Genomic DNA, 64321 nt, shown 5'->3' with positions numbered 1-64321 from the left:
GTTTTCACAAGGAACACACTGTCATTCAAAATTCTAAAGTCAATTGCCCTACTATGCACACTGACTCATCACATGGGCAAACACCTGTCACACAGTGTTACAATTAGCAATCAGAGCTTTAGTATAAAAGGGCAAACATTGCTTGTGATGTGGATGAGGTGCTGTGGCCAGACCGAAACAGAAGAGAGGATGCAGCATAGTTTTTTTTTCTGTTTTTTTTACAGTAACTGTATACAGTAAATTCTTCTGTTGTTTTGTATGTAGACCACTGTATGTGCAACTTTGTGTTGGTTGGGATGTACACTGTGTACATTGTTTTTGTGGGGAAAATAAAATATATTTGTTACCGTGTATTTGTGTGTTCTGAGTATAAAAACAATATTCTAAATATTTTACAACACACTTATGTATGTACTGTCTGTAGTAAGTGTAACACTGAACAAAAAAAAGGCCTAAGTCATTATGATGAATGGAGAAGAAGTGTTTTCCATTCATCATAGTGTTTTACATTGAGCACATCAGTGTTCAACTGGTTCTTATAAATGTCTATTCATATGATGGTTTGTGTGTGTCATTTGAAAACAAAATACCATTTTGAGAAGAAATAACATTGTTTTGAATGTAAAGTTTCATTTTGCAGGAGAATTGAGGGGTTTTGCCCATTGTGTGTGTGTTTTTTGATTTGTGTGTAGAGTTCTGAGAGTATGAGGCATGCTTTCAGAAAATGTGTGTAAACAATCGAGAAAAACTGTAAGAAGAAGAAACACCCAAGCTACAGCTGATAGAAATTGAGGCTTTGGATGGATGTTTGTGGGCCATAGTAAAGTCCTAAAACATTTTAGTGCAATTTTCCATTGGTGACGTTTTAATAGTGCCTGGTTATGGGCTTTATAGACTCAAAACTCAAACTTAAAGGTCCCATATTATGCTCATTTTCAGGTTCATACTTGTATTTGGTGTTTCTATTAGAACATGTTTACATGCTATAATGTTTTAAAAAACACCTTTATTTTCCTCATAGGCTACTGTCAGCTTGAATATGCCTGTATTTACCATGGATGTATTAAGAGAACTGGATACAGCGTTGGAGGCGGGGCCCCAGACATTCCTACGAGAGTTGCTCATTGGCGCATGAAGCCTAAATGGCTCGACTTCCGTCTGGAAAAGTACCCGTATCTTGGCGGATCTTGGGCAACTGGGACATGCACAGTAGCGTCCCCTCGGTCACATGACTCGGTCACGGGTCCCAACGTCACGCCGTCGTCACGGCTTGCGCTCCAGCCTCGGTCTGGGTAATAACTCTGGATTCAGCTATTAGGGCATTTTACAACTTTAAAAACTTAATTTTTTAAATAAGGGCCATTAGGGTGTTCATACTGGGAAGTTGATTCACCTAAAAAAAATGCATCTGCTGAGTTACAGACGTCTCTTTCCCAATGTAAGTCTATGGGAAAAAGTATTTTTGGGCCCAACGGCATCACGTGACTGACACGGAAGTTGCAGTACCGCCGTTTGGCCACTACGAAAGTCCGGATCGTCGACCGTCGCACTTCCTAGGGGCTTGATTTTGACAGAATTGCAACAGAATTGCAACAGAATTGCAACAGAATTGCAACAGAATTGCGTTGCTAGGCAACAGCTTGGGTCCATGTGTCAGCTGATGACATTCACATACACTGCAACCAGGAATAAACTGGGACACATTTGGAACATTTACGTTTAAAATTGTGTCAAGGGACTAAATATTGTATATTAGTGACATCACGAATGGACAGAAATCCTGACAGCTTGTTTCAAATGCAGAGTTTCTGAATACCTTCACAGTATTTATATCGGACTTAAGCCTGCTTTATAATAAAAAAAACAGGAAAATCTAACTTTTTTATAATATGGGACCATTAAAGGGGAACACCACCTAAAATTAAAGCTGCAGTAGGCAGTATATTTTTGGCATCATTGGGCAAAAATTCCATAAAAACCTTTCAACATATTGTAATTCAAGTGCTCTGAGAGATAACTAAACTTCTGCACCTCCTCATGGCTCTATTTTCAGGCTTTAAAAAGTCTAGCCCGTGATGGGAGACTTTGGCCAATCACAGGTCATTTCACAGAGAAAGCATTCCTATTGGCTGTGCTCCGGCTGATGGGCGGTGCTTGGTATTTCCTCAACTGATCTCACCATGGCTGCCGAGTCACAAACTTTCTCATTTTACAGCTAAACAGTACACTACAAGATGTTTACATTCTGTTACAGTAACAGAATATTGATTCATATTTGATCAGCGCTGCCTAGTTTTGATCGGAGTTTGCGAGTGATTGACAGCTGCTCAGAGACGGCAGGCTCCAACTCGGCTCTGATTGGATGTTTTCCTCCGTCTGTGAAACCTTGCAGATGTCATTAGGAGCACCGGAGGAAACAGAGGCACATGATTTTTTTTTTTTTTTTCAGATTACCTGTCACATGCACTACTGTCAGGATATAGTAACATTGTATAAAAATAACTTTTTTAAATCACTCCATTACTACGCACTGCAGCTTTAAGAATTCCAATATGTTATTTCCATGGCCTAGGAAAGTTCAATCAATATTTGTGAACATGAGTAAGTCTGAAACTTGTGTTATCAAAACTGATAACAGTTTCTATGACAGGCTAAGATTAGCTATTGGACTAAAATAGTAGCACATTTGTTTTATGGTTTTTATTAGTATGACTCAAACCTTTATCTTTGATTATAGTGGGCATTCCACACTCAATGAACATGTTCAGGAGCTATTGCATAAATCCTACATACTGCACCTTTAAATAAAAGTTGTTAAACATATTTGAATTACTTGTTTAGACAATTCTCCACAACCGAGGACTCATAATAAAGCGATCCTTATGGGGATATTATAGAATGAATGGTTTTATTAACTTGTCTGTGTGAATCAAAGTAGCTTCCAAGGGTGTGACTGAATGAATAACTGGGACATTCCCAAGGCTCACTATATAAAAACCAAAAGTAGCTTTACCTTTTTGAATTACCTGTTTGGACAGTATACTGAGTGGCCACATAACAATGACTTTTATAAGACTATAAAGGTAATATTTTATAGCTTTATCACACTGTCTCTTTGAGTCAAACCCTAAATATCTCTGATTACTTCCCACATTAGGCCTATATGAGTGGGAAGAGTAGGCTTTCCCTAAGGTTACCATTGCTTGTTTAGACAGGCCTGCACTAGCTGAATATTTTCCAATAGTTCACTGCTGGATGTGTGGGAGGTGTCAGTGCTCAAGACTGTCCTAAACTGCCAGCAGCATTTTACTACCATCTTTTGTTTCTACCGTCATGCCAACAGAAATTTGTTCCCTGGGAATTCACACTCACACACACACACACACACATACACCGACTCACACACAGAGGCTGTGGATCTGCATGTGTCTTTCTAATGTTTTGCTTGGCTGGTTGCAAGTCATCCAAATTCCCCTCTCTAATTCCTCTCCTGGTAGATTTGACTTCTTTTATAAGGCCTGTCTTCATTTTGAGCACACTTGGACGACGCTGCCTCATCTGAGATAGTCCAAGTTTTATGTGCTTCTGTTTCTTTTGCCTCTGGGTCTCTGCCGCTGATCATTAACATGTTGCAGAGGGATAGGATGAGCATTTAAGCCATCATTATTTGTCATGATATAAGCAGAGGACCGGTTTGTTGTACCATAACAGATGTCTGTGAGTCAACTGAGAAAGCTGTGATATTAAATGCATGATAAAGGATAAACAAATCCACTTGTGGCTTATACAGACAGCAGTCCAGTAATCAAATGGGAATGTTTCGGATTTCCTTCAAAACATTTGCAGGAGTTTGTCTGTGCTACGGTAATCTGCTGCAACACCGGAGTCCTTGGTGTCATTTTAAGCAGCTGTATTAATTAACGGCAGATGTCATTCAGTTTCTCACTTGTGAATAAAATGTATTTACCATCTAAAGCTCCCAGACAAATGATTCCCTAATCCACGCGGCCGAAAAACAAAAATCACCCAAATAATGGAATATGAAAGTTCCTTCTTCCTCCAAGCCCTTGAAGCCTCCTCTGGATCACATTACCGTTTGTCTGGCTTTGTGATTACACACTAGAGCAAGCTACTCAACCATCTGGTAGAGCATGTGGAAATAGTTCATTTCAAGGATTTAGAATTGAAAAATGTTTGCTGTGTCTTCTGAGACTCTTTCTTTGCACTTACCTTCAGATAATCCACTTTGATTTACACGCAGGCTCTTCTGTTGAGTGTAAATTTTGGACATGGATGGGGAGTGTTTTGACTGCAGGACCATTGGGACAGCAACAAGAAAGTATTATTGGATACTAGACTCTCTTAGAAATACTGAACTGTACCTCAGCGCTCCCCCACATGAGCAAACACTGTAATGAGTCACTTTTTCCAGGTCGAAGGGAAAAAAGTGAGTGGCCAGAGGGGGAAAAATAGTACAGGCAACCACACAGACACAGAGAGGGTTAAAAGGGCATTAGCTGTTTCCTGCCTGGTGAGTCTGGGAATCCAGGCAGCTGGGTCTCTCTGGGGAAAGACGCAGCCGGTGATTGCTCTGATGAAAGAAGCAAAACACAGAACCAAGTTTTTTTTTTTTTTTTTTTACTAATATGGCACTACCAGTCACTATAACAGTCCGAAGAATGATTGCCCAACAAATATGCTGAAGGTTTGACACTATTGCTCAATTCCAAAGCTGAGGTTAGCGTTTGGACGCATGACACACCACAGAGGCTGAGACATCCTTCAGGTTTTGCTCACGTGGCTCCAAGTTTTTCCGCGATGTGTTATAGGACTGGAATCTGTGGGGAGGGAATGGTGGTGGAAAAGTAACCAGAAATATCTTATACAGTAGGCTACTCTCGTACTGTTTGTTTAGTGCACTTTTGGAATTTATAAGGAGTTATTTATTTAGTTTTACAGGAGCTGTGCTGTGCTTCACTGACCCCAGGTACAGTTTATCCACTTCAAACTCAGAGTTCATGCTGCTGGATGTTCTGTACCTGTTTGTTGCAGTGCTTCATCATTCATATATTAAGAGTAATAGTCAAATCTAAGTTCATTTTTTTAGGCTTTGATGCACCACTACATAAAGAGGAAACACTTAAATGACTTATGCATCATTTTATACGCATTTTAAAACCAGAATTTCATATTCCACGCTCACAGTACGGTTGTAGGAAAGTACTGAATATATCGAATATCGCAATATTATGTTTTGTGATACTGTATCGATTTTTAAAAACACTGTATCAATTCTTAATTAATACTTTACATGCAAAGATTAACTCAGTCAATACTTTATTACATTTGCAAAGATATGTGCCACCTCAGTGTATGTGTCCTCTCAGAGTAGTGCTATGATGTTGGATGTTGCAGGGACTGTAATAAATGCAAATGCAGATCCCACTGTTCTGATTGCATAAAAACATAAATGTTTTACTCATATTTTATGCATACGGCGGTGTGTTCTTTATACTATGACAGTTTTCCTAAAATTAGATTAAAAAAATTACAATATATCGCCTTTCTTACAGTATCGCAATCTATCGCAATACATTGAACCGTAACCTCTACATCATGATATGTATCGCCAGATTCTTGCCAATTCACAGCCGTAGCTCACAGTCAGTGAAATATTCCAACACAGTCTCACGGCAGTTCCTGAAATAGTCACGAAATTTAATCTATTTGATTTGTGTACAAAGACACCAATTTCCCTTTTTTGTGATGCTCAGCACAACTTTCAACAACATATTTTTCATGCTTTTTCCTACGAATGTCCAGCAACACGTGACGCACATGTCAATTTTCACTCCAGTCTTTTCAAAATAAAACAACTTAGTTAGGTTTAGGAAAAGATCAACTTGGTTAGGCTTAGGCAACAAAACCACTTAGTTGTGTTAAGGAAAAGATCGCGATTTGGGTTTAAATAACACCGGAAGTTGCGTAACTTTATACGGAAGTTACGTGACAAAAAACACTTAGTCAGCTTTAGGAGAAGATCGTTGGTTTGGGTTAAAACAACTCCGGAATCGTGTAACATAATTACGTAAGTAACAGGAAATCAACTTTGACTTGTGGTTTCACACGGGACGCGAACACAGGTCTCCTGGGTGAAAGTCCTGTGTTGTTTGACTCATACATCCACCCTGACCTCCTCCCTTCACAGCATTCGCCACACTCTATACTTCCTGGTTCACAATTACGTGGATTACATATGATTCGATGTCATGCTGACCATCATGAAAAAAATGTAAAATGTTGTCACTATTTCACGAACCGCTGTGCGACTGGGCTGAATATTCATATCCAAGATGCCTCAAGGCTGTCCCTTTACATGAAATGGAAAATTATAGATGCAGCCACTTTCTGCACCACTTTATACATATTTCCTTGTAATTATGTAGGGAGTATTAGGCATCATTCAAAACTTTGGGATCTTGTTTTGAATTTAAAAAAAAGAGCTTGTGTGAGTTTGAGTATAGATCATCCGCATAACAAGCTTTTAATGATGGACACGCCAAAGAATCCACAGGGTTGAGATGTTAATCTGTGTACTTTTTCCATCAAAAGCTCTCCCACATGGAGGCAGGAGCTTCTGTCAGAGCTCTACCTGGCACTCCTTCTCCCCTGGCTCCATCCCTTCCCTCCACCCCCCTCCATCCCTCCTCCCAAAATCCTGGAAAACATAAACATCCTTCCAGCCCGTGGTGTTAGACAAGGAGCTACGGCTGGCTGGATCAGGGGGAGCGAGGTGCAGTCCCCGTGGTGAGCAGGGTAAACATGGAGATCTGACGATAGAGGAATGGAACGGAGAGAGGGATCCTTCGCTCCGACCACCGGCTGCCTCTCATCTCCTCACACCGTCCAGATGGCTGCTACAGTACACACTCACACACTCCCCAATGCACTTTCTCTATTAGTCTGTATTTTTTTTTCTTTCTCTGTCTCGCTGCTGCACTAATCAAACACTGAATTCATGTGGTTTGTTGTTTACTCTTCACAGTGTGAGGCATGAATCACGCACATCAGACACTGGTTACAGAGCTGCATGAGAGCTCACTAGAGAGCAAAACGTGTCTCACTGTGGTCGAGCTGACATGCATGCATTACTTCAAAAAGTGTGTGTGTGTGTGTGAGGAGTCGCATGCTTTCATTTGATGTGTTAATTTTGATGTGCATGTTCCAAGCAGAGAATATCAAGTTTGATTTTCTTTCATCAGAGATGTTTGGTGGTTCTCAATAACTTCGTGGAAAGAACTCGCCACATTCAGGGGAGGTGGACTGTGTGTTTATGTGAGGAGGGGCGTCTGAAGCCTCTTGTTTAGGTTTCACTTGTCAACTGAGGAAATAAGTGTTTGCCATTGTGTGTGTGTGTGTGTGTGTGTGTGTGTGTGTGTGTGCGTGCGTGTGTGTGTGCGTGTGCGTGTGCGTGTGCGTGTGCGTGTGCGTGTGTGTGTGTGTGTGCACTTCGCTGCACTCCTCATGCTCATTTCACATTATCGAACCAGGTCAAGTGTAACTATCCACTTTGCTAATCTTGTGTGAGTAAGTGTGAAATAAGAAACATATTTGGACCTCGGGTCTGGTATTGATTTGACCTGCTAGTGCCTGATAGATTAACCAGCTCGTTCTTATTTCCAGTGGCGTCAAATACCGACGCTTTGTCACGGCCGTCGGCATTAGATACACGCTTAAGGCACCCTTTTGCATCGGTAAGTAAACTACAATGTAAACCCATCCGCGTCAATATTAAGCGCTGAGGGAAAGTGCGCCGGGAGCGTGGTGACGTAGCTTAGGAGCAAAAAGACACACTGGGAAGGTTTTAATCCAGGAGGCTGCTGTTCGTGTCCCGTGCATCACGTTCAAGCCCCCAGGAAGAGCGCAGGGCTTTGAAGCAAATATCCGTAGTGGCCAAACAGCGGTACTACAACTTCCGTGTCGGTCATGTGATGCCATTGGGCCCAGAAAGACTTTGTCCCATTGGTTGACATTTGGAAAGAGAAGTTCGTAAATCAGCGGATAACTTTCCAGCTTGAACACACACTTCATGTGAGTGAGCCCCAGACCGAGGCTGGGCCGCGGGCTGGGAGGCGGGGTTAAAGGAAACGCTACTGCGCCTGCTCTATAGGCCCAATGGATGCGGAAGATCCGGACAATCCGGGTACTTTATCACTCATGCGCAGTTGAGCCATTTTGGCGTCATGCGCCACAGAGCAACTCTCATAAGAATGAACGGGCGTCCACCTGCAACACTGTATCCAGTTCTCTTCATACATCCATGGTCATGTTACAATCAGCTGTCCGTTCATCTCCTCTGTTCACAACGTTCAGTGACATTTTCACTTTACAAACGTAGTTGTTTTAAGCCCAACCATGTTGTTTTTTTCCTCTAACGATAGTGGTATTATTGCCTGAACCTAAGCATATGTTTTTGTTTACTTCACAACAAGCATGCGTTTACTGCGACCGAAAAGAGTGACGCCAAAGGGTCTGACAAAGCATCAGAATATGACGAATTGGGATAAAAACGGGTTGCAGCATCTCTCACATGTGGCCCCCTAACCAATCACATTAGATACACTCAATTTATGTTATGAAGCTGACCTCTGTGTTGTTTTTAAGACATTTACTGTTTTGTCTTTCTGATTTCACAGAGAAACATGTGTTAAGGGAGAATGATTTTTTATGGCTATTTCATACTTTCTAAGGCATATTGCTTTTACAGTGTTTCATTCCAGGATGATGGTTGTCAAAAAAGTTTCATCTGATTCGTCCAGAAGATCTGTCAGATTACAGGATTTATCTATTTGACCTTTCAGGCACTGCTGGAACAGAAAGAACTTGGCACTTTTATGAGATTATCCCAACAACTATTCATTTAAGTGCTCACGCTGATGTCATTTTTGACAATGGGTTTTGCTTTTTTAAGCGTGAATTTTTGGGACCAGTCGTTGGAATATACCGTTGCCAGAGACAGCCTCTTTAATTAGATTTCATCATCTGAATGCGCGGCCAACCACAAGTAATGACTTTCATGCTCAGATCAATCATAGCTGCTTTGTCGCTTTATACAACATAGAGAAGACATTTGATTTGAATCCCTGTTCTGAATTCTGCATTACGAATATAAAGCTGGTTGTTTAATCAATGACACATTTAGTTTTAATATAAAAGAAATCAATACGTAATTAAACTCAGACTGTAGGTTTATGAGGCAAAGAGGGAGGTTGGATGAGACTTTATAAAAACCAAAACACGTGTCAGAGGTGGAATTATCTTTTGCATTTCAGATTGGCATTATAATATGAAAGCAGCAGTTAACATCAAAATTACTGATTGCAATTGCTAATGTTCTGCATCTGGTGGAGCACGAAGGAAGCCGTGACTCGCTGTAACTGTGAGATGTGTTTCTGTCAGTCGTCTCCATTTCCCCTTTGCCTGCTATATCACGCATCGTGCCAACACATGGAGAAACATTTAATCTCGCTTTGCCCACAGGCAGCAGCTTAGCTCAGGAGTGAAAACAGGATTTTTTTTCCGAAGGAGAACGCATCCTGAATCAAAGTTAATACTCGGGGGTGTGCTGGAGTCAGATTTCGGAGCAACTCGCCTGGGCTAAAGACTCTGTAATGGAGCCACGCGCCATTAAACACCACAAACTACATCCATCTCCATCATGGCAGTCAGACAGCTGAATGATAGGTGTGTGGAGTGCGTGCGATTGTGTGTGTGGTATTCTTCAACACACCAAGTCACCTCTGTCATTATAAACGATTCAGGCACCTGAAAGCCTCTTTGGAGTCTCTCAATCCACGTTATATTGACAAAGTCCTTCAGTATGACCCCTTATATCTTCACCTATAAGTACAGCATTGCAAATGTTGGGATCCATAGTATACCTGTATATCAGTTAACACATTTGATAATGTTTTTTATGATATAAGCTCTTTCAGTTTGTCACAACCACAGTCTGTCTCTCTGAGACCTCTGTCCTCTGTCCTGTATCCCTGCCTGCCACTAACCCACTCCGGTAAAAGCAGCTAATTTAGCCGATCAATGAGCAGAACCCTCTGGGCAACACAAAGAGCCAAGGATCCAATTTCATTTTTAGTAAGTTCCATTTGGTCTTTATTGTCGGCAGGACGAGCGGTGTCACTCTGAGACGCTGTCGTGGCCGTAACGCCACAGGGAGATAATGTGGCGATACATGGACACGGGGGGGACTGACTGACTTATTTTCTATTAAGTCTTTGATATCTGAGAACAATTTAGAGCAAACAGGTAATAAAACGGGGGATGAAATTGAGGGAGAAGGCATCAATGAGGTCCAGGAAGGTGGGAGAGGCCTTTTTATGTATTGATCCACAGGGATTGATTTTCAAAAAACACCTGAATTATCTCAATATGTTACACTGAGGCGTAGTTCATATTAAAATACATGCCTTTATTAAAGATAAATCTGTCCCTAATGTCCCATTTGAGTGTCATTTTTTTCAAGAGCAAGATTCCTATTGATTCTTGCAGCTTTATGATTTTGACAAAATATCTCCCAGGAAATCTCTATTTCTTTCTTGTCAGACAAGTCGGCAGACTCCCATCATGCCCCAGGCAAAGACAAGTTCTTCCAAAACCACGAAAAGGAGAAAAAAAAAAAGGAATCCAACACTTGTCTGTTTGTCCCAGACGTATTCCCTAACGACGACGGCCTTTTAAATTGCATTAACTCAGCTGAAAAACAAGATTGAGCCCAGACAAAACAGGTTTTAGTGAGCGAGGCGATGCAAATTAACCAATTTTGTGCAACAGTGCTTAAAGCCAAAAGGTCCCAGGGGGAGAAGTGGATTACTTTAGAAAAGACTCCCACAGTAAATAGCCCGAGAGAAGATTCAACTTGAAATGTTACGTGAGCTGGAATACATGACATCTGTAGCTGTAATTTGTTGCACACCATTTGTGTACGCTTGTGTACTGTATATGTATGCATGACCGTAAAAATTGTTGCGTGCTGCAGAAAGTGATGATGCAAGCGTCTTGGCTCACAACAGGCTCATCTCATCTCTATAAACACCATGTGACATGACCTCATCAGCTGAGAGGACACCCTCCGGATCAGCTCTGAGACTTTAATGACATGCTTATAATTTCTGCAAGTGCATGCGTGATGTCCACGACTTCAAGGCAAGACTAACAAGGTGGATGACCTAAGGCTCCCAGTAATCATCCAACAGATGAGATGTAGTAGTGTCAAATGTTGACTATAGTTAAGACTGTTTTCATGTTTCTATTAAGGCATGAAAAGAAGATGGATAACCTCTTTTGTAGCAATAAATGAGACGACTTCCAGTGTATGAGTCAGCGCTAAAGACTTCAGGACAATGACCAAGATGTAAACTTTGCTCCATAAAATCTCCCTAAAATAGACACCTCCCCAAGGTATCTGAAAGGCCTGTTACATCTGTTAACAACTGGATTAAGTGATGGCAAGAATGAACACTATTTTGTGAGTTTATAGATTTAATGTTTTAACATTTGAACTAAAAAGAGCTCAGACTAGAACATGTGTTTTCTAGAGCATTTAAACTTTGTAGACTGTAATGATGACATCAAGATAAGAGTCTTGGCACATGTCAGTGTTGTTTAGCCCAGACCGGGCCTTTTCCATGGAAACATATCTAGACCGAACTGACCAAGGTAATGGGAATAACATGTGTGAGTCCTTTTTAGGGTGGATTTTTTTGGTGTGCTTTAATATGGGAATCCAAGAGCGTATAAACCCATAAAGCCCATAAACTGCGTGTAGTGACGTTGCATGGTGTATTGCAAATAAATGGAAAGGGACTGGAAAAATAATGAGTCTTACATTATTTACACGCATTTTGCCTTTTAAGGAGAAGGATTTTTCATTATCCTGAGTATTACATACATTAATTTTTCCAGCAAATAGGGGAAAAAAAGTGTTGCTGTGCTGTCTAGGCTTCCAAAATGGTTTGGCTTGCAAAAATCGCATAACGTAATTAATGCAGCGCACACCCTGGAAACACATCAGACTACTTTGTGATTAAAGTTTATGCCATTTGTTGTTGATTTACAATCCAAAATATCCAAGGCTCTCAATTATGCTGAAAAACGTTGCCAAGTTAACTTATGGCATTGATTAAAAAAATATATGAAGATAAAGTATATTATGTTTTGCATCCAAAGCAAATTAAAGAGAAATGGAATAGATAAACTTTAAGGTGCTAAGATCGGGTCGCGTCGCGAAGGGAGCCCGCAAATTGCGAAATCTGATCTGAGATTTTCAAAAACTTGCAAAAACTCTCGCGAGAATCCCTGCCTGACGACCTATCCTAACCCTAACTATTTTATGTCAATGCTTAACCTTAACAATCTTGTGAGAGTTTCACCAGTTGCCTGGTTCCCGGCCCGGCTATGTCAACACTACACAGAGAATCTCGGATTACAACACACACGGAGGGAGAGTGACTTCATTCTCTGCTCAGGTAGACATTCCTCCTCTGTATCTTTACATAGCAAATAGTTTGCTGCTATATTAATGCTCTGGATATCATATAGAGAACCTTTAACAAGACAACAAGTCTACAGCCATGCTACGGGCTCTGTGAGGCTGTACTCAGGCAAAGTGTGGTGCCTTAAACTAAATGCTAACATGAGCATGCTAACATGTTCACAGTGACAATGCTAACATAGTGATGCTCAGCAGGTATGTTTATTATGTTCACCATCTTAGTTCATCTTTCTGTACCAAATGTCGGGGTAATCCATCCAATGCTGTAGAGACAGCTCACACAAAATCTAATGGTGACGTTAGAGGAAATGTCAGGGGTCCACCAATATCATAAGGATTTATTATCTGGGGACCATGAATGTAAATACAAAATTTGGTGCCAATCCATCAAGTACATGATGAGCTTTTTCACTGTATAAGTGAAAACGTCGGCCTGCTGGCACTTGATGAAGAGTCAGGGAATCACCAAAGTCGGTAGGGTTCATCCTCTTGGTGCAATGAATGTCTCTACAAAATCTCATGGCAATTAGAATAGTTGTCAAGACATGTCAATAGACACTAAAAATGTCAAAAAGGTGGTGGTCCTAGATGAAAAGTCACCAAAGTCAGTAGGAATCATCCTCTTTGGGACCACGAATGGCCATGCATGGTTTAAAAACCTGCAAGATCTCCTCACTTTCTATCAGCAAGCATTTTAACCTCCAGACACCATGAAATATACTCTGACAGTTATTGACACTTTGATGTCAGCAGTTCGAAAAAGAGAATAAAAAAACAATTGATCTAGACGAGGTCAACACACTGGTCTGAGGAGAAAGGAGAGTTTCCTTCGAGGAAATTTGACCTGAAACCAGCTTATCTGCTGTCATGGCTGACATTATCTATAGCGCTCTGCAGGCGATGGGGGTGAATGTCAGAAACACTTTCCTAGAGAGAAATCCCCATGACATTAACAGTTACTTTAACCAGCTGTGAACTTCAGGAATGAGGAAAGCAGAGCAGCACTTAACTTGAAACAGAACTATATGCGCTTGGTTCAACCAGGAAGCTGCTGTGATGAATGGCGACGTTGCTTGGTGTATTGTGTTACTTCTTTTGTGTTTGTACTTCCTGTATTTGAATTGTTTGTGAGCGGCGCAATCTATAAAAGTCATCATCAAGTGCCTTCGTCATCCGCCCAGGGGTTCTGAGGAATTCCAAAGCGCTATGCGGAGCCACCGTTGAGACGTCTTTACTTCCCGTGCACACCGTGGCGTGAACACAATGGGCCAGATCCCACGTGGGTACGGACTATATAGGGAACATCAGAGGCCGCAAAAGAATAGGGGTACGCTTCCATGTCGAAATCCCATCTACAAATGTCTTGATTCGCTGTGCACTTCAAAAGCTTTCTTGGAAGTTACTGCTGTCAGTTTAAGTGTTGGATTGAGACCCACGCTCAACACGAACAGGATGTTCTCGCAGAATTTGATTTCCCGCTGCGATGCTGCACACCTCATCTGATCTCATAATTGACTGGAGGTTTGGAAACGAGCTCAGGGGGGTTGTTGAAATGCAGCGTCAGCTATATTAATGATTCGATACTTTAGGGTTGATTGCAAGAATCTACTTTAAAATTTAATTATAAGATGAAATGTGCACAGTAGCGGGGCAGATGGACATTTTCAGATTCAAAGAATGTGCCATCAAGGCCGAAGAGTCTGCAGGTTTTTTATTGCACCAACCAGAGAGGGGAAGATGAATTTATTATTGTAGTTTTTGATCGCAATGAAATAAGGAGTTCTTTTCTTCACAATTACTGTGCTCCTGTCCAGGCTGTTTATCTGTCCTCATCTAGCAATTGTCCAACCTTTTAAACTGTCATTTGGTGCTCACAATCTGTGCTCACATCTTTCTAAAAACATCCTTATTTGGCCCACGCCATCCTGTGCTGCCATTCTAACAGTACTTCTGTGGACATCAGGTGGTCTGAGCATCTCCCCAGCTATCACGGCCACTAACACCTCCGTCTCCCAGCTGCTCGGCAGGTGACAGACGGACGTGCGCCGTGTCCAAAGCATGCAAATAGACAGACTGTCTGCGGGCGTTCTCTGATCTAATCTCCTACTCAATCTGGCACTTGGTTTTTCTTCTGGGATGCCGGGTAAACATGTCAGATCTGGGCAAAGAAACCTTTGGAGAAGTTTGGAATGTCCACTGAGAGACGGGGAGTATAGGTGGTTGAGCACTGTCCTCTAGTGGAGAAACGTAACCGGTGCATATATAGTATGTATGCAGGAGGTGTGTGTTGATGGTACAGTAGTTGAGGAACACAAGAAAATAACATTAATTTATTGTTTTATTAGTATTAGTATGAGATTCAGTGCAGTGAACTCTACAGTATTGAGAGCTTTTAGCCAGTAAATCTGATGATGCATCTCAGAAGCTCAGAGGAGCACTAATATATGGAGACCCTAAAGGAGACATGAGCCAAAATGTTTTTCCACAAGTTAATCATGCTCTCCATACTAAAGAGGCCTTCAAGACTAAAACAGAGATTCACATTTGACTTACTTTTCCTAAATATACCATGATCTGGAGGAGTGAGAACCTTAAAGGATAAATCTGGCAATATCTTGTTCTTACTGTCAACAAATCTCATGAAAAGACCAAATCCAACAATAAATTGACCCAACAACTATAATCTCTGCAGCCAAAGACTGATCAAGCTAATGCTATGTTTGTTCCATAGACCGCCATTGATGCCCACAAACTGTTAAAAACACGAGTCGATGAGCCAAGCATGTTCCTGCATTACCATGAACATGGACATCAACACAAATGTGTATTGAGGTTGAAAATAGACCCCAACAAATGCATGTTGTACTCCGGTTTGAGTAACGTTTGCTTGCCACAGACAGGGTTGGGATGTCACAACACTAGCACTAATGCATTGTTGGTTTTGGTCTTTTCATTGTTGACAATACATAAAATATAGAATCACACCAGTCTTATTTTATGAATAATTCATATTATATTCAATGCAAAACAATAACAGTACAGAGCAACTGAGAAACTGTACAATTAACCCAAATAGTGAATGTAATAACTGCAGGAAGTTTGAGTAAAACTAGTGATTTGGATGAATTTTGAGCAATTATTTCCTGTGAATATTCTGTCAGCGATTAGCTTTCCTGTTATTTTTGGGAATTTTTAATACAATTATCTATTTTTTTTAATTTTTTAACAATCATACATACTTAATAGGTTTCTTTTTTTTTTTTTTACAAATTCAGTGTTTTTTTCTCCCTGACACTTGGTCATTGTTGTATTAGCTCTTAGGTTGTTTTAACTGCTTACTCTGATGCAGGATGAGGCTGAGAGGAAAGGCTTGTGTTCAGGTCTTCACCGTGCCCTTATCCTGTGAGATTTTTTTAAGTTTATATTTTAAATAATCATTTTTACTTTAAAACTTAAAAAATAACATTTTCATTTAGTTTTCTTCACAGAAATGAATGAAATGCTGACAAATAGGCCAAATGTATATTAGAAAGTTGTTTACACCCCTTAAAATCAAGAAGGCCTTGCGACCCCCTGTGAAGCTTTGGCGACCCCTAGTGGGGGTTTGGACTCCAAGGTTGGGAACCGGTGCTCTATATGATATTCAGAGCATTTGTATAGCAGCAAACAACTACTTGCGATGTAAAGATATAGTGGATTAAGTTCTACCTGAGCAGAGAATGAAGTCACTCTTGCAGCTTGTCCTTGCTTTGTTGACATAGACGGGCCGGCCGTGCATGCTTTTAGTCGCCATGATGAGAGCGCGGTGGAGGCAATAGAAATGCTCCCAATCTCGTATTTACTGTACATTCTGCGTCAGGGAAAATGACAGAAGACACGGTTTTTAAATAAAAATTACTTTATTTTTTAAAATAAATGCATTTTTTACAGTCAGAAAACAGAACAGCAGGACATGCACCGCTGCTCCTGACACTGGAGGCAAACAAAAAACAACATCAGAGAAAATAAAAACTGACTAGGCTTGGTTTTCTCTTACCTCTGTTCACTTATGCCGTTTTGTCTCAAACTCCAGGGTCTAAACAATGTGGGTCTCCTTCATATGGACATTATTAAATGGCACACTTCAGTTGTGACAAAAACCAGACAAATAAGTGAAGTATTTTTAAAAAGGCGCTGAGCAAATCAGATTTGCAGCAAAAATTAAGTATCACTGTCAGCCTAAAGAAGGAGCTAAAAACACAACTCAGGGGCCACAAATGGACAGAAGAGAAAGCGGAAAATCAATAAAATGAAGGAGAAATGCAAGAAGAAAGAGCACATTGAAAAGGCATACGTATTTAGAAAAAAAATTATAATATGTACTCGACAAATATCTTAATCAAACCTGGAGTTTGAGACTAGTGTTATCTTCATATATATATTCATATTTATCTTCATCTGAAAACTCAGTAAGGACACAACATAAGCAGGCACAATTCTGAATAATACACATGTTGACAGATGGCGGCTTCCCCCCTTCGTTTCTGAAAGGAAAAACTTCCAAACCCCCCCCACCCCCCAAAAAAGCAGAAAAAAACTGTACAATTCTATAAAACGTTTGTGTTTTTACATTAGTTACAAAAAAATAATACTTCATTTACTGATCCTTCATACTGAGGACAGAAGAAAAGAAAACTTTGCATATTCATTCTTCAAACTTTGTGACCTTTTGCTGGTGTGTAATGATAAAAATGATAATAATAATACTATATGGTGTGAGAGACATAATGGCAATACAATTAAAAGGTGTTACAACGGAGTAAGGATACCTCCTGTTACGTAGTGCACATGCACGTAGCAATGAGACGTCAGGGGGTTTCAAATCTTTGGAGGCAACATGCTGTTGAGATTTAGCAACTTATAGCTGTGGTCAGAACAGCACGTTTGGCAAAATATTAATGCACTTTTATAGGCATATTATTTTTGAACGCCAGGTCAGAAGATGAAAACATCTTTTTCTTCAAAACGCCTAAAGTTGGGAAAAGATAATGAACATCTTGAAAAGTCATGTAGCTTCATGTTAAGTCTTCAAAATATGTTTTAAAAACAAAGGGGATGAGATATTTTTCAGATTCTTAATCAATAGTAATCTAGCTTAAACTTATTTTCAGGAAACATTAGATATACTGAATGACTTTTTAAGATGACATTTCTTTTTAAATCAAAGATTTTCAAACCCACATGACACTCAACCAAGTGCTCTGAACTGTAGTGTTATCAGACATGCTCTCTATTAGCATTCTATTAAATACAAAACTCAGGCTCTCAATGTCACACCCGTCAGCTAATACAATGATAATTCGTTAGAGAGACTCGACCCAGAGGAGACAACTGCACGAGCTCCGAAACAAAGACATCAAAAGCAAAAGGAAATTTAACAACAGCTTATTCATTAACAGGACTGTATAGTGTACAAGTGCTTACATGTGACTTCAAAGAGATTAAACCCTTCGTAGAGTGGACAGGATGGACATGTAGTGCTGCGATCTGCTGTTCACAGATGGCCTTGTGATTGGACTGTCCGTCTTTTTTAGGATAAATAATTCGATATATAACTGTAGGTATCTGTGGCGCTACGATTACAATACGCTTTTAATGACAGTTCGATGTCAGCTCCTTTAGTCCAGCTCTAGAAGAGAGAATAAAAAGGCAGTGAGAGAAAAGAGTGGAAAAAAAAAAAAGATTCTTTGGGATTAAATCTGGTGTTTGATTGGTTTTTAAAGGGTTTGTCATGGACGTAAGTTGATGGCCATCAGTCCAGGAGAGGAGGAGGAGGAGGCAGGTGGTCGTGAGGAGAACAGTTTCCCGGTTCAGGTTTGTGTAAGGCTTCTGCTCAACCGCAGGAGTTTTAGCTTCAAAAGTTCATCTGGACTGCTTTCACCACAATATTAGTGTTGTAACAAATGACATTGTCAGCGTTAAAGCAACAAAACTATAACAATAAAAACGGTGTCAGTCATGGCAATTTTAGAGCGGTTCTGGACTCATTCAGCACAGCTCCAAACCTCCAAACAATTAAACAGACTGAGAAATAGTAGAATAAAATAAACCCCATACACCCCCCCAGCCACTCCCCTCCTGGCCCCTGACCTACAATCGTTGGCCCCCTGGTGGCTTCGGGGCTGCTCAGACCCAGCCGCTGGTCAGCTTATAGAACATCTCCTCGTCTAGAGACTCGTTCTGGTCCTTGGCACGCGTGGACAGGAAGATGTAGCCGCCGATGAACTCGTGGACCACTTTGCAGTCCACCTCGGCACAGATGAAGGACAGGCTGGGCTCGTCCGCAAATTCCACCGTCACCTGGACACACGGCAAAGGAAGTACATCGGTCAGGCTTCAATGACAAGTGGCGAAATGGACTTGTGTTTCATTAATATGTCTTGTTATTTTCACCAGCAGTCCAAAACCCCACATATTTACATCTGACAAGCTGGAACTAGTATATATATATATTTTTTTTTGCAATTGTTTTGAATACTAGTAGTTTCTTAAGAGTACTCCAGGAGTACTCAGATTTAGCATAGTACTCCTATAACATTGTCGGACTCACAATGGACAGAGTATCAGAATCGATGCAGCAGAACCAGAGATAGCGTATTTTTTATTTCACGTATTCTTTTTCCTTGTCAAAACCTGCCGCCTATATTATCCACAGTGCAGTTGGGTCACAGTCAGTTCGGTTGGATTAAGCTGCTTTCCATTTCCATTGAAAATCGGAAGTCGGAGCTGAGAATGACCCGAGTTGATCGCATTCCAGTACATCAAGTCAGAAATCTTAACAGGGTTTGCTCCAGCTACAATTAATATGATAGTGTACGGTCTAAACTTGCTCTATATATAAAGCGTCTCGAGATCATTTCTGTTATGATTTGACGCTATATAAAAATAAATTGAATTTAAATTAATTGAATTAGCCATTGTTAACAGCATTAGCATTACGCAGTATTTTGCGTATACAAACACTGTAGCAACATGTCCACAGATAGAGGTTGAACAGTACTGTGTGTACAATTGATTTACGACTGACATCACATGAGGCAATTTTATCCGATTTTGCACAGCTCAAACTGTTTTATACAACCTTTTTTTCACACCTGTAAAGGAAACTCTGATGTGTAAAATCAGTGGAGTTCCCCTTAAATCAACCAATTGTTTCAGCTCTAAAAAACAACATTAACTTCCAACACTCTTGAGGGACAATATGCTGCGAATAACTTTGTAATATTGAAGGAACACCTATAACATTGAGATGGGTCATATTCAACGGGTTCCCTACCATCTTGATCTCCCAGTTGACGTTCCACTGTTTCATGTTGCTGAAGCGCCAGGTCTTGATAGCATCCCCAGTGTGGGCATCCATCCGGATCAAACGGTTGTAAGTGATGCCGATCAGCTCTTCCCGCTTCCCACCCTGAAACCTGCAGAGAAGAAGAAGAAGAGAATCCACAGTGAAATGAAAGTGTGCAGATTAATTGACAACATGAGTCACTGTCACGCACATAGGCCTACAACTGAGAGAGTGGGCGACGGAGATAGAAGGGTAAAAAAACACATCAGCTTACTTGGCGAGGAAATGAGTCATTCCGAACTCAGGCAGGGACTGCCACGCCTGGATGAAGCGCATCTTGGCCTCGATGAGACTCATCTGGGCCACATTCTGGTGGGCTTCAAGGATCCGGGCTGAAATCTGACAAATACACAATCACAGACATTACACACATGACAGTTTCGGTATGCCGCCATCCCGCCATCTGAGTCTCGACAAACACCCAACAAACTCCCCGCTGTAAACAAATGCATCCCATCACCACACTCCAACCACCTGATGCACCCAAATCCACAAAACACACTCAGTGCGTAAACAAGCTGTGGCTAATTCCATGAAGCCATCAGCACACACAGCGTCAGCCAATAAGCAGAAGGCTGTCACAGTCAAACTCTACTTCACACCGCTACAAAATAAACAGACAAACAAATATTAACCTAGGAGTCCCCTGGAGAGCCAGACTAAGGTTAATGTGCGAGTGTGCATGCATGTGTGTATTCCCCTACTCTCCCTACATCAACTATTTCAACTGGAGGAGCGGTGTAACAGAGACATCCAGAGGAAGTAATAAGTAATCCATCACAGTGAAATTCATTTTGCCAACCTCCCACATTTTACAGAAGAAAAAAACAAAGCAAATACGGGTGTCGGGGAATTAATTGATGAGGTTGATAATTTCGTTGGTGTTCAGAAGCAACACTCTGTAGTATGATTCAACAAATAACTACAAAATAAATGAGCTTTACTGTGATGGATCACTAACCTTCAGCAAGTTTCTAGTCTCTGCTTTTCATATTTTACAAATGGAAAAATAAAACACATAACTCACAAACACATTAAAGCTTCCCTTAATCGAAAAACTTATGATTTGCTTTGTTAAATGTTCTGCATTAATATTATGTATATGAAAATGATGTTAAATGAGCTAAACATGCAAAAACACCTGCATGGTTCATTTATTTTACTGAATATTGTGGTTTTTGTAGCATCACTTGTTGTCCCTACTGGTAAAGAAAACTACTAACACAACAGAGTGCTGCAGGGGTGATGTATTTTTGTAAGCCAACCAGGAAGTTAGCATCGTCATGGGTTACCTCGACAAAAAGCCAATGAGATTTTTCCATTGGATTTTGGATTATTTGAGAAAATAAGCTCGATGGCAAACACAAGTTTATGATACTATGATTTTTGAAGTGTGAATGCAATTGCCAGAAGTACAAAGCTAACGTTAGACTATAAACTACACCACGGTCGCTTGAGCGCGAGTATACCTACGAGGTTGTAATGATGATGTTTTTTAAGACATATAAAAGCTTAAAATTCATGAGTGGGATATTTACGTATTTTTTATTGTAGAACAAAACGTAAAAATCTCTTCAGCTTGTGTTAACCACAGATCTTATTTCAGGCAAAAGCCCATTAAAAAAAAACATTGACTTCAAGACGAGGGAATCAGAAGTGCTACATTTCCAGGTTTTAGGACTCATTCATGCAGCACTCTGTACAGATGCTCTATTATTGTATCAATAGAATTATGTGTCATTTGCTTGTCTTATGGCATCCTGAAGACATTAGAGCTAGTAACAAACAAACAAACAAACAAACCAACAAGTAGGATTGTATCTATTCTACTGTGACTACCAGCCACTATGACATGTTAAACAGCTGCACTACTGTTGGTTAGGTGAGGCAACGCGGACACAAAAAGTGTTCAGAGTTCATACAAACATGCACATACATGTATCTAAGGTTTAAAAAAGGCACCCAGTGGACACATAACTCAACTTACCAAGTCCCTGATAGAGCCTGGCTGAAGGTGGGAGGTGGGAGGTGGGAGAAGGGCACAGAAGGAATGAAGGAGATTGCATACAAGAAGAGAGGGAAAGAAAGACAGATTGGACAAAGAGAACAAGCAGGTAAGATCAATGTCGAGGGAGGAAAGATCCAAAACAATAAAGTAGGAGGCCGTAATTGTAATAACAGAAACAAAGTGGGGGAGAGGGGCTGTGGAGGTCATGCAGTATTCAGCCACAAGAGGGAGAGAGAGAGTACAGCAGCAGTCAGAGACACTGTCTCGTTTATTCTAAGAGAAAAGAGGGAGGTTACACAACATTTGTGTTGTTTCACGCACTGGAACTGTACATTTCATAATGGTTTATTAATAACATACTTTCACAATGGGCCATAAAAAGAAGCACACAGTTTCTCTGTAATTCCCCTTTCAACCACAGGATGGCGGTATCTACCAAGCAGCACACTTTGGAAGCTGCAGGAGGAGTGCCATGTCTCCACACTCCAGGAGTTTATTATTGTGTCTTTAATGCTTGTTTTCTCTTGTGTAAATTTATCGATTTGGCCAGAGACCACACCGGTCCGAGTAATCTAAAAATTCCTGTGTGTGTATCTGCTGGGAGCCGCGGCACGGAAGTCTCCCCGGTCCAGTGTCGCAACAGGAAGTCAAGTTTAAGGGGGGCAGGGAGGGGAGGGGTCGCAGCTGACTGAGAGCGGATGGGCTTTTTCTCACAGACAGTTTTCCCGCGCAGCATTCCCAGGCACGGCTCATTTCCTGATGCCCCACGCCCACTACATGTGTGAGTGCACGGGTGCATACACATACTGTACATGTGTCACCACTCTTTCATGTTGAGTGCCTGGGGATACCCCCTATCAGACTGGGATTAATGAGGGAGACTGGAGCCGAACCAGAAAGAACCACGGCCCCAGTTGGACACACACCCTGCTGGGCTAATACCACTAAAAACTCTAATAAGTCCTGCCCCCTGTTCAAGCAAGCCTCTATTCCAGGCAATGTCTGGATTTGTATTTCTAAGAAAACCCAAACATGATACTGGAGTTTTCTGTCCATATTCTAAAACAACGGAAATCATCTGTCTGTACAAAATGGGTCAGTGGACAGTAACATTTCAACAGCTCATGAGTTTAAAAAAGATAAAACAACCATTAGTACGTTAATTACAGCTCCCATGAGGTTTTGATGGCATGCACATGGTTCATGGGAGCTGTAGTTCTTAAATGCTAGCAAAACATTATCGTTTCATCTTGATTTAAATGAATAGCTGCTAAAATATCACTGCTCAGCACAGTCTGTCACTGTAGAATCTGTAAAGGAAACCTCACTATCATGTTAAACTAATGTATAGTGCAGCATATAGTGATCTAAACGCTAGTGGAACAGAAACTAACCAAGCCAGGACTTCTCTCTCTTTCCGGCCATCATACTGACATGACATGGGTTAAACCCACATAACCCTTCCTCCGGTTTGGCGAACAGGCTTTACTATTAGAGATGGTAAATTAATTTCATGTTAGACTGTTAGATTCCACCGAGATGCACTACAGGAGCGCCACAGGAAGTCATTCCTCTGAGTCAATAGACCTGGACTTATTTCACCCGTCAGCAGCTACTACCTCGTCATTTCTTATTATTCTCATGTGCAATACGGATTAAACTGTACCATAAATAGTACAATGATTCAACTGTGCAATACTCATTCTGTCATTAATACTACATTTATACTGTACATTTCAAGAAATACTTGTATCTAATTCTTATTTATACCATTATTGCATTAATATTTAACAAACTTAATAGATGCCACTTCTCAGCATTTTGTATTTACACTGCACATATTACACTGTGGTTATATATTGTATGAGTTTGATGCACATATTTGTACATATTTCTAATTATTTATATTTCTATACAGATGTGTGCAAACTCCTTTATTTCTATTTTCTCACATTTCTTTATGCTTTTATATAAAAGCAACTGTGACGTCCAAATTTCCCCCCAGGGCTCTAAGTATTTCCGATTCTGATTATTGACGTCCCCAGCTATATTTAAGGGATTCCCTGACTACTAAAACCAGGAAAAAATGAAACAAATGGAGAAATAGAGAACTGAAACTCTATTTGGTACTTCTGCAATTTTGGATTAACTCTTATTTTTAGCAGCGCTGTATGTGAACTACAGCTGACGTTCAGATATTAACCTCTGACAGCAGTTCCACATGAATGGGTCAAAAGAGCCACGTCATATTCGCGTTTCCTCGGTTTCAGGAGTATCAAAGAAACAAAGAACAAGTCTGGTTTAGATTGTGGCCCACTAGAAGTTCCCTGCAGCATACTCAACCACCCATTTACAGGACATGAATCCATCTTTCTGAGTCATCACTTACGGTACTACCAACACCTTCCCAACATCCCTCCAGCCCCCCTAGCACCATTCCTCTTTTCTACTACAACTTTAACCAAAAGCAGACTGAGTGAGTAAGCGCTCTCCCTCCCTCCCCCATCGCCAGCTAACACAGCTATGGCAGCCGTGTACTCAGCTGTTCCAATGTACACACACGCACCAGCCTGTTGCTTACATGCAAATCTGCCGGGCACATTGTAGAATTTTCCTACAAGAACGTTAATTGATTCTCAGTGTTTAAATTCCACACCTGGTTATCAAGATGTTTGCCGGCGGCGTGCTACCGTCGCTCAGAAGAGGTGACCGCGTTTTATCACCGGATTAACCGAGCACCTACGTACAAGCCCAGCGGCTGAGATCTCTACACTTTTGTCTACGAGCACAAAGGCCGCGAGAGCAGAGACGGTATCCATTACGGTCTGATATGAGCAGCTCTACTGTAAGCATGTTGAGTGGTTTGGACGTCTGCTGTCCTGGTTTCCCCTCGGACAGAGAGGTGGGGGGTGGGGAGAGGAGAGGAAGGGAGGGAAGAGGAGGAGGAGAGTAAAGGAGGGGGAGTAGAGGGAGGCTACATTCCAGTGCAAGACAAGCCTGATGCCAGGAGGCGCCCATCTGGGAAGCATCAGACGCTGCTCCATCTAACCCCGCAACCGACTCATCAAACAAGTAAACAACCTCACACAAAATACACATCAGAGTTGCCTTCTGTATGTCTGTCTCTTTCGTAACTACACACTTCCACGTATTCAGAAGTTGTGTGTTTGAAACGCAGCTTGCGTGGCTTACCTGCTTGTTCCTGTACTTCTTCAGATAGCGAGGCGACACCAGGCACTCTGGGTTGATATCGGTGGTGATCGGCTCAATGATCTGAGGGTCACGGTTCATGTGTTGCATCTTGAGGAAGGACAGGATGTTCTGGACCTCCAGGTTGTAAGAGCTGTCGGCCATGGTCTTCCCTTTGGAGGCCAAGCGACACGCGGCCATCCAGTGGGCGTACTGTTTCTCCTGGAGAAGAAAGACAAATACTGATAATTAAAAAAAAACATTTAAAAAGGACAAGAAATGATCAGAAACGGTGCACTAACTAACTTTAGCCTTACCGTGTCACACCGAAGCCAGATCTCATTCATGCCATCCGCCACGGGGATTAGCAGCTTGATGTTGAATTTCTGACCTGAGATGTTAACATCTGGAGTTACCTCACAACCTGCACACGGAAGCCAAAATGCAGAGCAGAAGAAGAGGTCAAAGCTCACACCCATTTCTTTAGACAGAAAATAAATGAAGCATTGCATTCTTGCACGGGCATGAAATGACAGATTTTTGTGTGTTGTTTTGCACCTCTAAGATTCATTTGTAGAGCAGGTGTCCCGTGTGCCTCCTCTTTACTCTTGTAACAGGAAATTGTGATATCCTTGAATGTGCACCAGTACTGCTTATAGCCCTTCAGTGTCAGTTTCTTGGGTCTGGAAAATATTTGACAGAGAGAGAGAGACACACGTCAGACTACAGATGGAAAAAAACACAGATTTTCTTCATAAGATTATAGATCATAAGCAGGGCTGCAGAACTCCAGTCTGGTTTCAAGACCACTTTTTTTTTTAAAGTCTTGCACTTGTCTTGGTCACGTGCCTTGCTGGACTCGACTATTGAGAACTGGTCAAGTTGTTCCTGGCTGCTGATTCAGGATCAGTTGTACAGAACTTTGGCTGATTCTAAAACATGATGAGTGAAAATATGGACCTTTAGAAATGGTCCTCAAACCTAAATCCTCCATCCTAACTCCTTAATCACTATATTAGCATTGGACACTATCGCCTTCAACAGGACTCGATTTGCTCTGGACTTGGTCTTGATTCTGACTCGATGGGCCTGGCCTTGGACCAGACTTAGACTCAATTCAGTTGGTCTTGACTACAGCTCTGATCATAAGTGAAAACAGAGGCGAAAAAGAGAAAAAGAGGGAGAGCTTCTCAAGTGCAAAGTCAGCAAGGTGAATAGGAAAGGATCCAGCATTGGACGTGAACATTAATGGAAGACCATTAAAGAGGAAATGCCTCTTGATATCACCCCACCCACCTATGGTTTTTACATTTTATGAGACAACCACCCCCAGGGGCCACCTGCCAGTCAGCAAAGGCTTAAAGCCAAAAATTAATATAGTTAATATGCTTGGTCCAACTGTAATCACTTTGAAAAGCTAAACTGAAAGCTCAGCCTGTAAATGTCCTTTGGCAAAAAAAAAAAAAAATGCGGCCAATTACACTGATGAAAACCAGACAACAGCTCTGTCTCTCATTTAGCCAGAAAATGTTATTTCCCGGTTCTCTGAGAGACTCAACATCTTTCGGACAAATGCTTTGCACGCATTCATACACGGTGTTCTTTTGATAACAGTGGAAAGATCAGGTAGCTCTGGATGTGGACTTACTTGAAGACTTTGACATAGTCCGCTAGCTCAGGAATAGATGTGATGTCACCCTAGGAAGAAGTGAAAAAAACATTATCAGTATAAACCTGGGAGATTTTAATATAAAACAATGGTTAAACAAACAAAACAATGACCTCAGGCTCAACTTTATGTGCAGTTTCAATGTCACTGCTCAGTGGAGTATGCTAAGGACAACACGTCTTATCTAATATCTCAAAGCTCAGTTTCCTCTGATAAGCTGTATAAACTTAACAAGTTCTTGAGGCGGGGGCTGCTGTAATAATGGACACATATATTTGACGTATCCATGTAACACGCAGCCTTTGTTGGGTTTGTTTAAGTGTCAAATATCTCACGCACCCAGGCTTTTGTCAGATGCAGGCCTCATGAATTACTGTGTGAAATTTAGCACTTCCAGTGAAATTCATTGTGATTTCCCCTCCCCTGGGTTCAGTGTTCAGTGTCTAAGCTCCTGCTTAATACGGCTGATGAATACAGTAGAGAAATAAAAGGACCAAACAAGACTGCCAAGCTGCTGCAATTGGGAAAATAAAGTCAAATAATGAGTTTGGAGCACAGCACACGTAATATCCACAACCAAAAGGTATTTCCTGTGGTTGAATGTGAAGATGTGGCGGTGTTGTCATACCAGTGTGTTGGACGTCTTCCCTCCCTCCAAAGTAATTTCCAGGTCTGACAGGGCTGCATCCACCTCATCCACCTCCTTCTCGCTGTTATTCATGTGGTTGTCTGAAGACATGATTGACAGCTTGTTGATGTGGTACTGAGGAAAAGAAAGAGATAACCCCAGTTAGGTCCATTTTTAAAGTATTTTGTACTAAAGTAAGCCGTGTTAAACCACGGTTTCTACACATTTTCTATTTTGAGATTACATTAGGGGTGGGGGAAAAAAAAACGATACAGCATAGTATCGCGATATTATGTGTGGCAATATTGTATTGATACAGGGATGTCAAGAATCGATCTTTTATTATATTAGCTATTAACCTCCAAACAATCCAACTGCTGTTATTCTGTCTTTCAGAGGCTGTAGCGGGCTCAGTCTTAAAACTATAAGGAAGATATATGAAACGAGAAAACCTAAGGAATCATTTGGTATCATGTCATGTTAGCTTGTTGGGAAGTAACGCTCCAAAGTTGCGCAAAATTTTGGTGAGGAAATACTGGCATGGTCATTTTCAAAGGGGTCCCTTGACCTCTGACCTCAAGATACCAGAATGAAAACTCTGAGATGAACAGAGTGAAAACTGTATCTTATTAGATGAAACAGATGTTGAAAAACTGCATCATTTGCAGTTGAAAAAAGGCAATAAATCACAATACATCTGAATATATTTGATCTCAATACTATGCATATCGAAAAAATTGAAAAATCGCAATAAGATGGTGTCGGGATTGTATTGTATCGTGGGGCCCCACCCCAAGATTACATATTTCCAGACATTTAATCTGTAATTTTCCACTTCGTTCAAACAAGAAATTATCAAACTAATTGTCTACATGTTTATAGACTTCTCAGTCATGCATATGAACTAGTTAGATACAGAGAAATTGAGAATGTTTTTCTTAATATCCCACTTTTAGACATACATTTTCAGTGTGCACTCCAGGGGTTTTGGAGGCTAGTTGGAACAAAGGTGCTGTGGACAAGGTTTCAAAGTCCTGTGCTCACAGAACTGTTAAAACCTACAAATCTTGCCAGTTACAGAATCATGTTATCCACTAGAAAAAAAGTCCCAGAGATTGATTTAAGAAAGTAAAGGAGGAGGTAATGGCTAAGAATATCTCGAAAAGTCTCCAACTCCTTCGTCAACAGTTTTGCTGATTTCTATAAAGTTTCCTGCTATGTTTGCTACCGGCGCACAAACCCTCCAACTTTATCTTATAAAAGCGAATTGGCCACATAAATACTTAAAGATGTGTTGGCATTTACGTTAGCCAGTATGCACCATTGGCTTCATCAGTGATGAAACAATAACTTTTATCTTTGAAGGAGATGAAGATGAGGAGACTAGTTTCAAGGTGAGGAAAAGATGGTTAGTGATGATGATTCGTTGACAGAAATAAGGTTTGAACACTGTGTTCTCAGCATGTCATTGAACTGTAACAGGCTAAGAAATTGTTTTTACTGGGAACATATGTGAGACTGGAACTATAACGATGAGAGAAACACCAATTCATCGGGATGGGCCCATTACCGTAAACCTGACCGTGTTTACCTCTTAGTGTGAGTCACAGACACTAAATACAACCTGTTGACAAATGGTATTTATAATGTCAACCCATCACCAACCCCCCACCAATATATGAATGAACAGCTGTCGAGAGAGTGAGAGATTCAGAGGCAGAGTTTGAGAGAGAGAGATATGTGAGGCTTTAGCCCAGCTAAGGTTACAGAATGCGGGACAAAGGGCTCGCCGTGACGCTCCACTCCTCCGCCTCGTCCACTCTGACTGTCTTATTAAAAAGCTTTAACATAGGGGGTGCATGTTTCCTGTTTGTGTGCATGAGCGTTTGTCTGCTGAGGTTCAACTTGTGCCCAAAGTTGATGACTATGAGGTCGGTTACTGTTCTTGAGTGCCGATTACCTCATGTCTATGTACTGCCAAAGTAAAACCTCCAGGTGATTGCATGCTAACACAAGCCAGCAACATACTGGATGTGGACAATCACTGCTCTTTATTTAGATCCTGTGTATCCACTCTTACCAGTGAAACCTTAGCCAAAAGCCCTGAGCTCATGCCACCCAGCTGAAACATAGTAGTAGCTACCAAAAGTGCTAAAAGACAGGTAGCGACAAACCGCCAGTCTAAACACCCGGATTAGCATCTCTCTCAGGGGGAGTAACAAGACACCAGTTAGGTGTAATTATAACGGGTCTGATGAAACACACCTAACACCTCAGAGTGTAAAGTGAGCAGGTCTACGAGATGGTGTCTTGCTGGGGGTGGGTGGTCTGGGGCCGAGGCACCGGGTCTTGTGGCCCAAGATGCTCTATAATTACCCTGGGGGTGAGGACAGAGTGGCGTCCTCGGGTCTTGGCTCCCACAGTTTACGAGGGTCAGAAATAGCAGGGCCACCACCCCTAGACCTGAGGAGGGCTAAAGGGACTCACATCTGTATATCACTTCCACTGCTCCCCAGTTCTCCTCCTCTTGATCTTCCATTAAACTTGTGTGTCTGATGGCCAGACCAGCTCCGGATGAGTGGTTGAACATCGTGTTTTTATTTCTTTGTCATGATGACTCAGCAGGCCTGGTTTCCAGACATTCAGAGGGACACTCGATTTAACCAAGTGCGGTAAAAGCATTAATGTCTTTCAAGTTAATTGTAATTAATTATTCATAAGAGGTATTTTTGTTCAAAAGGCTATTGACTCCCATTTTTTCTTTGAACTATGAGTCAGAAATAAAGGGAATTGATTGATATTGAGGTATATTGAGAAGCCCAGTGGGAATACGTGCGATAATGTCCCCATTAACTCATTCTGCATCGATGTGCGATAGCTAAGTTTTAGTGTGCGTGCAGCAGAACTGGCAGCCAGATGTCTCAGCTTTGGGCTGGAAGCCCATCCAATTCATTAGCTTGCGGCTGAGAAAGCAATGTGCCCATTTCCCCATGAAAAGAGGACTGCGGGTCTTCAAATCTCAGACCCCGACAAACGAATGCTGAAACGGGAAAATTAACATCAGGCACACACACACACACAGACGCAAACACACACAGGCTCTTTACCTGCAGGGCAGCAAACATCATCATTTCCTCCTCCGTGCACTCAATTTCCTCCAGCAGGATGGCCCACTTAGACTGCTCATAGAGCTGGTTCACCCGGATGGCATCATACTGTGGAGAGGTTTGTCCCAGAGGTTAACACACAAACAAACAAACAGTGAGTAAACACAGACTCTCACGCTCTCTGATACACACAGAACACAGCTAGATTTGTGTGAAGCACTAGTTAGAAGTTGAATGTGGTTAAAGGCATCATGACTGTTGTCCACTGACTTTCAAAAAGAATAACACCAATTTAGCATGGCACGAATATTGTCGGTGGTCTCGATGGAAAGTAAAAAAAGGATGAAAATCAATGTAGAAGAATCAGAGATTTTAAGGCTGCCCTCTCTTAGTCGATTAGTCGACTAACGGGTTGTTTAGGTCTTAGTCAACTAAGATTTAGTTGATTAGTCATTTTTTATGATTTTTTCATGCTGAATGACTTATTTCCAAGAAACTTATGAGCACATGTCTGGTAAACACGAGATTTAAAGTGGTGCTTTGTGGAGAATCAGATCTGTTGATTAAATTATCTAAATCGATTAGTCGACTTAGATTTTCTTTGGTCGAGGACAGCCCTAAGAGATCATCTTTTTTATTCCACATATTCTTCTTCCTTGTCAGAACCAGGTGCCTGCCTACATTACCCACAATGCACCTCGATCGTCGACAGTGTTTTGTGTGTTATGCTAGTAGCGGCTAATGTATCCTCAGCCTGGAGCAGAGATGAGGAGCGGGCTACGGAGTAGTAGTAGTAGTACTGGTAAGCGTCTTTCTAAATCCACAACGCCAGATTGTTTTCATTTTCAAACTGAAAATGAAAACAATCTGATAACTTTTTTTCACAGATTTTGCACCGCTCCCTCTGGAGCCACAATAGGCTTTTTTTTTCCTTTCCAACGTTTTCACATGTGCGGTAGTAAACAGACTGATGGGTAGTTCTCCTTTAACTTATCAGTATGTTCTTTATTGTAAACTTTACAGGATAAAATCCCTGCAATTATATATATAAATAAAAAATACTCACACTAACCACCTTGCCAGTTTTAATATCTATGCTGGTTGTGCTCACTCATGACACTTGTTGAGGATCCCTATTACACAACTCTGATGCTTTTCCGGCACACCACGGCCTTAACAAATGTCCTCAGGGACTTCGTTAGCAAAGTGAAGGTGTACTGCAGGTGTCTTTGGGACGTACCTTAGGGTTGAGGTCAAAGAAACTGTGGTATTTAAACCTCAGCAGCAGCACCTCATTCTCCTTTACATCCTGCTCCATCAGAGATCTGGATGAGTCCAACCACCTGTAATAGACAGTGAATATAATGTCTTCTGAAACAAACAAACTTTCTGATCAGCAAGACAGCCCTAAATTTACTGCAATCCCACCACAGCATTTCTGACTAGGAGCAGTTTAAACAAACCACCTAACCACTAAGCAAAGACATCTCACCCCTGGTTGATCTTGGCTTTGTCCAACAGGGACTGGGGCTTGTAGAGTTTGACCAGGATGTCTGGTGAGGAGATTGGCTGGCTGACAGCGAGGATGCTGGGGTTGCCCTCAGACAGGGGACTGTCCCCAAACCAGGCAGTGGTGGGCGACAGCGGGCTGCCGTCTCTGGAGTCATAGGTGGGGGTCATAGTCTTACTGTACAGGCCTGGACTGGAGTAGATGCTCCCTGAAAACACACAGTCATCAGTTAGTCCCTTATAGCGCACTGAGGAAAAAGAAAATGATCACACTCATTAAAGGAACAATATAACATCATTTGTATATAATTGTTGTCTCACACTGACACTAATGAATACTCCCATTTCAAAGCAAAAAAAGTGCACATTTACAAATACTGTACATCCACAAAAACAGCAAAAACAGAGTGAACTTTTCAAAAAGCACACACACACACACTCGCAGCCTAGCCAGGCCAGCTAGCGGTCAACAACACCATGTGACTACCAGCCCACACTTTGCAGATGAGTGGCTTCAACTACGGTCCTCCTGCTGATGGCGGGATTGATGTGGATCAGCATGCAGATGACGCAGAACACGATGATCAGGGTCACCCACTTATTCACAGTCAAAAAACCTGCAGGAATGCACTGCACACAGCAAACTACTGCACAACTCGCCACAGAGAGGAGATGGGGAACGCAAAGATATGGGAGGATATATGGATGATAAGAAATTGGAAAAATATCTTCAACGAATAAGGGCTCTGAATTATTTAAATGTCAATATATCTGTATGTTTGACTTTTGTTTTTCCCTTTAGTTTTTAAATTAGTCTGAATTTTGGTTGCAAACATCAGCAAGCCATCAAAGTGAAGCTGTTTGCACTTCCTGTTGGCCGGCCTTGTGGTAGTATTTTTGGCCCCGTACTCCCACGTTCCCTCTCTCCCTCTGTGGGGCCTAGGTCAAGAAGCAACACTGGCTAAACCGCTAAATCCCTTCTGAAATCAGGAAGTGGGCTCGGTTTGCGTTTGCGAGTGTGCACGTGTATGTTTGTGTTTGCGAGCTGAGGTCATGAGAACAGGGTGCAGGCTATGGCCACACATCCCTTGTGGGGAGGGGGGGAGGGTGTTATTCAGTTATTCCTTCAAGGTTTTTCCCCCCAATGCTGAGTGCATCAGGTCAGGGAGAGTACTTCCATCTCCCAAAGGGTCTCTTGAGGAATTCCAAATATCCAGAGAGACCATGCATAAGGTGAAAGCTGGCAGCCCATTAAAAACACAACTAGGCCTCCTCCATCCTGTTTACTGACTCTCCAATGCAGGCGAGAAGGAGAACGAAGAATGTTAAGATGACTTGACTCCATAATGCTCCCACACTGGGGATTCAGAGAGGGCTTAGATGGATGGAGCTGGACATGGACCACCATGGGCTGTTAAGACTAGAAGTAAACCATGAGAGGGTTGTCAATAAATGAAAGTGTCTCTTGCGGATTTGATTTTTACACAAAGCTTCTGTGTGGGCTATTGGTTGTGGCGTGTATGTAGGATTATGGACCATTAATCCTTCTGAACTTCTTTAAAAAGCAGAAACATCTAATAGTTTACCATCTCAGTAATCACCATTTTCAAGGGCTAAAAAGTGATCAGCTATCCTGCAAAACAGTCAGCAGGCACAGTGAGCATGTCTGGAGTAAGCTGGAAGAAAAAGTGAGCTAATTGCTAATGAGAGGCAAAGCCTTTATCATGTGACCACTCGAATCAGCTGACTTCCTTTGGAGGAGCAGTCAGGTGACTCGGCTGTTAGTCCCGGAAGGTTACAGATGTCATGTGGCCTCAACACTTCAGCTGTGGGGAGGTGGAGTGACGGGTAGGGAGGAAGGGGTGAGGAAGCAGTGCTGAAGAGTAAAGGACAGAGGAAGAGGAAAGCTTACCTTTGACAGGTCCGATGTATATTACCTCAGAGGCTAGGATGAAAGGAGAAAGAGTAAGAGAAAGAAAGACAGGAAAAGAGGTGGAGGGAGGAAGCGGGATGGGGACAAACAACATAAAGTGGACAGATTTAAGATACTGAAAACTCTACAAAAAGGACAGGAGGAAACAGAAGAGGAAAGTAGAGAAATACAAGAACGGGGAGATCGGTGGCATTTCCACGGGCACCGCCAAACTCAGAGTGGATGACTCAGTTTACCCTCTTCTCAGAGGGAGATCACCCTGGAACGACCAGTGAGGTTCTGTCGTTTCCATCCACCCATTCATAACCATCCAACACAGCATGTCTGATTGAAAATGCAGACAAGGCGTTGGTCAACGTGACCCAGACATGCATGTATAAACTGCAGCGCAAATATATACAGTAAGTACTGAATGTCTGAGATCTCCACGTTGACAGGAAAGATAATTAGATACAGGGGTTACGTCAAGATGTGGCGGGCACAGAGGGACTCCATGGGCTGGCATCATCATGGCTCTTAGTTTGAGTCATGGCAACATTTGAGGATTAGTAACATGTTTCTTCTAAGGAAATGACCGATTCTGTCGGGACATGAGTGTGCAGACAGACAGAGGACATGGGGTTTCCTAAATGGTACATTTAAGGATAGACATTGAGGTTTTGGAAAAGGATTGTCATGCCTTTAAGTAGAAATAATTGGTCATGTACTTATAACTTTCCACCCATGTCATTTTCTTCTGAGGTCAGTGCGGACCTCACTGTACAGTATACGTACTCTGTACTGTATGTGTCTGAGCTACTATATGAGGAATCTATTTCTTATTATCAATGTGTTTAATCAGCATTGTCAATTGCAAACAAGTTTTCAAAAGGACGGTGAGGTAAAGGCCCCTTAAAGGCCAACTGTTGTGTCGCCTCCGGGCGCCTGTCTTTTGGCCAAAAAACTGCTCTCGAACACATCACAAAGACTACAGCCAACAGCCGACTACCACGTACGTTCTGCGCCTTCGTGAGATGAGATAATTCTCCCTACCAGCAGGCGGCGGTAGACCGTATTCGTCATTCAAAAAGGGAAACCGGAAGACCGAGGACGGCGGATATGCAAGCCGTTGTTATGATACATACATGAAACGAAGCAGCGTTTGCCGACCATTTTCACACCACTCTCACTCATTCCAGATGGCCATGTCGCTGTGAAAATATCTGTGTACTGGAATGATTAGATATGAATGAAAAATGAGAAGAGCCTTCTGTGTGTGCTCTCTTGACTTTAGTCGTTTGCTTGCTTTCCTCACTTCCGTTTCTCTTCTCGTTCATTGATTCGTTTAAGCTGAACAGCCAATCGGAGTGATTTCTCTCACCGACGGGCTGCGCCGCCGATTCAACATGCTGAAACGGCCAAATAACCTACGACACGGGCAGACTAGAGCCGACAGTGCGGGACACACCGCAAAAACTAGGCCAACAGAAGCTCACCGACGACCCCAAACTGTCCGACAGCCTTGGTGTGTCAGGGCCTTAAGGTAACTGGGAGAAATTTTGGTTTAGTGCTGCAACTAACGATTACTTTCATTATCGATTAATCTACCTGTTATTTTCTTAATTAATCATTTAGTCTTTACAATGTCAGAAATGTGTGGATTCTGTGAATGTTTGCCATTTCTTGCTTGAAAAATACTTTAAATGGTTATTTTGAGAATCGACTGATCGGTGCAGCTCTAAATAAGATTACTGTAATTCTGAAAGAATTTTGTTTACCAAGTCAAGTTAGACTATGGCGAGCTGCAGTGAGCGCTCCTCTTTTCATCTCAACGGTGGAGCGGAGTGTGCAGAAGCAGTCAGCTGCATAGGAGAAACCTGTGCTTCTGATTGCATCGCTGCCTCTCTGCAAAGCCTTGTGATTCTTATCAGGAGACCTGAGCTAAGAGGTCAGCCCTTCCCCATGAGAGACGGTATAATGGCTCAGAACTTGACCATGACATATGCTCTCTGACTGTAGCATGTGATCTGATAAGGATGACGCAGGAAGTGTGTAAAGAGATTGTGCACATTCCTTTTTGAAACCCTATTTCTCTGCACCACTTAATAGTTTGACAGGAGTCGCCCATTGAAAACAAAATGCATCTCTACCAGAGGCATCAACGCAGCACGCCCTTGAAAAGTAATGATGCAACTTTGGGTGTGAACATCATGTGCTGGTTTCTATCACTCATTTTATTTTGATATATGGGCCAATAAATAGCCGTCTTTCCACTCACATGAGAGCGCATACATGCATGTTGAGCTGAGTCTAAGGAGCCAGCAGACAGACCAGAGTCCCAGGGCAGAAGAGACTCAACCCACACAAAGAGTCCCATTCACCCTGTCTCATAGTGTTAGCAGTTTTGGGTTAATGCTAACTCTGTGACAGCAGCACAGCCTGTTTTGTTCTGCTCCTCCCTGCTCACAAGGTTGTAACTCTCCCGTCGCTGGCGGAAGGAGGGAGGAGGGCCAGTAGAGAACTGTGTAGCCTGGTTTGGGTTTAAAATGGCAGCGTGACCAACTATGTGTGGAATCTCAACCATTCTTCGTCCTCCCTGCCAAGGAAATCGGGAGCCAGGGTTGTGGATCCCAGGCAGGCCTCAAACTCACACATTCATATTTGGTCACTAGAAGCAAGGCGCAGCGATCTGGAGTTATCTTAGTGGTTTTGGAACCACAAGTGCGATCGGACACAAAGACAGAGTGCAAGACGCTCTGTAGCAGCCAAGTGGAACCTGTTATTCAACCTGCTGCTTGAGGGAAACGAGATTATCACTTTTAACAATGAAATACAAAAATAAAACTCCATAATCACCTCAAAGTAGACCTTGAACCTAAACAAACTGAAGTTTGCATTAGGCAAATCTTAATCAACTCATCAGTTAAACACGTTAAGTGCAAAACTTACACTTGCCTCTTTTTATTTATTAGTATTCCTACTAACCTTTTTACATTCAGCTGAAATATTTTGTGTGTGTGTGTTCTCCATGTTGGAGCTTACTGTCCATCAGCTCACCTGATCCAGGGGTTAACAGCGGACCCTCCAGCTCCAGATCATCCTCCTCTGCCTCCTCCAACTTTTTCTTCTTCTTCTTGGGATCACGGGGCTTACGCAGTAGAGATAGCTCCTCTGGGTGGCGGATATCTGGAGGGAAGGAGAGCAAGAAGGTTAATTTGATGTCATATGAACATAACCTTGCCTCACAACAAAGCAAAGCCAATCAGGATACCAATAGGTCACTAAAAAATAGGGCTGTCAATCGATTAAAACATTTAATCGCGATTAATTGCGAATTAATTGCACATTTTTTATCTGTTCAAAATGTACTTTAAAGAGAGATTTGTCAAGTATAAGACGATGTGTAGAACCTGTAATGTAGGTGAATACAGCAACATAAACCCAACTTCAACTGAAAAAAGTTTAGGGTAAAAAAGGGGATCAGTGAGAGAACGGAGATGGTTAAGAATTATAGACAGCTGTGCACACGAGTGGTGGAAAATTGCAAATCCCTTTTCTCAGGGCCTCAACAAATCTTGCTTTAACTGTAATCCCCAGCTGAGACAGGGCAGACACAACCTCTATCTCCGTCTTACCCTCCGACTTCTCCTCTCACACACATGAAAACACTATTTAGTTGCTGTTGGCGAGTAATAGGACAGCGCAGCTTTCACAAAAACTCCAAAAAACTCATCCTTGAAGATACGAAGGTACCATAAATGTAATAAACAACCGCTTCCTAACAGTGTGTGCAAGATCCCAATCACACAGTAAGACACCACATTGAATATAATGACTAAAACAGAGCAACCTCTCTCCTCAGCTCCTCGGCCCTCCCTCGGGCCTGGAGGCCAGGGAACCATCACTCAGCAGCAGCAGTGATGTTTTAAGATGGGCTTGGGATGGTTCTGGTGAAGCAGACGGCCAGAGTGTGTCAAGACCAGAATAGATGGTTCTAGTCTGGAAGCGAGCACATCTGGATCCTCAGCTGGATATGGTTTCCATATAAATCAATTAAGCGAGCTGATATTTGAGAGCCTTATTTTATTATTTTCACCTTGTTTTGAGCAGGACTGTTGAAAAAAATGTTAATTTTCTTATATGCACTGAAATAAATCTCTCTGGATTTTTTTTAAAGATGAACGATTGGAAAGGTGTTGCAGACTGATTGAAGAGGTTGCTAAGGGTGTTGAGGAGAGCAGGAGGGGAGAGAGAGAGAGAGAGAGAGAGAGAGAGAGAGAGAGAGAGAGAACGTCTTGGCTTGCTGAGAAAGCTTGTTTGGTTTGTGTAACTAAAGCAAAAGCATTCCAGGAGTTTTAAGAACTACCAGATGGGAGCTCAACCTCTCTCTCTCTCTCTCTTTCTATCTGCCTCCCTCCTCCTTCGTTCTCGCTCTGCTGCTGCGGCGGTGAAGCGCAATCCCTGTGCCCTTATACAGCCATGTGAGTTGCAGGCGTGCTGCCGAGCTTTAGCCCCACTGAGCTGTGCGAGGAGGCCAACACACACACAGTAAAGTGTGTGTCAAACTGTGCGTACGTAGGTAGGACTGCGTCTCTTGGTGAGGCATTGCAGAGGCATGTGGCGTTTTACTACGATGTCACTTTCCATGTTCATTCGTATGACCTCACTGTCACTAACACCAAGGAATTTATCTATAGGGGAAATATCTACTAAGCAATCTGATACGCAATAAAACGTCTGACGTAACTAACATTCATCTATTATTTCCATGGAACTGTTGCTTCGTGACTAGAGATGTTCAAATACCATTTTTTCCGCCGATACCGATTCCGGTACCTGAACTTGCGGTACCGGCCAATACGGAGTACCGATCCAATACGGCGTGATAAAAAAATATATATATATATATATATATATATAGTTAAGTTATTATTATTATTATTATTTAATAGCTGTTTGCTACATGGTCAGTAGTATGTATGATAGTGGACAGTAGTTGCCAGTGGCAGCCACGTTACATCCAGGGCGACAGCACAGTGAAGGCTACTGTTTTGATTTTGGGTTAAACAAGTTGATTTTTTTCTGGTTAGGTAAATTATGGACGCATTATGAGTGCATAGACTGGCGTACTCGCCGATAACAGATACCGAGTTTTGGACAGTATCGAACACATTTCCGATACTGGTGTCGGTATTGGAACAACTCTATTCCTAACATATTATGATCCTCTATAGATCAGTGTGGCTCCAAAGATTTTGGTCACAAAATAGTCATCAAATCATTACCTTTTTACCAGTCGTGAAGGGGTGGGAATCACCAGAGGCCCCACGATACGATGATGATACTTAAGTCACAATACAATCATATTGTGATTTTAAACATATTGCGATAAGATATACTGCGATATTAGGGCTGACCCGAATACTTCGAAGCTTCGACCTTTGTCATGGTAATCGAACTCCACATCAGTATTCGAATGCTTCGTTTTTTTAAAATATATATAAGTATGTAATAATAAAGTATAAATTCCCAAATAGCCCATGAAATAAGGAATAACCCCACAAGATTCTTCATTATTCATATCTAACATTGATTATTATTAGTTATTCTCAGACGGATATCGCTGTTTCTTGTGTGTAGAGGTGAGTGTGTGTACAGTAGTGCGGCAGTGGCACTCGAATACCTTCGAATATATCTCACCGAAGCTTCGAAGTCCAAAAAACTGTATTTGGGACAGCCCTATGCGTTATATTACCTTTTTTCAACTGCAAATTATGCAGTTTGTCAACATCAGTTTTATCTAATAAGATACAGTTTTCACTCTGTTCATTTCAGAGTTTTCATTCACATATCTTGAGGTCAGAGGTCAAAGGACCCCTTTGAAAATAGCCATGCCGGTTTTTCCTCGTGAAATATCAATCTGGCTTTAAGACTAAGCCTGCTACAACATCGAGAAGACAGAATAGCGGCCGAGTTGTTTAGTAATAGTTAGGTGGATAGTTCTAATAATATCTAATAAAAGATAGATACTTGACGTCCGTGTATAGATACAATGTTGCCACGCAAAATATTGCAATACTATGCTGTATCAATTTTTTTCCCCACCCTTACAATCGTGGTAAAAATCTGTTTTCTGTGACAGGTTTAGGATCCATTATCAGAGTTCAAACTATGCCTGTAAAAGTAATATTTTAGGTGTCTCCACTGAATTGCCTGGAAACAAGAGAGGTGGGAAATGGGTGGGAGGGGTAAATAAATTGACAGATATGCGTTTTTGTATCATTCCCATGAAGGGAGTAGAGGTGTAGTCGCTATGATGGAGGTTTCATGTCAGCTAAAGTATGAATACCATCAGACACACAGAGATAAAGATGACCAAGTTAGGCTAAGGGGGAAAATACAAAAACGCTCCACTAGTATTTTTCAGACGGGGAAGCATTACAGTCAGTTTTTGCTGACATACTCAGTTGAGTGTTGAATTGTATGTTTATAGTGATAATTTAAGAATCATGATCTGGTGGGAAAGACTGCTCCTACGCTCACCACACACTTGTGGCCGGTGTCAGGAGGAGAAGGAGGAGGAGGAGGAGGAGGTGGAAGAAGGGTGAGTGATGGCTAGAGTGCTTACAAAAGCTTGGTGGATTTCCATTAGCAGAAATGACACCTTGGACAATAAGACCCCAATCTTCCATCCTGCAGACATGTGGCAGTGAGCAGGCCTAGAGCCAGAGGAGAGGGGGGGTTGACTGAGAGCCAGCTGGACCTGCAAGATCTACTCCTCGGAACACATGATTCACTGCAGTGAGTAAGGCCAGCCGCAGAAGAATCACAAACACCGTCACACAGTCTAATTTTACAGCACTGAAGTTTACCGTACAAACTGTTTGAGACCCTACATGGACAAAAGAAATTAAAGAGGTGTGATTTGACCTTCTGTATTTCCCCCTCCCCCCCGGCATCCTTCCTAATGTTATGAAGAGGCACTCACTGGGATGCAAGGCTGACTGATCAATACTCAAGAGCAATAAATCGTTTGTCCAGACTAAATAAAACGAGGGGTAAAAGATAACTCGCTGCCCCCCCGTCTTAGATCTCTTTCATGCTGAATGACTTATTTCCAAGAAACTTCTGATCACATCTCTGGTAAACACAAGATAAGTGGTGCTTTTGTGCGAGAAACTCAGTTTCCCAGATCTGTTGATTAAATCAACCATCCGATTAGGGCTGCACGATTTTGAAAAAATATCTAATTGCGATTATTTTGACTGATATTGCAATTGCAATATGATTTGCGATATTAGAGGGTATAATCATTTTTACGTCGTTATTCTCATATTCATTGAAAAACAAGTCTTTAGAAAATGATGTGTACGCAGGACATCTCTGCAGCATGACAGCAATTAACTGAAAATGGTATTTTAACACAGATTTCGCCTTTAACAAACATTGCGCCTCCTGCGATGTGAAAATTGCAGTAGGCCATATTGTGATTTTGATTTGAATATACATGGTGGTATACAGGTTTTGAGAATTTAGCTGATGTCAAGTATAGTGAAGTTAGATTTTTGGCTTTTAGAGTGACTCAGTGCCATCATATGAGGCAGACAAATAGATCACTTTTGCTATTTTGTTTTGCTCTAACTTAAAGGAAAAGAAAGGCATTAATTGACCTCAGCTGCTTAGTGTCAAAGGTTCTCTTCATCTATCAGACAGGCGGCTAAAAAGGTGCTAAAATGACACTCAAAAAGGATAATAATGCACTTTAATTTAGGAGTTGGAGCCGAGGCCAAACCGCACTCCTCCCGTGTTATGACAACAGTTCTCGGGCCAGTCAAGCAGACCACAGGTTGATGTGCCATAAATCTGCTGGACCAAAAACTGTGAAGCAACAGTCCCACACAAATCTGAAAAGCTCTCCGGAGGACAAAGACCAAACACTTCACTGCAATACGCCCTCTCGACGGTCAACATCCTTCTTCATCCTCTTGTGTCCTTTGTGTTCTTTGTGTTCTTTGTGTCCCGCGATTTTTACATATATTATCTCAATTATTTACCTTTCCTGCCTGGTCAGCTCTTTCTCATTTATTTGACTCATTGTAACGTCTCAGTGCTGACAAATGCCAAAAGTTAGTATCAGTATTGCTACTCCTTTTCCTACACATGGTAGCAAAAGGAGGAATGCTTACTAAGAAAACCCACAGCACTTAAGTGGAGCAGCCTGACTCTTGTTATCCTGAAGTGGTGCTTTGCTGAGAGAAGCAGCCTCATTTTTTTGTCCTACCTCAGGCCCCCTGGTCCACCACCGTCATGTGCTAGTCAGTTGTGAAGAGTACATTTTGTGTGCTGGCTCGCAGGAAGAATAAAAGAGAATCCTGTCAGAGGGACGAGGTGTACGAAAGTATTTAATGTGCTGGAAGTGACCCAGGTTGTCTAGACGGGACAAGCTCATGTCTGACTGTGACTGCTCACTGGGCAAATTAACCTTTACAGACGCCAGAGGAGCCAGTTCAGTGCCATTCATTTTTTCCCTCAAATACAGACCTGACTTTTTGCATTTCATACAGATTTTAGAGCTGAAATACTTAGTCAATTAGTTAATAGTTGTTTATTTTTGATAATCTATTACAAAAAAATGCCAAATATTTGTTGGTTCCAGCTCCTCAAATGTAAAGATTTGCTGCTTTTCTCTGTTTTATATCATTGTACACTGAATATCTTTGGGTTTTCAACTGTTAGTTGAAAAAAAACAAGTCATTTAAAGATGTCAGCTTGGGCTCCAGAAAGTTTTAACAGACATTTTCCACTATTTTCTATTGAAAAAAATAGGGCTGCCCTCGACCAAAGAAATTCTTAGTCAACTAAAAGACGATTGTGTCGATTAAATCAACTAATCGATTAAATCGACAGATATGTGAAACGGAGTTTCTCGACAAAGAGTCACACAAAAGCACCACTTTAAATTTGACCAGATATGTGGTCATAAGTTTCTTGGAAATAAGTCATTCAACCTGAAAAAAACTCATAAAAAAACAAATAATCGACCAAAGAAATCTTAATAGACGTCGGATTAGTCGACTAATTGACTAAGAGGGGGCAGCCCTATAAAAAAATAATCAATAGCTCAATTAATAAAGGAAAATAATCACTTGTCGTGGCCCTACAGCCCAGTTTCAGCTGGCACTATAACACAACAAACACTACAGCTGAGACATTAAGACTTCAAAAAGCACAGTCTCTCTTAAAAGTTCAAAAATGTTGTCTTGCAACTAAAAGTGGAAAATCCCTAATGCATTTGCTTCATTATCAAGAGAGTAGTACAGCGCAGGATGTGAGAGCTGCCAAATGTAATCAGAGGTCAAAACAGGAGTGAAACTGAATGAATTCCATGTTGTTCTCTATATCAACCTATTGCTGGATCCACTCGGTTCCCAGCCGGCCCAGATGGACTGTGTCTGTGTCAGGACACAGCTGCCATGGACATGGGAGAAGCACAGCGGTGATAATTGGTTATATACTGTTAACTTGGAGTGTTACGTTGATTTTCTATGGTTTTCCACTGTATGGGACACTCGTTGTCAGAGTTTGAGTTGTGCTAAAGAGACTGAATGTTAATATAAGGAAGAAACAGACAGAAGGTTGTCAGCATAATATCGTTCTTAAACTGTAGAGCGTAATAACAAAAATAAACTACAGAGGGGGTGGGGATAAAAACAGTCAAATACTATACTGAGGACTGAACTTGTTTTGGAACAGGAAATAGCTTCTGTGTGGCCATCTGACCGGACATGCTACAGCAAAAAAACTCCAAATAAATGAGTATGGGAAAAAGGAACTGGGGCCAAAGGTGAGTTGCACATCGCTGAAAACAGAACAAAGTCTCCACCGACTTTCTCTCTCTGTTTTTTTATCTTCCAGTATCTCTCGCCCCTCCTTTTCTGCTGTCTGGGGCGAAGGCCAGTTGGACAGGCCTTGTCTCTTCCTGTCCCATCTGATTTTCTATGCTGTGCTGCTCATGGGGAGTCAGCAGAAAATTTGCACAGGAAATTGTAAAACTCAAAAGTTGCCCGGATAACAAAAAATGAAAGGCTTCCGGGCCAGACCAGCTGTAAGTCAGCTCAGTCAGCTGTCATACTCAGAGTTACAGTTAAGAACTTTCCAACTGTCCGTTAGTTTAAAAAGGGACTGTATGTACAATTTAATCATTTTTTTATTTCCAATGTGTGAACAGTTTGTAACCTAACCTAAAAAATTAGACCTTCTGCAACCTTCTGGGTTTCCTCTATCAGACTGTAGACTGCTTTTAATGGGAAGAATGCGGGCTGGTTTTTCCAGGAAAATCCAAAGGATGTGACATCATGCGCGCTCGCGAGTGCCTTCTCTCTTCAGCTCCGCCTCAGGGCCATCGGTGTGCAACCATAGCTAACGTTCGGTTAGAAATGGCGTCCCCTAACGTCAAAAACAACCAGCCTCTACCTGAACTCAAACTCCAACACAAACTCCACGGAAGCACAAAAAAAAACAAAGTTATATCTAGTGAAGCCTGTTTTGCAAAACGGGAATGTGACCGACGTTGGAGGAAAACTAGTGTTGTGGGAGTGGCGTAGGCCATTTTGGAGAATAGCAGAGTCAGTGCGTAGATTGTGTGTGTTCATGTGGGAAGTGAGTGGTGAAGCAAGAGAGAGAGAGCGGCGGCGACTGTGTGAGAAAATGAGCGAGCATTGGAGCAGAAGAGAGGTAGATTAGCTTTGAGAATATCAAGTGAATGTACAAGGAAGTTGCAGGAGTGACAGGAGTTAACTCCGGTGCGAGTAACGTTATCGACTCCGGCTCAGGAGACCAAAACTACAATATCTCCCCTGTGCCTTCTGACCACGGTTGGGAGTCTAAAGCAGGAAAAGTTAACACTAGGATCAACATCGGCCGAGCCTTCGATTCATGGAGGGACCTTTGTTTGGTAAGCTAACATTACTGCAAAGCCTGTGAAATATGTGGTGATATTGTGGTTTTAGCTGGCTAATGATGCTAACGTTAAATCAACATGATCCCTGTCAATCACGCCACAGGTGTCACTGTTAACAAGCAATTTCTGATTCTTACATTGAGTCCCTTTAAGATCTGCTTTTTGCAAATAATAATGCACAGTGACACAAATACAACTGAAATAAGACTTATTACAGAAGCAGCAGACACATTCCTAACTAGGCCCGTTTCTCCCCCCACCTCTGCTTTCAAAAACAGCCTCTTTGTATATTTACACTAAATAAAATGTGTTATTTGTTCTTTTCATTTCATAGCACTGCGTCTGACCCAGTAGACTTCTGAAAAACAAGGTCTAGTGCTACCTGTAGAGGCCAATAAAAACAGGAGAGCTGCCACTGGAGCCCCTGATCCTGCCTGCTGAACACAGTCCAGTGACAAAGACACAACAGGTGTTCAATGACCCTGCCTGTGACAGACCACAGACTACTGGAGACAGTGACTGGGAGGCAGGGGCAAGGGGTGAAGTCTGAGCTAAGGAAAAGTGGGCGTTAGCAGGTTAGAGGTCACTGGGGTCCAGTGTGTGACCTCTGATGTTGTGGTGCCAGTGATGGTAGATATCGATAATGTGTGTGTGTGACCCTTGGGTACTACTTCCACCATGGGGGACAGTTAAATTTGGACATGATATTAGTAGAAGAGATTGTAGGCCAGTCATGTGAGCATGAGTATGCTTTGGTGTGTGCCTGTGTTATAAGCCTGAGACAGATTGATAATCTCTGTTTACTAAACATTACTGTGAGACCGATGGAGCCCAGGTTCCAATGACACGACTCCTGAACTAACAGTGAGTAACTACCAGTCAGGAGACGCGACTCCGGCATGCAGAGCTCAGAGTGTGTTTAATAAACACAACAAATTGCCAGGGATAAAAACAAAGTGAGAGGAAGGACATGATTAGCTATGTTTGATGTAGAACATTTCCAGAGCCTTCTCAAAAACAGTCTTACAGGGAGATCTTTTTGGTTGAGCAGGGTGGGTACCTTCAGGAGGGCCAACTTCTTCCCTTAACTCTTCGTCACACCTCATCTCACATTTGCCTCACGACTGTTTTCCACATCTCCAATAAAATTACGAGCATCGCTCTTCCAGCTGTCCTGTAAATGAGTCGAGTCGTTCCACTTACTGAAAGTTTTGCAGATGTCGGACACGGCCTTGAAGACGCGGTCCGAGAAGTTGACCTTGACCTTCATGTGCTTCATGTTGGGCAGCTGGAGGCGCAGCAGCTTGTGCTGCGGCGTGAAGAGCAGCCTGGCGTCGGCCTGGATGCCGTACTTGTCCAGCGTCCAGTGGGTTTTCAGCAGCCATGTCTTCTTCTTCTCCCACCACAGAGCATGGTCTGACCAGTCCTTCTTCACATCTATGGAGGGGAAGAAAACAAAAAAGGAGTAGAGTGGATGAGTTTTGGTAATAACTGAGCAGATGCAAAAGAAAACACAGCAAAAGACTGAGCAGATGTATTTTTTATTAGCATTCTCTTTGCTAAAGTACAAGTGTTTATTCAACATGTCTCCATGACTTCATCACTATTTTTTCCAAGTAGTGAAAAACTATCTATTGACAGCAAGGTGAAGATATTTTTGACAAATGGAAAGTGTAACTAGAGCGTTCAGTCTGTATCCATCACACTGTACTGACCTGACCTGAGCACACCATATATGTCCCTCTAGGGCAGAGGGTCACATTTGAGGTTGAAGGAGGCACAGGAAAGATTTGCACGGGGGGGGGCGGCGATGTCAAAGTGAGAGGGAGGAGATGTGAAAGACGCGGCTGTTTGTGTGACACTTTGGGGATATCGGGTTCATACCTCCCTCTTTGTTCAAAAGTCACAATGTGATCCCTCTTAAAAGCAGACACAAGCCACCCAAAACCCCTCATAGCTCCCAGGCTTTCGCTCCGCAGGGGCTCGGCAACAATGGGGACCGACCTGTGGACTGTGTGTGTGTCTGACTTCAAGGGGAAGGTGAAAACCGCAGGGATTTAAGGGAACTCGAAGCAGCTGTTTCTGCAGATCACCGTGCTCGGTTTTCTATACGAGCAGCACTGTTGATGGGCTTAAGTTGTGTTTGAGCTGCCAATCAAAGCGAAAGGTAAAAGTGGAGAAGGGATACATACATACAACATACTTAATGGGATACTTTCACAAAGACTTCTCTTCACTTTTTAAGAGTGTAAAAAATATCCATCCAACTGTTTATGTAACCCCAAACTGTGCATATGTTGTTTTCTGTTCAAGCGTAAAGGCCTTAGCAGACTATGAGAGTTGAGATGGAGTGAGTACGCCTTTAGTTTTTAGCCTATTATACTTTCAGATGTCCCCCCCCAGAGAAGTGATGTCATTACTCCGGCATTAGTCCAGGAAGGCACTTCCCAAAGCGGTGTCTCATTTCCTCCGCCCACATACCCCTTCATCGCTTCTCCAGCCTATCCTCTCTCTCACTCTGGGTCTGTCTCTCTCCTCTCAGAGTCACTGTGTCCAGACACACATCCGTTTGCTCCGTCATCCTTTAATCAAAACAGTCTATCTGAGCTGTTTCGACTTATACACTGCTGTGTCATCAAGAGGGTTTAAAGGTATATATACACTGATTTAGATTAAAAGGTTGTCATCTACAGCAGCATCATAAATAAACAGTCAGCTAGATGGCAAGAATAGAATAGTATACATACTGTGTATTATCACAACAGTAGGTTAGCCACTATAAGAGTTTAGGCAAGGTCTTGTTTTAATGTGCCAACTCTAATAGTGAGTACTTCTCTGCCATACTGTATCTCTCAATAATACTTTAATTTATCATGTCAACTACCTTAGTACTACTTAGGAAATGGTGAAAAATGTCAATCAGTGTTTCCCAAAGCCCAAGATGACATCCTCAAATAGAAAAGATATTCAGTTTACTGTCATAGAGAAGTAAAATATTCACATTTAAGAAGCTGGAATCAGAGAATTTTTCTTAAAAAAATTACTCAATCCAATTAATCGATTATCAAAATAGGTGGCAATTAATTTAACAGTTGACAACTAATCAATTAATCATTGCAGCTATATACTGCATTTAGAGCAAATCAATGCTGAGCATTGCTGAGGTTAAAAACAGTCGAGAGCCTCATTAAGAAACGCATCTACTTCTGTATTCAAGGCTGGCAGCACATTTTCTAAATGTGGCATCAATACATTACATTTATGTATTACATGAGGAAGGACACAGCTACTAATGGATGGACTAAAATTACTGTCTGATAAATGCCGAGCAAACAGCAGTTAGGAAACACGGAGGTTCGGATTTGTTTCCATCATAATCCAACACTGACTGATTCACATTACTTCTGCTCATACTGAAAGGAATCTGGTCGTAATGTTAAAAAGACAGGGGGAGCGATCTTGAATGTTGCACAACGTTGACCTCCATCTGTCAAACAGCTTGGTGCCATTGTAATCTAAACCTTTGAGTGTCCCTCTGTTTCCCCTGTGCTGCTATTGTTTCCCCTGACCTTAACTTTACATAGGGGCATCATCCATATGCATTGTTGACACTCTCCTGCTGAATGAATGGGATTAGCGGGTGAGATCGGCTGCTTAGAACCAGGAAACAAGACTGCTGTGATGTGAGCAAAGCAAACCGGGATGAGGAAGAGATTACACTGACTGTTTTAGAAGAAGAGTGGCCACCAGCATCTCAATGCAGATTGTCATTGTGAAGGCCCAGGCCTGTGTGAATTGATTTAGGGAGGAGTTGTTTGTCAAGCTGTTGGGTTTTAGACGCTTTACTGCGGGGATAAACACTTGGTACTTGAGAGAAAACATTCCAAGCTTTCTTCCTGAGACCCAGTGTGAGTTACTCTGGCAGCATGGGGGTCTAGCTGTCATCGCTCCACTCCGATGCCTCAGCTGTGCAGAACACAACTTCATTGCTACCATCAGAGAAAAAACTGCTCCCTTAAGTGCACTGCAACTATTAAAGGCTGAGAAATAATGAGAGGGAGTGAGGACAGGAAAATTGAAAATAGAGCCGAGTGTATTTTCATAACTCTGCTCACAGTTTTTCCTCTCACAACCTTGTAATTTCTGGTGTCTGGGAGCAATGCAGAACAGCTAGCATTAACATTTGGCACTCAGGGTCTCTACCGCAGTCCACGTTCTATAGAAACGTCCTCATACTCAGCATGCATGACCACCATACAGTCTGTGGCAAGGCATGAATGCTGGCTGGTCCCAGTTACCCTCAACACGCTCTCAATGGCCCCTGTTTCCTTGTCGCCAGCGCCGCCCACCACCAAAACCTTAACGGACATAGCCTTTCCTTCTGCTCGCTTGTGTCAGTACGCAGTGGTTCGATGTGTTGTGATTGGACGAGGGCGGCTCGCATAGGCGTCCATTGGGTTCTTTCAGCAACAAGGTGGTAACTCAATCTACAGAGAGGGAGGGAGAGAGGGCCAATGGCATCTCTAAGCTAAAAATACAGCCTGCCAAGTCTGACGTAATGCAGCAGCCAGAGGAGCGGGGGCCTAAGTAATTGGGTACATTAAATATGGACCCACAGCCCCTCAGTAGAGTGATATGTGTGTGTGTGTGTGTGTCTGTGTGCACAAGGAGGGCTTGAAAGACAAGGGGAGGGGAAACAGAATGGGAAAACCATGTTTTATGACCTCTGCAGGATGTGAAAGATGATACTGAGATTGTGTGTGCGCTGGTTTGGGGATCTGTGGAAGAGAGGGCGTTCTTATCCATCCATTAACTACATTAGCTCTGCGTGTTTGTGCGTGTGTGTGCTTTAACAAGCCAAATTAATCCATAAATTCTGTCAAACTGAGTTCTTTTCATTCACCACCATCGCCGCCACCGCAGCTCTCGAACAAAACCACTTCCTGTGCTTTGTGCACCAGATACAACTGCGAGAAATACTGCTTTAAGAGAAGACATACTGAATATTGTACAATAGCAATTAAGCTAAAACGCAAAACAGAAATTGTACTTAACGTAATATAGAAGGCACAAAAGTACCCAGTTTGCAAGGCTTTAATTGGAATAATACAGTAAAACTGAATTGTCCCTCCTCCCCATCACTCCTCTTTGCTGTCTCCATCCCTCCTACTCAGTCGAGTATCTGTGGTGTTTACATTAGGAGGCAGCTATGTTTATGGAGGCCAGTCTGTGAGGGGGAGGGGACGGGACGACAGAGGAGAGGATGAGAGAGAAGGAACAGGAGAAAGGGTAAGAAAAGGAGAGACGAGGAGGATGAGCAGAGGACAAGGGAGGATCTCTAAGTGGGGACACAATGATATGAGACAGAGCGAGCAAACGTGAGGAGGAGGAAAGTCAAAATTAAAGTTTGCATGCCAAAAATACTAAACATGTAAATAGCAGCTCCGATTTGACCTTATAAAATTGAAAAACTGCCTTTATGTCCAAGACAGACAGACAGTATGTACTTGTTGCTGATACACTCTCAGCTGTCTACATTATTGGTTCATGGTTCTGTAAATATGACTTGGTTACTTTTCTATCAGTAGAAATTTTCACAGTTCATATTTACTCTTTATTTGGCTTCAACCAGCAAAGCGGTGACAGTCCTCTGACACCTAAAGCAAAAAATCCAGGCTCATCTCTAGCATCATTGATGGAGGTGATTTAAGTGCGGACACACTTACAGGTCGGGACTTTTCCACTGCGTTTGCAAAATGTCTTTCATAAGCTGTCAGTGCCAAGCTGTTAACCATCAGTGATAACCACGACCACGCAGTGCGAGGCTTTGTCATTTTCAGCCACCAGCTGATAAAAACATTACAGCTGGGTGAGGCTGGTCATGCCGTTTCCTTGGCGACTCCTGGCTGACGCCGCAGGGGCAGTGGTGCGAGGCGACAACTTGTTTTCATACACAACAAAGACACAGAGCTGCAGGTTTGACGTATTCTCTCTCTCTCTCTCTCTAGCACACACATGCAGTTTATCCCGCTCGACAACATGAAAGCCCATCTCTTTCTAAATATATTCCACGTCTGCGGCCGGGTGAAGGTCGGTATTGACAAGCAAAGATACAGGAAGCAACTGTTCTGCACTGTCCTTAAATTAGATCAACTGTAAATGGCCTTTAGGCACTCACTTGCGCCTCGTGCAGTCGTGTTAGATAGTATCAACAACATCAGATACCCAACATGTGTACAACAAGTTCTATAGAGACAGGTGATGACAATATCTGTACGGCAGACACAGATAGAGTCACATGGGATTACAGCGGAAGATTATCACTATATGTCAGAGACGGGAGTGGCAGCGGACGAGCAAACAAACTTGTTTCTGGACTTGTGACAAATGATCAACAGATAAACTAAACCTAGAAGTCATACTTGCGATGCATCTGTTCCATCTGGTGCACGATCAAGAGCATGTAATACTGGCAACTAGGACTGGGTATTGTTTCAAAAATGACGATGCCAGTACCAATATTAGTACCCTTAAAGTGATACCAATACCAACAGATTACTTCATTCGATCATGTGAATGGAAGCTGTGTTTGTAACACCCACCCTCTGGTTCTCCGGTTAGCTCTGACAGCACTGTTGCCGCTGTTAGCACTGTTAACTGCTTGCCGTCAGCTCAGACATCTCCATGTTCAGAGCCGTGTGCAGGCAGGCAATGCCGGCAGTATGGGTTGAAACTGCAGGTGCAGTGGGTCAATCACACGTCGCATTAAATCGAAGAACGCTTGTGGTGATTGGCTGCAAGCAAAACCATACAAATAGTCATTTTTTTCTAGATCTTGACACAAAAAGGATCAACTGCAGGTATCGTTTGAGTGGAGAAGTTTCGATACTACTTGGCACTGGGTTATTTCGGTTGATACTGAATCCCAGTCCTACATCATTTTTTCCTGACTGACACCCGTAAAGGTGAAATCATTGATTCATATTTGATCTATTCCAGCTGTGTCCCTCGGGGTATTCACTAACCAATACCATTAAAGCTCAAGAGCTTTCCATCGACACCCTGAGTTAAACGAGGCTAGCTGAGCTTTTTTTCAGTCAGTTATTATACAACAGCTCAGCGTCCTGCCAATAGTCAATCCAACAGGCCATTAATCACTGGCATTAAATATGCAAAACACATCTGAACCCTTTCAAGCTGTCAAACTTTACCTGACAAAGCATTTAGACAAAAGAGACACTTAGTGCTGCCCATTAAAGCTTTTTAGGCTGCAGAAATTAGAAACAAAAGGTTCATCAAGGTTGTGCCCGGTGTCAGGGATACACAGCTCACTTAAGTGAGAGATCCTATAAGGTCATGGCTGGCCTAAAAGGAGTCAGGGGACGTTGTGGCAGATATTGATTCAACTCAAGTCTACTTCACCGCAGATACACACAGTCCAAATCTAGATAACTTCTATTTTTCAGAGCAGAAAATGCTCTCTGATTTGACAACACACACAAATCCAAAACATGCTCCTCTATCTATAGCCTAAAGAATATAGGATGAGCTAGGGCTATGCTTCAGGAGAAGCCCTGCCAAGCGCTGGTAACACTCAGGCTTTACATCTGACATTGGACAGAACACAACCTTTGGTGCATCATGGTTCAGGTCTCACTTCACCTGACAGCTCTAGAGGATGAGATTAACCTGCTTTGCTAGAACTGAGGTCTACAGGTGAAGAGCTGGAGGCAGAACCTATACCAGTAAAAGACAGTGAGTGAAACCTTAACAGGAAATCTGGGAGCATCCAGCCTGTTAGAGAAAGAAGAGAGTGCAACAGTACAGGCTTTGATGCATTAGGAGAGGCCAGGAGGGCTTTTAGAGGAAACCTCCTTAGAGACAGTTTGTATCCATTTGTGTCATAATACAAACACAGCAAAACAGTGGGGGTACTCCCCCTCCGCCCTGACACAGCTTTATACAATTAAATGTGCAGGGACCCGGTGGAGTAATGACATTACAAAGAAACTCTGGGACTAAGATCAATGGAGCAGATAGGCAATATTCATCCGTCCTTCTATGCATGTATGCATCCTGCCAGACGTCCCCTCGGGACTGTGATAAGCCGTACCACTGATCTGCCTCTGGGAGTTCAACAGGAAGCTCAGTTGCTCCCCAGCTTCAACCTGAGGAGAACTTGCATGGTAGAATTACACTTGAGGCTGCTGAGCACAATTGCTTCCAGGTTCAATATTTGGACAATGTACAGCAGCACTGAAACAATTAGCAATTAATAAATGAACAAACTAATCTGATAATCAATTAATCACTTTCATGTGAGAATACAAAAACGTTCCTAGTTACAGTTATTTAATTGTGAACATGTTCTGCTTGTTTCTTTTTATTATAAATTTAGGGCTACATCTAATGATTATTTTTATCGCCGATTAATCTGTTGGTTATTTTCTAGATTAATCGATTAGTTGTTTGGTTTATAAAATGTCAGAAAATGGTGAAAAATGTCGATCAGTGTTTCCCAAAGCCCAAGATGACGTCCTCAAATGTCTTGTTTTGTCCACAACTCAAAGATATTCAGTTTAATGTCATAGAGGAGTAAAACTATACTGAAAATATTCACATTTAAGAAGCTGGAATCAGAGAATTTTGACTTTTTTCCCCTAAAAAATTACATATACCAATTAATCCATTGTCAAAATTTGCTGTAATGAAATCATTTAAACAATTTTATCTCTGTCACAACTGCCTTAATAAAGCCTCATCCCTCGGTTATGAAAACGAACACCTCGCTCTGTAAAAGGGAGAGTACAGAGAGAGACTGTGAGGCGGGAACGGGTTTAAATGAATGAAATGGGGGCTGAGAACTTAGACAAAAACATCATATCAGTTTACTCCAGTGGCACACAGGTGTGTGGTGTTACAACAACAATGTGCTGCTCTAACATTTCCTTCCAATGGATCTACTGCCCTGCCACTGCAGGAAGGTGAGAGGGACAAAAAGCAACAGTTCAGATTCCCAGAGGAGCCATGAAAGTTTGTTCAACTGCATGTTTCAGATGCCAAACATGACTAATTAGATCGTCTCTAACAAGCAAAGCAGTCCCTCCATGAATGTGGACAAAGAGTAATAGAAAAAACTTTTGATCATGCTGAGCTTTTCAAATACAAATTTGTAAAGTGTCCACAATTTCTAGATACCTTCCTAACCTGTTCAGCATAATGCATCAGGTGATATTTGGAGCATTAACCCCTTAAAAACGGACCTCAGACAGGTCGTTGTTTGCATGATCCTGTTTAAATAGATCTAAATTAAAAACCATAATAGCTAGAGCATTCATTCTTTCTGCAGCAGAAAGCTAAGGCTTCAGTCTTTAGCGTCGTCATGTTGTACGCTCATGATGACGTCATTACGTTACGTTGCATGCATTACAAAACGTGGTGACAACACGCGGTGGCGCCAGATTTCCCCGCAGAGAGATCGATCTAAAATGAAAAACATAATAGCTAGGGCATTCATTCTTTTTGCAGCAGAAAGCTAAGGCTTCTGTCTTTAGCGTCGTCATGTTGTACGCTCGTGATGACATTAAGTTATGTCACATGCGGAATGTTATTAAAACGCTTTTGCACTATACGATATGCTCATTTTAATGAGCAGATCTAAAAAACAAAAAAAATGTGCATAGTTCAAATAACTTATGGAGTGTTGAAAAATATTTTGTTCATGTTTCTACATTTAGAAATCTTTTGGATCAATTATTTTGTGTTTATTTAGTAACCTTTTATTAACAAACATGTATATTTTTTTTTAATTTATGACACAATTTCAATTCTTTTGTCAATTATTATGGTTTATTGGCTTATATAACCTTTTATCTTAGGTAATACAGATTTTAGGGATATGAAGAATTTTGTGAATTTGAAGATACTCCAAGAAATGACATCACAATAAGCAAAAAATACCAATGTAGGCACTGGCGAACCATTTCAATTGCAGAGTTCAAAGGGTTAAGCAGCTGATACTGTTCCCACATGACCATTTATCGAGGGACTACATTGAAACTGAAAGCTGTCAAAGTCAAGTTTATTTCAGTCTTAACAGAAACTTGGTAGGATAGCACAGATTTACAACAACAGCTGGTTTCTTTCCTTGACACCGTCTCCTTTAAATTCTCTATCATAGAACTAAAGCATCAGCCAAGGACCATTCATCTAGTCCATATGGTGGCACATGTGACATTCTGACTTCATTTTTCATTCAATCCACCGTCTGCGATGCCAAGCAGAAAGTGACAGAAAGAAATAATAAAAATATTCTGATTGCTGATGCTGCTAAAATTAACTCTCTATGTATGTAAATATAATGGCCAGTGTGTCCATGTGTGAGCACAAGTCTTGAGTGCAGAACAGCACAATCACTGCAGCATCTTGCTGCTGAAACAGGAAAGCTCTGGCCTGGGCAGGACCGCTACTTAGGCTAACTACTTCCTGTCAGAGAGATTAGAGAGCCGGACGATCACACAGGCTGCCAGGTCGTTTCTCACTTCATAATGCCAGACATTTAAGATGGCTCCACAGTCACAATAATGAGTCTCATTACACACCGTGATCTATCTTAACTGTGTGTCATGGCAAGCTGATACGAGGAGAGGGAAAGTGGTTATAACCATCTATCAAAGAAATCACTCTCCTGGTGTGCGACATTGAATGTAAAGACGTTCACAGCTCTCCCATCATCGGGACAGATATGACTAAACTATCTAAGCGCTTCATCTCTCTCTCTCTGTAGGGACTGAAGACCCATCTTTCCCCTCTGCCCAACAGAATCATATCCTTCAAAATTGCCATAGACACTGAGAGAACAGGAAGGCGGGAATGCGAGGAAGGCACAAGGGAGAAGGCGCATAAAAAAAGCCCAGAGGAAGTTCAGCATCCTGTGTTAAATCGCGTCTGTTTCCTAACGAAGCCTGCACTCCATTGTCAAACTGAAGCCATCTCCCTTTGGTCGCCAGCAGTCAGCATCTTGGCATCACAAAAAAAAAAAGGACACAGAACTCAAATAGCTGACAGCATTATCTTGAAAACCAAAGCTGCTCAGAGGAAAATCACTTCTAATTGAACATTATAGCTTTAACTTGCTGTTTTGTTAGGAGGTGCATCTGGGGTAAGTTATTGTTACTTACAAAATACATTTCACACATGATTTGCTCTGGCAAAAAGTGAATGTGGGAGGATGACATTCGCCGATTCACTCGCGATGGGAATATATGTAGGTCATCGCAAATACAAAACACACATTTTCACTGACGAGCAGGGAAAGTTCTCTGCGGCTGGCTGGCTGGTGGTACGGCGGCCAAAAAACTGCCGGCCCCTCACTGGAAACAACCACATGAACTATCAAGAGTCACACTAGGCCAATTAGTTTGCTCAACTTCTATTTATGGAACACTGAACAGTCAGCGTACATGAACCTGGTCCAGAAACCACGAGAAAGTGAACAATGTGTACTTCAATTTCTATTGGTTATTAAGCCCTGCTACGTGGCTGGAGGAGCGGATCAATGGCTGCCAAAAAAAAGTCAGACAAAATTAAAAAAAATATATATTTAGATGAAGGGGGGAGCGAGACAGGAGGGTGAACGCAGAGAGAAAGGAAAAGAGGGAGTTGACAGGGAGAGGGGGGAGGAGGTGGATGAAGCAAGCAGCGGAGAATCCAGCAATGACGGCAGGGACCAGAGAACAACATGCCAAACACAGGAGGTCATTTCCTGCTTCATCGAAGACTTTTATGGAATTCTAGCAGCGTGGCTAACGTCACAACGAGGAGAGACGGAGAGAGAGAACGCTCAGGCCCTTCTCAGTCCACACACCTCCCTCCCCCCTCTCCCTTTCCCTCCCATTTTCTCCTCCATCCAGTCCCTCAGCTGTCTTTTGTGAGGCTAAGCAGAGCCAATACTACCAGGGTACCTCCAGCCAATCATTTACGTTTGCTTGCTACTCATGCTGCTCATTCCAAGACATGCCTTTTCAGTGGTTAGCACAATTAGCTAAAATTGGTTTACATATATATACACACTTGACAGTCTTATGCTACATGTCCACAGCCTCCGTCCTTTCCACGCTTCCCATTCATTGTCTATGTAAGCAGCCGTGCTATGCATCCGGTAGCGTGGCGGCGCGATTCGAGAGACGGGGCGCCACGTTGGCCGCTCCTCATTTGCATAAAGTTGAGGTCTAGGCTACTTTATGCAAATCACGGGCATCCGGCACGACTCGCCGCCTCTGGAAACTCCTTAGAAACTTTTAAACTAACCGTTGTCGATCCAAAATAAAGACAGATTTAGCAACTGCATGGCTTACTTCTCCCATAAAAGGTTTTCAGAAACACATTTCGGTGAACTATACAAGAGAAGAACGTTTCCAAACAAGCTGCCATGTTGGTTCCGGTTTGAAAGCTGTGAGCAGCAGCCCACGAGGGAAAGCCTTGTCCAATCAGGTGCCTAGTGCCTTTGTCTCGTGGCAGCCCATCAGGCGCCCAATGCAATAAAAAAACACCCCTGTGGACATGTACCATGAAGCCTTGACTCCAGGGGCATGGAGTACACCATTATTACTAAAAAAAAAAGCTGGCCTTTCCACCTCAAGCGTGTGCAAAACAACAATGCATTTGTGTGAAACACTGATCGCTTACTGTAAGCCACAGTTTACCAGACATACAAGCAATGTAACTTGGGAACAATCCCTTCAAATCCAATAAATCTCCCGCCAGCTAATGTTGTTTGTGCAATATTTGTTTTCCCTTCTAAATGGCGATATTAGCTTTTAGAGAGGAAGGGCACCACTTTTGGAAAACATCAACAAAGTCGGAGAAAGCAGCAGTGATGGTAAGCAAGGAGGGATGAAAGGATTACAGAAGCGGGGGACCAGGCGGTGGTGAATCAACTGGCTTTAAATACTGCTCTCTTGGAGGGCTGCGGGGGAAATGGAAGCAGCGTTCGCCGCTGTGATCAATAGCTAAGTGCCTTCCTGGCATTTGTCTATTTAATCCATTATCGAAGGCCATTTCGAGCGTGCACGCAATGTGGACGAAAGATCCGCAGCTGACAGGAAGAGTTGAAAGATGGATGCAGGATACATGTGGGCGACAGACACACCCACCGACCCACACAACCCTGCTCACGTGTGGAAACAAGCGCACAGATATTACTAATGAGAACACAGGCCGTCGTACAGAAGACAGCTGACGGGACATTTTCACACAAACATACTGCTTTTGCAGTTACAAATGACTGCGGTAAAAAACTCCAGCATACAGCAACAAATGTGGAAAGCAATTACTGAATCACAAGAGGTCCTTCATTTGGAGTGTCAGAGACCAAGGACAGAAAGAGAGCGGGGAAGTACAGAGAGAGATTCGTCATTGCACCAGGATGTCCTTTCAATGTGAGACGAACACATCGCCTGCCAAAACTCTGTGGTATCTACGTGTCTTCTCTCACAGCGCCATTTATATGTGCATGTCCATTTGCACATGTACAGTGTCTATGTATAACCACCAGATCCAAGCTATCAGATAATCCAGCAGAAGGTATGTGACAGCACTCCAGAGGTGTCCAGTGAGGACTTGTGCAACACTGTCACCAGTGAGAGCTGGGAGGTATAGAGACAGCTTACTGACACAAGAAAGACCTGAAGGGTGTCACATGAGAACAGTTTGCCTCCCATTTTCTTTAATCTCATAACGTTTAATCTCATTATCTCGCACAGATTGTTTCCAATCGCCTCAGATTGTACTCTAACACATTAATACATAGCGTGGTGTTTGGTTTTTATCAGGAATTCTCCGCTGAAAAAGCATTTAAGATGTTGTTACTTGGACACATTTAAAGCGAGGGTTTTGTCTAAACTGTCCCAAATGATCACTAAGAAAATGTATATTTTCTGGACTCTACTGGACATTGCCTGTTCCAAACACAAAGTATTGTGCGTCACATGAATAGTGTACAGTTTCCTGCACTGTGTGGCCATGTGGAAAAACCCACGTTGTCGACAGGTTAATGATTACAACGGAAAACAACGTGTTGACCGAGGGTAGGAGGGAGATGGCAGTCAAATGAAATGTCCCCACACCAGTAAAGACACACAAATACACTCTCAAACACTCACAGAGCAGCTTAATGTCAGTTCTGCTTCTCAGTAAGAGGGTCTATTACCTTTAAGCATACTACAGTGAGCTAATTTAACTGCAGTAATGGTGGTATTAGTACAATAAAGTGGAGGGGATTTAAGAATAGTAACCAAGGCTGAAATTACAGAACTTTTTTATTAGACAGTGGAATAACCATGCACACCCATGTCCTGTTATTTTACTTTGACGCAACAACAGCCAAGCATGGTCAACAAAACTATTGTCAACTGCAGACGTCAACATCTCAAACCACCGGAATCCTGAACAGATAAAAAAGGACAAGCCAGCAGCAAAACAGCTACATCCTTAAGAAAAGCAAAACAGAAATTAGGAATGAGGAAAACAAAAGGAAAACTCCCATCACACCATAATGACGCATGTCAACTCAATATAACTGTAATACAACTGATTCAATTCCAAACACAAAGCAAAATTTGATTTCTATTACAATAAAACCCACCAAAATTACAAAGTTAACACACTTTTATGCCTCATTCATCCAACTTTTATGACACAAACAGCCACCACTGACTTTCCCCACAATACACCTCAGAGAAGGTGTCACATCAAGAAAGGTCATACCCTTCAACCAGACCTTAACAAAAAGCGCAAACACAACTCAAACAATGGATAAGGCCTTGAGTGGAGTTTAGGTGGGAGGACCGCTGAATTCACGTCATCCCACGCGCGGCTGCAACGCCGCACTCGCCCAGCATAGATGCTGCTCAGCTGCACAGACGACCACAGAGAACAAAGACCTCAATTATGCGGAGCTCTAACAGGAGAGCTAAAAATGGGACCATGGGCAGGGAATAAAACCTTGGAGCGCTGCAGGAATGCCGAGCACTCAAGCACCATCAAAACACAACACACTGTCACTCCCCAGATCGCACTGCCGGCACAGAACTTTCTCCAGCCTATATGAAACAGGGCAGTGTTCAAGTGGCTGGAACAGAGGACTCTTATGCTTACTTGCACCCAAACTTGTCAAGTGCGTAACTTGCAGTTACAGAACAGTGTGTGATACAGCGGGGGGAGGGAAGCTGTGTATGGTTTCTTTATACCTTGGGTTACTGACCCATATACACTGCAGGGTAACAAAGAGGAATATTAACCCCTGAGAGGCAAGTCCACAAACCAGCGTTTGAGCTGGTGTCATGCAACAAAGGTCAAAGATAGCTAAATCTCCATATTCATTAAATAGTCTGCTGCACAATAAGTCTCAGTGTTTCTGGCAGAAAGAGTTCCCAGACTTGACAAAGATGTCTGTTTTTTAACTTTAGCCAGTATTGAGAAACAGTTTGTAGCCTACCATAGAAGAGTGGTATTTACTGAGTGGAATCTCACTTCTCAGAATGGTAACTATTTTGAAAAAAAGAGGTATTTATAGCCCAACAAATATGAACAAATAACACAAGTCAGCCATTGACACACACAGAAATCCTGCTTTGGCAGGATGGTACGGGGTCAGAGGTCAAAGGAAATGGCTTTCAGTGCTGCTCACCATATCCGCTCTATTGCAAATCTGAAATCTGCAGACTCACGGTGAATTGCTGTCATTTATATCGTGTCAAAATTAGTCAATAAAGACTAAGATTAAGCCTGTTTATTATACTTTCGATCAGCTGCTTTGTGAACTGCTCTGCCCCCAGCGTGACCGCAGCATGCATACGTACCTAATTTCTCCACGAGTTTGAGCATGACTCCTCCGATGTGGATTTCTCCAGTTACCCTCAGCGACACGTCCCTTTTGAGGTCGGTGACATGCATCTTCAGCTCCCACGTCCCGTCGGCGTAGCAGCCATCGGGCATCCGGATCCCGTCCAGCGCCATCCTGCCAAACAGACCCACACAGTCAGGAGGGGAGAAGGTCCAGCTAAACTTCTGTCACACTGGAGTGAGGAGTGACCTTTTGACCCTCCGGAAAGGAACACGTATGGTGCAAAGCCCATGCATGCAAGGTCTTGAGAAAGAACTGTACCTTGTTAAACATCAAGCAGACTCTAGGCTGATAATTCTGCGTACGTACACTTAAGAGGAGTGTAAAATTAACTTAGATTTACTTGAATACTGTGCTTGAGCACAGTACTTTACTGAAGTACTTTCATTTCTCAATATATGCTAAAACTATACATTTATACTCCTTTGCATTAACAGTACCTGACAGCTGTAGTTGCTGGTTACTTTGCAGATTTTACATTCAAAACATGTGATTAATTCATAAAACGATGCACTGATTTAAACAAACCAAAAGGGAATAGAAAAGGGAACTGGATTGGGCACCACCTAAACATACTATGCTATTAAAATAGTGATTATACAGAAAAGCATTAATACTTTCAAACACTATAAACACATAGAAAATGTTTCTACCATCAGAGATTTTGCCATACCATTATACAATAATGTGGTAGCTATCCTTTTAAAGAAGGGGCACTCCCGCGATATCTACGTTGGTATTACTCAACCCGGTGTGTCATGTCTGGAAGAGTTTTCCAAAGTCTGAAAAAGGAACCCTGATGGTGTCATAGTGATGTCATCAGGGTTACTGTATGTCAGCTGGGACTGGGATCACAGATTTATAATAAAAAGCTTGCGTCACACGGTGTGGAGTTTGAGCAATGTGGGCGAGGTACAAAACAAAATCGTAAGAAAAGTTTATCTACGTATTTGAGGGGGATAGAATACACTGGATTTTCACCTGATTTCTTTATCCATAAACACTTTTTCAACTGATTTGCCATCGATATATGGTTCCCATCGCAATATAGGCTAAGCCTCATTTCTGTTTGCTCTATAATTTCACTTAAACTGTTATGCTCATTTTGCACTAAAGTTCTTCAAATGAGAAAATACTTTTCATTTGTCAAGTATTTAATTCACACAGGAGTGTACACAAAATAGGCTTTACCATGTTTTTATTGCATATAGACTAATGGAATTGCCAGAAAACATGCTATATTGTGATATATATTGTTATCGAGATATGAAATGACCTATATCGTGATAGTAGATTTTGGCCATATCACCCAGCCCTAATATAGGTATATCAATAATCATGATATAAAATGACATACCATGATAGATATTGATAATGCCCACTCCTAACAAGGTTCATCCTTCATTGTGAGAACTTTCAATACTTATATATATACAGTAAATATATTTTGCTGCTGATCCAGTACCACTTTGAAAGCAGAACTTGGTGTACTTTTCCATTCTGCTATTGTTATTTTTACTCTAGTAGTGAAGTAGGTAAAGTTAGAGGTACTTCTCCCAACATTAGCGTGCAGTTATGAGAATATAGTGGTATAGCAGATGAGGTCTTTTAGCTCACTAATGCACATTTGACCCTCAAAGAGGAGTTAGAAAGGGATGAAGGTGAACTAAACCATCACTGTGGATCTTTGCTTTTCATTTGTCAAGTATGGAATTCACACAGGAGTGTACAAAAATAGGCTTTACCATGTTGTTATTGCATATAGACTAATGGAATTGCCAGAAAACATGCTATATTGTGATATATATTGTTATCAAGATATGAAATTACCTATATCGTGATAGTAGATTTTGGCCATATCACCCAGCCCTAACATAGGTATATCAATAATCATGATATAAAATGACATACCATGATAGATATTGATAATGCCCACTCCTAACAAGGTTCGTCCTTCATTGTGAGTACTTTCAATACTTATATATACAGTAAATATATTTTTGCTGCTGATCCAGTACCACTTTGAAAGCAGAACTTGGAGTATTATTCCATTCTGCTATTGTTATTTGTACTCTAGTGAAGGAAGTAAAGTTTAATAGAGGTAATAGATGTACTTCTCCCAACATTAGCATGCAGTTATGGGAATATAGTGGTATAGCAGATGAGGTCATTTTAGCTCACTAATGCACATTTGACCCTCAAAGAGGAGTTAGAAAGGGATGAAGGTGAACTAAACCATCACTGTGGATCTTTGCAGAGGAATAAGACGCGCCCTTGTTGTGTAAAGTGAAGTCACTACCAAAAAAACAAAGTTGCATTAAAGCCTATCTCTCTGTCATCCTCTTGATGTGAGGTTGTCCAGCACACACAAAGTGGCCTGGTGATCACAAACAGCCAGTCTGATCGATAAACCCGTCGGAACAAAGGCTTATAACAAGTTCAACAAGCCATTATATCCGCTAAAGTGCCGGTTCACCTGTTAGAAATAACGGTAAAGGACAAATAGGGAGTTCATTATGCAAGCAGAGTCTCACACTAAACAGCTCCAAACAGCTCCATGCTCACTCACTCACTCAGTCGGTTCGGTAAAGCTGTAAATTAATGTATAAAATGTGTTAAAAAGGCAGAAAAAAACGCTACAAATGAGGTAAAGAGTTGTCAACTGGGTTAAAATGTAACACACTCGACAAACAGACTTCATGTTTCACAGCTAGCACGAACATTTTGTTGTACTCACCTTCACAAAGAGGTTAAACAGTCGACTAACACAGTACACAACAAGTTCCCCGTCTTTAAATCATGTAGAAAGTGTTTTTTAGGGCGATAAAAACAGAAAGAAATCCCCCAGAAGAACTCGCTGAAGAAGTGAAGTATCCCAGTAACAGCTTTCCTGTGGAGGCTTCAGGCTTAATGGAGTCCAGCCGTCCTCCTCTCTCTACTTCTCCCTCCTCCTCTTTTCCAGCACAGGATCACGTCACACTGCTACAATCCCACTTTTCCTTTCAGATACTGGGAGCTTTATACTGGTCTCCTACTGGTGTACTGTCACCTCACACACACACAACCAGGGAACCTGTGAGTGGGAACTGTGGGTTACTTCCTTTTATATTCATCACCACCAGAGAGCCACTATATGTAGAAAGTACAAGTCATGCTATTCTATCATTATTTGATGAGTAATTTGGTCTGATAATCAGCATATTTTTATTAAGGAAAATTTTAAAAATGTTTCCACTCCTGTAATTTCACTAAAGACAAAAAAAAAAATCTGGTATTCATGTGATTTTTATCCCCTATCCCCTTTAACCCTATCATTCGGATATTACATTTTATTATGGACCTTAAAGGGGCTTTTTGACAACATTTTTACGTAGACAAATATTTAAAACATCATAATAATAATACAAATAAATGATGTCTTTTCCTGAAAAATTTATCATTTTTAAAGGGGCTTTTTGACAACATTTTTACGCAGACAAA

At 42.0% G+C, this 64321-nt stretch overlaps 1 protein-coding gene across 4 annotated transcripts; it reads right to left on the bottom strand.

Annotated features, from left to right (window-relative positions):
- Positions 1-16448: 16448 nt before the first annotated feature.
- On the bottom strand, positions 16449-63894 carry fermt2 (fermitin family member 2). 4 transcript variants are annotated; one of them, XM_037796641.1, is made up of 17 exons: positions 63579-63894; positions 60798-60955; positions 46141-46374; positions 37035-37163; positions 33978-34010; positions 32049-32274; positions 31797-31899; positions 30557-30664; positions 27450-27584; positions 26801-26850; positions 25711-25835; positions 25470-25576; positions 25156-25374; positions 21943-21963; positions 20170-20294; positions 19884-20025; positions 16449-18907 (listed from the first exon to the last, which is right to left on the bottom strand). In XM_037796641.1, the coding sequence occupies exons 2-17, from the start codon at positions 60952-60954 to the stop codon at positions 18734-18736; spliced, it is 2088 nt and encodes a 695-aa protein (XP_037652569.1). In that variant the 5' UTR covers position 60955; positions 63579-63894; the 3' UTR covers positions 16449-18733. The 4 variants fall into 4 exon arrangements, with proteins under 4 accessions (XP_037652569.1, XP_037652570.1, XP_037652571.1 ...); XM_037796642.1 differs by lacking the exon at positions 21943-21963; XM_037796643.1 differs by lacking the exon at positions 33978-34010 and having other exon boundaries at positions 63579-63893.
- Between the last annotated feature and the right edge of the window lie 427 nt (positions 63895-64321).

Source organism: Sebastes umbrosus, chromosome 16 (assembly GCF_015220745.1).
Source record: "Sebastes umbrosus isolate fSebUmb1 chromosome 16, fSebUmb1.pri, whole genome shotgun sequence".
Taxonomy (NCBI): Eukaryota; Metazoa; Chordata; class Actinopteri; order Perciformes; family Sebastidae; genus Sebastes; species Sebastes umbrosus.
Note: the sequence above shows the minus strand (reverse complement) of the source record. Positions and strands in the feature narration are given on the sequence as shown.

Excerpts from the sequence above, each read along its gene's own strand:
- fermt2 (XM_037796641.1), bottom strand. The coding sequence starts at position 60,954 with ATGGCGCTGGACGGGATCCGGATGCCCGATGGCTGCTACGCCGACGGG. Across the intron at positions 26,851-27,449 it reads GGAAGACGTCCAACACACTG|GGTGACATCACATCTATTCC; the intron begins GTATGACAACAC and ends ACTTCTTCCTAG. Across the intron at positions 20,295-21,942 it reads CAGGCTCTATCAGGGACTTG|ATTTCAGCCCGGATCCTTGA; the intron begins GTAAGTTGAGTT and ends TGTATTTGTCAG.